The sequence below is a fragment of the Globicephala melas genome, chromosome 3 (genome assembly GCF_963455315.2).
Source record: "Globicephala melas chromosome 3, mGloMel1.2, whole genome shotgun sequence".
Taxonomy (NCBI): Eukaryota; Metazoa; Chordata; class Mammalia; order Artiodactyla; family Delphinidae; genus Globicephala; species Globicephala melas.
In genome coordinates, this window is record NC_083316.1 from 121,898,807 (window position 1) to 121,959,754 (window position 60,948).

The following is a 60,948-nucleotide window of genomic DNA, read 5'->3' on the forward strand; positions in this document are numbered from 1 at the left end:
TTGTATAAGAACTCTTCCAGGGCTTCCCTGGTGGCACAGTGGTTGAGAGTCCGCCTGCCGATGCAGTGGACGCGGGTTCGTGCCCCGGTCCGGGAAGATCCCACATGCCGCGGAGCGGCTGGGCCTGTGAGCCATGGCTGCTGAGCCTGCGCGTCCGGAGCCTGTGCTCCGCAACAGGAGAGGCCACAGCAGTGAGAGGCCCGCATACCGCAGAAAAAAAAAAAAAACTCTTCCAGATCCTAACTGAACCCAGCTATAGAAGCAACCTCAGCTATAACACATGGCACCTAAAAACTGCAAACCTGAGCCCAGTCAACTCGTAGAAATGTGAGCATTAAAAGCTTTCCATCAAAAGCTTACCATTGGTTTAGGCCACTAAATCACTAGGGTGATCTGTTACACAGCAGATAACCAAAACAATGTATTTTCTCACCCTCGCACCTTCAAAGCTATACCCTTAGACCAGGCACAACCGGATGGAGATGAATAAACCCTGAGAGAAGACTGCAGGCAAAAGGAAACTGAGACTGGATAAAGAGCACACGAAGTAGACTCTACAGCACTGTATTCCCTCAGTGATTAGCTGAGTGTCTATTATGTGCAAGGCAGCACAGCCTGGCGATTCGGGGGTGTGAGCTGAGAGTCAGATGTGTTGAAATCCTGGCTCTCCCACTTGCTAGCTGTGGGAACTTGGAATCTGAACCGCAGTTTCTCCAGACCATGGAATGGAAGTCAATCATAACTAATTCCTGAAGCTGCTGGGAGGAGTAAAAACGATAATGTATGACAGCACTTCCTCCCCCGCCCCGCTGGCCTAGGAAACTCGTCTCACGTTTCAGCCATCACTTCACAAATGTCACTTTCTCGAAGAAGTCTTCCCTAATGCCACCCTCCGGGACTTCACAGCACTGTGAACTTTCCCTGTGTAAATACACATCATCAGCTGGAGTTACGTGTTCACTTGTTAATCATTGATTAATGTCAGTCTCACCCACCAGAGACCATCAGCTCCACGAGAAGAGAGTCTGTCTGTGGTGCCCTACACCCAGCACGGAGCCTGGCACACAAAGTGTCTCTAAACACCTGCTGAATGAAAGAAAAGCATTTAGCCCAGAAGCTTGACACATGCCAAGTACTCTCTAAATGAGAGCTTCGTGCTTCTTCAGGAGTGAGACCTACCCCGAGGAAGATTAGAGTCTAATGAGGGAAAAGACACATGCAGTAGTAACTACCCAACACTGTAGAAGACGGTCACTGAGGCCCAAAGTGTCCCTCCAGCTCTGACAAGGCAGAGATTGCCTCCTGATGAGGACAATCCAGAAAGGCTTTCCAAAGGGGCAGTGACACTGGAGAATCCACACTCCAAAGTGCCAGCCCTAAAACAAAAATGGGGTGTTGGCTTTTTCTCTTTAGGACCCAGAAGCCTAGCCTAAGGCAAAGTCTACAGCACATCTGTAATTCATTTATTCATTCATCATTCATCAGACTTGTACTGAGCACCTAGTAGGTACCAGGTACTACATACAGGAGATAATTAACAATATTAACCAGCTGACATTCCCCCGCCAAAAAGGCCTCCATGGCAACATCATGTTAACCAGGGTCCTACTCACTCCTTTGTGACCTGGGCCCCCAAGTGCATCCTCTAATGGGGGTCAGGTCTTATCACTTAAAACAATCCATCTCCCGGCTTCCAGGTGGCACACCGGGAGCACTGCCAGTGGCAGCTGTCCAAGGCAAATTACAATTCTTGCAAATCTTCCTCAAGATCGTGAAAGCCGAAAGAAGATCTGATACAACACTCATCTGTGGACAAAAAATGTCACTTGCCATTTCAGTGAACCAACGATGTTGTGGCCATAAGTCCTTCAGCCTCTGCAGCCATCCCCAGCGGTGCACCCTGAGGGGATTCAGGACAGAGTAAAACAGGATACAGGTCCTAGATAGTTAAGGCACTTATCAAATGAATTTCAATGAACCCAGACTCTTGCATTGTTCCATACACAGAAAAACACTAATTTCATTAACTTGAGATGTCCCGTTTTCTTTAATTAGCAGTAATCTTTGGATGGTCAACTATCCTTTTTTTTGTTTGAACTCCTATATATCCTGGCCCCTCCCTTACCTCCTCAGACCAGCCCCAAGGAGCTATCTCAGAGGCTGTATCCAGGCTTAAGTCCTCAGCAAGTCTGCCCAATAAAACATAATTCTCAACTTTTCGGTTGTGCGTTTTTTTTAAGTGGACACATCTTAGATGCAGAAACTGAAGCCTAGAGAGAAAATGACCCTTGACCAAGGCCATCAAGTGAACTAACTAAAGGCAGAACCAGACGAGAAAGAAATTTCCCATTCTACTGTTAGGAGCCACAGTCCCAGGAGCAGCCCTTGAGATAAAGAGGGCCACTGAATATTGAGGCTAGGGTGTACAGTTATAGCAGCACAAACAACAACAATATATTTTAAAGAACTTAGCAAGCATCAGTCACTGTGATAAGCACTTTACGGGAATTATTTCACTTGAATCCTCACAACTCCTGAGGTGTTACTATTATTTTTCCCATTTTACATATTACAAAACTAAGGCATGGGGACTGCCCAAAGTCCCAAGCTGTTAATGAAAGAGAAAGTGGTGAGGTGGTAGATGACGGCTTCAACAGCCTCCACTAGCTTTGAAGGAGTCAATGATGTACTAGAGAGATCGAGAAGCCCCGTGCAGCCTCACCGGGGCTCCAGAACTTGGGTTCCCCGCGACTCTCCCTCCAGCTGGGGCAGGGTGTGAACGTGTTGCCGCGCACGGAGCCTTTCCCTCATCCTGGTGGGGGAGCTCTCAAGGAAATCCACCCCCGCCCTCGCCCAGCACATCCCAGAGGCGAAACCCGCAGTTGGAAGGGGAGACCGACCGTGGGTGTGGACCTCCAAGCGGGCAGAGGGGTGAGGGGAGCTGCGGGCGCCCGCTGCCCGGAGCGCAGACCGCTGAGCCACCGGGGCAGCGCGGGAGAATGCGAGCCCCGGCCGAGACGGAGCTGGGTGAATACCTTTCGGAGGAAGCTGGCGACCACCTGCTCGAAGGGGTACTTGAACACCTCGTGCACGTCCACGGTGACTCCCATTCCGGCGCGCCTGCCACGCCTCCGCGAGCACACTGCTGCTGGAGCTCTGTATGTGCTGGGCCGCAGGCGTCCGCGCCAGGATAGCCGAAGGGGCGTGGGAGGTTTTTTTCTCCTCCTTCTTCAAACTTTCTAAACTTTATTGTCCAGAGAACCAGACAGTCGGTCACGCCCCCGCCCCCTTCCGCCAGCGTCCCGTCGGGCGGCGGGCGCGGGAGGTGCCGGCGCCCCTGGCGGAATCGGCTGGAGGCGCCTGAAGCGGCCCGGCCCCGGCCCCGCCCTTCCCGCGCCGGCCACGCCTCGTCCTGGCCACGCCACGCCCCCGACCACGCCTATGGACCCAAGTATCCGCCCGGGAGCCGCGGCACAGTTCCTCGGAGGCTTGGACCTTGCCGCTGGGGCTTTTGTCATCACCTCTCCTGGAGCCTTAAGCCGCTATTGGCAGCACTAAAAAACAGTAATAATAAATACATAAACTACCCTCCCTCCAAGTTTAGGGATTGTAATATAAACTTCCTCGTGTTGCCGAGTCCTGTGTGACAAAGACCAACAACTGCATTACTCACACTACCCGGGCAGCTGCCTCTGAGGCTTTAGGTTGCATCTCAAGTACTTAAAAATTGCACGTATCTGCATCTGACTCCGTAAGGAAATCCTACGCTCATGAAAGGTTAAACACCATGGAGCAAGCAAGTGAATCCATTAATCCGATAATTTATCCAACATGTTACTTCCTGAGCACCTACTATGTGCCAAGCACTGTGGTAGGCACTGGATTCCGCAGTAAGGAAAGCACAGTCCCTGCTGTCAGATGATTTAACACAAAGTAGAAAAAGCAGCAGGATAATAGGTCAAAGTTACAGGCGGCATGATTTTAGCTCGGATAAATAAGGGAGGTCTTTGAAGTGGTGGCTTTTTCATTTATAAGTTTATAATCTCGCTTACACATAGTCATACTGGACTGGCAAAACCCTAGCCTTGGAAAAATCCAGCTCTCCACTTACTGCCTCACCCAAGCCACCGAAAGGGCCTGGAGGAAAACTATACACCCAGGCCTCTCTTTAGATTCATAACCACCAACCTCAAGGGGCCTTTTTAATGGTGCTTAGACAAAAACACTGCATTTCTCTAACCCACTTACTGTCCCAGGCTCCTCTCTCTTCAAACCTCCAACACCTCCCTCCCCAGCCTTATTCTCAGGTGATTACCTTGCTTCCTTTTTCCCTTAGTAAATAGGAAACATCTCTCTACCACACCTATCTACCCACCTGTCCAAACGCCCTGCCTTCTCTCCTGTTCTTGTGGACAAACTATTGCCGCTTAGTTGAGGGCCAATCTCTCCACTTGTCCACCAAATCCAGGCATGGGCTGCAGATGGTTAACAAACAGCTCTCCTTTAAAAAACAAACCAAAACAAGGCCCTGATGTCTAATGGCTGCAATTTTTGTGGTGTAAATACTCCCACCACGGCCAATTTGAAATGACCAGCATGGTGTCATTTCCACCACCCACTCACGATAGACATAACTGCAAGAACGCAGACCATGGTAAAGATAGTAATGAAGTTAGGAAGGGAAGCTTTTTGGATATCTATTACCTTTTAAAATATTGTTTATTTAATAGTAAATTTATATAATTTAATATTTAATTACAGTTATGTTTAACAACCAGCTGATGAGGTTCAGAACACAGTAGCCCAAAACATGCACCTTAGCATATAGGATATTTTAAGCTGAAGGCGTCTGAGAAAACAGCAGGAGCAGGAAGATCTCTCTGGCTGTCCCCCACCCTTCTCCCCTGAAGCAGGTCATAAGACCCTCTTCTAACAGGTGCCCCTCTATACCCGGAGGAAAGAAGCATCTTTATCTCCAGGAAGAAGGGTCACCAGGAAGAATCCGAACAAACAGGTCTTGCCAAGTTTCCCCCAGTTTGCTACACTTACCTCATACACTTTGTCCTATCATATTTCTCCACAACTGCCCACTCTTCATCAAACCTAGAATAAAAACACTTAGGTTTAACCATTTCTTCAGGTCTTCATTTCCTGATGAAGGCTCCCATGTCACTTATAAAACTTACAGGAAGTAAATGTGTCTGCTTTTCTCCTGTTAATCTGTCTTTGTCAGTTTAATTTTCACATCTAGCCAGGGACTCTAAGAGGGTCAAGGAAAACTTTTTCCTCCCCTACACAGCTCTACCACATCCCTAAAAGTTCTTTGTCCTCTTTCTGGTTCAAGGACATCTCAAGCCATAACCACTCCCTCTTTTTTGAATCATCAGTTTTGCCTCTACTGGATCATTACAACCAGCATACAAGTACACTGTGATTTCTTCCATCTTAAAAAAAAAAAATCTACTCTTAACCCCATGTCTTCTTCCAGCTCTATTCCAACTCTCTGCTCCATTTTTTTCTTATAATCTCTTGAACCCATTCCAGCCAGTTCAGGCCCCTGGCACTCCACTGAACTTACTGCTGTCAAGGTCACCAAGGACCAAATTGCTAAACCCACTATTTAATTCTTAATCCCCACCTTACTAAACCTATGGGCTGCATTACCTTGAAATACTGAATGAGAAGTGGGGTGGAGAGTTAGGCACCAAAGCCATTACATGTTGAATGTATGTATAAAGCAACTCTACTATATCACCAACCATCCTTAACAGGAAAAGAACAAACACCATGTCCCTGGGGAATTACACAGGCCTACAAAGGAGAGATAATTTACTTGTGGAGTTGATGGTGTCTCTAATCTGCCTCTGCAACCAGACAGCAGCTGGATACTGGGTGTGAAAGAGAAGCTCCTACCAGACTGGACCCTGTGCCCATGCTCCACCCGGACCACCAATTTCTTCCAGAATGTATCCTTGCACAGCTGCTCACCCACTCCTGATTAACCAGCCACAAAAGGCCAAGGTTGTGTCCTGAAAGATAAAAGGACCCAGCACCTGTTGGCTCTACTTGGGCTGGCTGGCCAACTGCCTTGTGTAAGAACAAACACTACCTGCCCGTTCCAAGGACATCAGAGCACTCTGAAGGTGAAAAGGGGTGCCAGGCTTGACAACGGAGGCCACCTCCAAGCAGTCTTGTGGCTCAGAATCACAGCCAGTTTGCACAACTTACTCACTGTGTCCCAAGGAAGAGAAAAGGGCTGTGAAACAAATTTCCTTTGCTTTGAAATTGAGTGGCTTAACCAGTCAGGGACTCGAGTTTGGAAATTTGGGGGCCAACCTCACAAGTTCATGACCTTATTTGACCTTTAAGATACCAGACTCATCTTTGTATCTTCAAGGCAAAGCCCAGTAGAAGAACATCCAATACATTTGGATGGAAAGAATGGATGATTGGCCCTTTATAAATACTGTGAGATTTAAGTGGATGGAGAGCTTCAGCCCTGACCTTCTCTCCTTGCCCTCTCACCTCTGTGCCATTCTCACCCTCTTCATGCTGACCGTCTCTCTCTCACTGATCTTTTTTTTTTTTTTAATAGGGTTTTTTTTTTTTGTGGTATGCGGGCCTCTCACTGTCGTAGCCTCTCCCATTGCGGAGCACACGCTCCGGATGCACAGGCTCAGCGGCCAAGGCTCACGGGCCCAGCCGCTCTCCGGCATGTGGGATCTTCCCGGACCAGGACACGAACCCGTGTCCCCTGCATCGGCAGGCGGACTCTCAACCACTGCGCCACCAGGGAAGCCCTCACTGATCTTTTTTATCCAGTCTTGTAATTGTCTGTTTATGTGAATTCTCCATTGAACTGTGAGGTTGTCCAGACTGGAAAGAACTGTGTCTTATTCACTCTTCCCTATTCAGTGCTGAGTAGGAAAAACCTTAGTCCGCCTCTTGTGTTTCTTTTATTCTCACATAACTACCACACTCACACTTCTGACACTAGATGTGTAGGGGTTTCCCTCACATCAGGCAATTCTGTGACACCTGGGTGTCACACTGGGTGTCCTCCAATTTAACACAATTCTGACACGATCTATCTGGAGATAGCTTCAGACCCCACAGGTTAAGGGCTCACTCCCACAAGACTGCCCCTCCCTCCAGATGTCAAGCCCATGTCAAGGTGATTACCTGATGGGCTATAAATCAGAGGTTCCCATGGTTCAATTAATTTGCTAGAGCAGCTTACAGAACTCAGGGAAACAGTTTACTTACTGTTTACCGGTTTATTATAAAAGGATATGACAAAGGTTAGAGATGAACATCCAGATGGAAGAGTTGCATAGGACTAGGTGGGAAGGGACATCGAGCTTCCATGCCCTCTCCGGCCATCCCACTCCCCCAGCACCTCCACATGTTCAGCAACCTGGAAGCTCTCCAAGCCCCATACTTTGGGGATTTTTATGAAGCCTTCATCACACATAGGCAGGATCAATCATTAACTCCACTTCCAGCCCATTTCCCGTCTCTGGAGCATGGGGGATGAGGCTGAAAATTCCAAGTTTCTAATCCTGGTTTGGTCTTTCTGGTGATCAGCCCCCATCCAGCAGCCTAGCCAGAGTTGCCTCATTAGAACAAAAGACACTCCTATCACCCAGAAATTTCCAGGGGATTTAGGAGCTTGATGTCGGGAACAGAGTCAAAGACCAAATATTAGAAAAAAATATGCTCCTAGTGCTTTTATCACTTAGGATATGACAAGGGTTTTAGGAGCTCTGTGCCAGGAGGAGTTTAAGAGGTGGGAGAGGGGAGTGTAGGGGGGAGGGTGGCAGAGACCAATATATATTTTTTCTATTATTCTACAAGTGCCTAGCACATAGTATATATTGAATAAATTCATGAATGTACTTAACATAGAATATGACCTTGAGCGAGTTCCTTCTCGCCCCTGCACCTCAGTTTCACCATCAACAAAATGACCACATGGGCCAATTTTATCTCTAAATTCCCTTCTAGCTCCCTGAGATTTCAGATATGGACTAGAGACTCAGGGCAGGCAACATGGATACAAGGGCACAAAGCAGAAATCTGCAGGGAAAACAAGGCAAAGTCTCAGAACAAGTTCACAATGTCAGGGTAAGTTAGACCCATGGCATCATTGAACCAGACTTCTCTTCCCCCAATTGACTAAGGATGACACTGAGGAGACAGAGTGTATGGTCAGGTCACTCAGAATAGCGGTTCTCTTGCTCTCTGTACATCCCCTGCTTTAACTACACCTACTCACATGACTGACCTTCCCTCTAAATCATAGAGCCTAATTGGTAAATGCCTACATACTTGCCCCTAGCCCCAACTAGTGACTATTCTAATCTTTAGATCAGAACTATCTCCACTATGATAATTTGTCAAAGGGGCGTGTCCCTCTGCTGGTTTCCCTGGTAACCTGACTTCAATTCCCTCTGCAACCGGTAACACATACACATTCCTCCCCAGCCAAAGACTTCTGCCATGCCCTGTCCTCCATCTACAGACGGTGGGGTGACAGTGGGGTGTAGCTCCAGGTCCTTGCTTTAGACGTGTAAGCTCTCCCATCCATTAAACCGGTGATGTCTCTGTCCCTGACTCCGGGCTCTTTCTTCAGTCTTAAGGCTGGGCAAGTAAAGGGCTTGCAGGCCTGAGGGGTGCAGCTCAACACAAAGGAAGTTCAAGAATTTTAATCAGGTAGAGAAGAAACGTTCCAGGGCAAGGAGCCAGCTGGTCATCATACCACCCACGTGTTATAGAGAACCTAGAAGGCATTCAATTTCCAACGCAGAGCAAAACAAATATGTAAAATATCTGGTATTACACAAGTATGTGTGCTAAGGAGAAAACGTGGAGAAGAAGGATGATAAATGGGGGCAGGGCGGAAGGGAAGACTTCCCAGACAAAGTGACATTTAAGTAGAAGATTTGAAAGAAGAGAAGGAGCAAGTCATGTTCATACTTGAAGGATGATCATTCCAGGCAGAGGGAGTAGCAAGTTCAAAGGCCCTAAGACAGCGCTCCTTTGCCTGGTGTATTTGAGAACTGAGGCCAGTGTGGCTGGAGCAGAGTCCTGGGAGAAAAGGTCAAAAAAGTAGTAAGGATGTAGGTCACATAGAGTCTTCTAGGCCATTGGTGAAGATTTTGGCTTTATCTCTGTGTGAAATGGGAAATTACTGAAAACTTTGAGCTGGGGAGGGACATGGTAGGAACTATTGCTATCATGAAAATCCTGGTGGGTAAATTTTTATCAGCATGTTTCATTGCTTTTTTAGAACAGAGTCCTTGAAGGGTAGTTACAGGGTAAAAAGATAGGACTTTTGTTTGAGGACAATTTTAACCCTGTCAACATCTTCATCTTAGACTTCCACCCACCAGAACTGTAAGGAAATAAATTTCTTTCTTTATTTTTCTTGGCCATGCCACGCAGCCTGTGGGATCTTAGTTCCCTGACCAGGGATTGAACCCGGGCCCTTGGCAGTGAGAGCACAGAGTCCTAACCCTGGACTTCCAGGGAATTCTCAGGAAATAAATTTATATTGTCTGAGCCATGCAGTCTGTAGTACTTTGTTATGGCAACCCCAACAAACTAACACATCATCTTAATTTGCTCATCTGTTAAAATTCTCTTTCCAAATAAGGTATTCACAAGTACTGGGCATTAGGACTTCAATACCTTTTAGAGGACAAAGGTATCAACCCACAACACCAGACACAAACAAGCAGAGATCAAAGATGAAAAGAGAGGCTGGTGGAACCGGATTTCCAGGTCTAGTCCCTGAATCCCATGAGCTGCCCTGTTTCCTGCAGCTCCTTGGGTTTTCTGAGTTTCTCCGGAATCCTTCTAGTAAATCGCCTTTTCTGCTTAACTTAATTTGAGCTGAATTTTCTAACACTTTCAACTGAGACTCCTGCCTAATATAAAGTGGGAGAAAAATTTAGCTGTTATGAGTTCATATGCCAGGAAAAAAAGAAAAGAGAAAAGAACCCCTTATTGCCTGCCAGGCCTTATTCCATCTGCAAATCAACCCAACTCTTGATACCTTTGAAAGTTGAGCTGCCTTTCACATTTATATTTTCAACTCTCTCTTTTTACTTTTTCCACCTTGATTGTTTAGAAATCCACTGAGAATTTTATTCATTTTGTTTGGTAAAACTGCATCCTTTAAGGCCAATTTACCTCATGATGTTCGTACAAAAGGGGAAATTTTCTTTGTAATAGCGGTAGCAATTAATGGCATGAATTATAAAAGAATCTAAGATATTTCCTGTCTGAGAAGACCAATTTTAAAAGACTGATCTCACACCAGACTGAAAACCAGAAATTACGGAAGGGCAGTTGTGGTCATAATACAGGGAACAATGATAATAAAACAAAAGGCACACATAGAGAATTTCAAAAGAAGTGTAACTTAGAAAGCTAAGGGGTAACATGTTCAGCCTCAATGAGAATAAGTTTACCAAGTCTTTTCCCTTCCCACCTATTTTTCTAGGGCAAGAAGGTGTGAGCAGTAAGGAACTGGAGGGCTGGAACTGTTGGAGGGGAAAGAGGCAACCATGAAGAGCCCCAGAGCAAAAGAAGAGTGAGTTTAGGGACAAATAACAAACTTAAGACAACTTAACTTTGCCTTGAGTTAGTTATTACTTTTCTCAAAGGACTATCTGATTGATGAGATCAGGCAGAAATGTGAATGTCATCAGTCAATGACGTACAGGAGGATTGGGGGTGCTTTGGGAGATACAACCACCGGTAGTGAAGAATGCAAGATTAGGCAAAGAGATAATCTAACCCAAAATATGGTTCCAACTGAGTCTCAGCCAACCCTATAGGAGCAGAAGCTCTGGTTCTGGGTGAGTCCCACTGAGGCGAGGGGCTAGGGGAGGCAATTCCCTTGCAGTGCAGGACAATTCCCAGTGAGGAGCACGGCTTTCGGTTGGGGGTTGGAGGAAGCATAGGTCCTGAAGAGGGGATCCAGGTAGAGTACCACATCCATTATCATTCCTATCCACAGTATACAGATGAATAAACTGAACCTTGCAGAGGTTAACTCATCCACAGGGAGTAGAATCCAGTCTCCCCAAATTTTTCTCTGCAGAGGTGTAAACTAATAGACACAAAGTCACTGGAAGAAAACTGGAATGATTTGAAGGCAGAACACAAAAGAGCGTCTAAAGGCATTCATAATTCTGAAGAAAGAATAAGCCAATCAAAAGAGGTATTGGTGACTCATGAAAGCATGAGAAAATAAAATTCGAGGTAAACATAAATATTAGAGAAAGTACCCCTAGAAATAGACGATTCATGCAAGGACTTTGAATAATTCTTTCCTCTTTGGAAAAAAATATTCTTTTCCTAGAACGGTCACATCAAGATTAACTTAAGCTGTCAAGCAACAGCCTTTGTTTGCTCGCCAAGAAGGCTGATCTTACCAGTAAGAGCATATCTAATTAATGTGGTAGTGATGTCTCAGAATAAAGCGGCTCCTGACTTTGCTTTTAGCTCCCCAAAAGCTTAAATGACTATTGAAGATGATATTATGCAGTGGTTGTATGTACTTGGTTACCCCAAGCCTACCCCTAAAATACGGGTGCTGTCTTAGTTAGAGATGAGATAAAAGAGATGATGAGCATGCAAGTCAAAGGGTTAATTCCAGGGATGTAACACATTTACCAATGTCGCATGTACCTAACATTATTCTTACTTGTGACCAGGCATTAGACTTGCTTTTCTTTCTTTTTTTTTTTTTTTTACTATAGTTGTTACCATTGTCATTACCTATGATGACTTGGAGGCTAGGCCGGGCTGTTTTTTCTGCATGAAGCAACATTCCAGTGAGGCTCTCAGTGTCTGTCTGGGACAACCGATTAAACAACAGTTTAAGGATGGGGAGATCATTCTGAGTCCTCCTGAGATGCTAATTAGTCCATCAACATCTGCTCTAGTCAACATCTGCCCTAACCTCAGAGCTGAAATAAAGAGGGAGCTTAAATGGCCATTTCTCTGTGCACAAACCTTAGAAGATTGACTCATCTACCATGACGTACGATACCAACCAGCCAAAAGATGCCCCATGACCTGGGAATGAATGAGGAACATCACAACTTACAATTAAACAACGATGGGGCTCCAGAAGGAAGGGTCAATCCAGACCTCCCCTCTGGCACTACTGGGACTAGATGGAACCCATGGTTATATTGCTAAGGGAAAAGGCAATTAAACAAGAAAGAACTGGTCATGCTAGTTCCTGGGACAAGCATTTCTAGGACGCAGGAGGCTTATGTAAGGTGAATAAATAATTCTTCCTAGGTCTATTCACTACCCAGCCTTTCTGCTAGTATTTATTAAGCATCTTCTGTGCAGCTGGCACAGAACGTGTTAGAACATAAAGAAAAGTAAGAGACAGTTCCCCCTTCGAAGGGTAGGCTGGGAATTGTTGGTCGTTTACTCTGCATTCATCCTGCCCTCTGTCTTCAGGATAGAACCCTGTTTTTCTTCAGGTGTTCACTCGACCCCTAGCTTCAGTGGTGGGCCTTACGGGCCTAGGAAATATCTTCATTACCACTGATTGGCAGTAGAATGGGCATCTGACCCAGTCTGGACCTGTGAGACATAAAGAGAGGTTTACTGGGGCCACAGCCTTGGTTTGATGCCATCCCTGTGATGACAGGAAACAACAGATAGGAAATTCTAGGCTTTTTCTTCTTCTTTTTTTTTTTTTTTTTTTGCCACACCGCACAGCTTGTGGGATCTTAGTTCCCTGATCAGAGATTGAACCCATGCCCCCTGCAATGGAAGCATGGAGTCCTAACCACTGGACTGCCAGGGAATTCCCAGTCTTTTTTTTTTTTTAATCTCGGCCTTAAAGTGAACACTATGGAACCCCTCACCAATTACCCCCAATTACACCACACTATTTTCATTGCCCCATACATAGGCTAACAAATCCACTTTGTAGTCCAAGCCAGTCTGAGCTGGCTTCTCTTACTTGCAACCTAGAGAATCCTAATTGGTAAAAAGCTGACAGTCCAAATTTAGCTCCCTTGGAGCGGTATTTTCTAAAAGCAAGCCATAGGATAAAGTACTTTGCTGGAACTCAATTGCATATTTCTCAAAGATGGGACTGGGTCTTACGTTTCTTTGTATCTCTGGCACCCTGCAAACACTAAGTGCTGAATCTTTCATGCAATTCAGATAAGGTGATGTATAAATAAGTTCTCTGATAGAGGAAATTGCTATTCAAATAAAATAATAAAGGAACTAAAGCACGAATACAAGCTTTTCGTAATAATAGGTAACATTTCTTGGGCACTTAATATGAGTCAGGCACTGTTCTTTGTGTAATTGCTTTGAGTAATTTGCATGTGTTAACTTATTTCATCCTCACCACAATAGCCAGGAACTGTTATATCCACAGTTTACAGACAAAGAAGGTGAGGCCCAACACACCTACTCAGATACTTACAAGAAAGTTTGCTTAAGATGAAAATTCTCAGTAGTTAACTAATGACTAATAAAAAGAAAACCTTAAAGTCTCCATACTTCAACCAATAGGACTTACCTAAGCCAGTTCATAACAGGATTGTGTTTCATCTTCTTGACAGGATGAGAGTTTGAAAAATATAGATTTGCTTAATTTTTTACATCACTTTAATATGTTATGTTGATTTATAGATTCTTGGAAACCCTTTTTTTTCATTTTGCTGCAGTCTAAAAGTTATTGTAGAAGCATTTGACAATCCATGCTATTACTGCAATCTGTTAGCTGTACTGTCTTACTAAAATGCAACTTCTTGGACTTCCCTGGTGGCGCAGTGGTTAAGAATCCGCCTGCCAATGCAGGGGACACGGGTTCGATCCCTGGTCCAGGAAGATCGCACGTGCTGCAGAGCAACTAAGCCTGTGTGCCACAACTACTGAGCCCGCACGCCGAGAACCCATGCTCCGCAACAAGAGAAGCCACTGCGATGAGAAGCCCGCGCACTGCAACGAAGAGTAACCCCTGCTTGCCACAACTGGAGAAAGCCCTTGCACAGCAACGAAGACCCAACGCAGCCATAAATAAATAAATAAATAAAATTAAAAAAAAAATGCATCTCCTTGTTAATCTAGACATACCAGGCCATGTATCTTTGAGCCAAAATCCCCAAAATTCTGTTCCATGTCTTTATCTTAAAATCTGTAAGTATCCAATGGGTAGTGTTTGCTGTTATTTCTTTCAATAAATATTTTTTGGGGAGCCATCACATACAGGCAGTTTTCCAGACACTGAGGAAACATCAATAAACAAAACAGATATACAGTTGACCCTTGAACAACACAGGCTTGAATTGCATGGGTCCACTTATAGGTGGATTTTTTCCAATAAATTAGTATCTATATTTTCATTTTACAGATCTTTAAGTTAGCTAAATATGGGGGAAAGTTTGTGTTCTATTAGAGATCACAGTATGAGGAATCAAAAAAGTTAGGGCTTGAGTTCTGAGTGGTGAAAAATAAAAGATAAAGCATTCCCGTGAACAACTCATGTGAAGGGAAGAAACTGAATCGGAGGTTGAAAATGGGGAAGACGTGTTTTGAGGTTACTTCAGGTAGGAGGTGATGTTGACTGGACTATGGTGATGGTACGGAATGTGGAAAAGAATGGAGAGATTCAAAATATATTTTAGAGATAGAAAATGATAGGAAATAATTTTTCTCTGCTAAGACCCCTTGCTTTCTCATTTTGACTTTATGTTTAACAGCCCAGGGGCAGCATTAAAAAATTAATGAACTGAGAGTTAGAAGACCCCAAATCCGAGGTTGTCAGTTAAGTAGGATGTGACTTTGGACAAGTCCTTTGCCTTTTCAGACCTTCACTTCTCATCTCTATAAAACAAGGGGGGAGTCAGGGTATCTCTACTTTTTCCTTTAAGCACTGTCATTCTACGGAGGCTGAACAGAAGAAACTACCATATCAAAATATTTGAATGGGATAAGTGTCCCCGACTCAATAAAGGAAATAAAGAATGAAAACTCAGAAGATTTTGCCATAGTATAGTCGCTTTGTGAATAGTGCAGGTAAAATAACACCCAGTGGCATAAGAAGGGCTGGAACCTTTTGATTATGATTTCATAATGATAGTTTATTTAACGCAAGTATCTGAAAAATGACCCAGATGGCATATGTGCTACATTGTCAATATGACTCACTCTGATTTGGACTCAGACAGACTCTTCTACATTAAATATGTTCCTCCAAATGTAACAAATAAATTGAGATGCAGGGAAGGTACCCAAGAAATATTGGACAAGGTGAACTTCACAGGCACTTTATCGTAACACTGTTCACTATAGCAGCATTTCCCAAAAGTTGTACTTAGATGCTTTAACTCGATACATGGACAAACATGTATTTTTAGTAGTTATTTCCCCTGACTTTGTGTTTTATTTACAGAAATATTCATTAGCTTAATGTTCCCTGACCCCTCTCTGCTCCCTTACTCATTCCCGCCTGATTGGTGAGTTTGGAGAAAAAACTAAGTATGGTAGCTCAGTCTTTCTCTCCTTACTGTTTGAATCTGTCTCCTTCAGAGAGGACAACTTCTGTGCTGTCCTTGGCTATGAGGAAAATGGGGCCACACTGCAGGTCAAGCCTGTCGGTGGATGTGTCTGTCCAAGCCTGGGGTCCACTCTAAGGGAGCCCGTAATCATCCAGCTCCTAAGCCACACCCCCAGTGCAGCCTTTATTAGTAATGAACCTCATATTTTGAGCTCTTTTTTCCTGATTTTTGTCTACCTTTCAGGTGGTGCTAAACTTGAGTGAGAAAGATGACATTTATTGAGTCGCCTCAAATTCCAACACTCACATCCATCTTAATAGATACTGGAAAAAATATATGGCCCATTAATGAAACCTTATATTTCCACAGATATTATTGCCTAATATGAATATCATTCTTTTAAGGGGGTCACTTTAATGTTGATTAAACAAAAATATTAAGAAAACAATAATATAAATGATACAAAATTATAAACTTAGCAAATTTGTAGAAAAAAATTTAGGAATTATGTGACTGACAGAAGTTTGGGACTTATTGTACCGAAGAGCAGAATGTGATATAAAGCATGTCTTGGTCCCATTCAGGAGCTTCATCAGACCAAAAAGACTGTCAATTCAGGAGAAAGGCTTGTACTTGATGAAACCTTCTATAATACAAGAAAAGTATGGAATAGCAATACCGTAAGTTAAATTGGAAATACCAGTGTGAAATAATAACCTTAATAAGTATGTTTTCAGCTCTCAGTGACCCAGTAGCAACAGGAATGCATTCTTGCTCCCCACACATTTCCATGTGCATCCCCAGAGCCCAGCTCCTGGTCTTTAGAATTATTTCCTATTAAAAGAAAACAGAATCCTTTGGAAGGTAGCTAATTTCATGATTTATGATGGAAAAAAAAAATTTCAGAACATCGCTCCAACATCCTATTGTTGCCAAAAAAGCAAGAGAGTTTTCAAGAATATTAGGGGCAGTGTATAAAGGATAAAGGAGTCAACATAAAGGGCCCCCCAGTGACCATACGGTGACAGTTTTTTAAATAAAATTACTATTATACAAATAGAGCAGATATAACACACACACAAGTCAAATGTTTGCCCAGGTCAAAAAATAGAACTTTGCCACCTATTCCATAAGCTCCTACCATGAGCCTCATTCTGATCACACCCCCTTCCCCTTCCTCATATCCTCACTTTTATAATAATAACTTTCTTGTTTCTTGTTTTTTTGATTTTATCACCCAAATGTGCATCCTTAAACACTATAGTTTACTCTTGCCCATTTAAAAGAAGATGCATCTCTTAGGACGAAGTTACAATTTGAGCATCAAAAGCACCATCACCATCATCATCACCATCACCATCACCATCATAATCATCATCATGGTTTACAGGACAAGATGAGTTTTGTGAAAGACCATGAATTCAAAATGACTCAAAATAGAAAAGTTATTATGAAGTTTGCCCGAAAGATTACTGTAATAGAATGTAGTGACTATAATAGATCATGTTTATTTTTTATTGATTTTAATAATTAAGAGGGTTTGATATTTCTTCTATGAATCTTGTATGTTTATAGAGCACAGTCATATGTCTACTTTATCTGTTAAGAAGAAACACTGGACAGTGTAAGTCAAATAGTCCCAGAAAATGTATATGCCAAGAACAAGAAGGACTATTCAGTTTGGGTGGGCACCCACAATAACCAACCAGAAAGGGGGTTCCACAGTGTTTGCCAGATGACCTACAGAGGAACATTAACTACACAGACTTAATCTCTCAACCCCTAGGAGATTAAATCTCAATGCTAATAAGGGAGATGTAACTTTTTAATGCTAAGAGACAAAAATCAATATTTGAATACGACAAGATAATAGGTTATATATAACAATGGCCAAGTGATTTTTTTTTAATCAGAGATAAATACTAGGTTGCAAAATTAAAACCCCAGGCATAAGATAAGGCCTGAAATAGCCGCACTGGAATTAACAGGTGTAATTTAACTATAGAAAATTATAGTTAATTTTTATAGTTAAGCTTTCATAGAAAAGCTTAATATAGAAAGGTAGTTTGGGTTAGAATCACCTTGAGAGAAAAAAACAAGTATAATCAAGAATTAGTCAGTCAATAAACCAAAGTTCTGCAATCTAGGCAATTCTGATAAGGTAATCTTTTCTTCAGGATCTGCTAAGAATTTTATGACCCAAGGAAAGGAATAAAATTAATAATGCTGAAACTCTGAGGGTATCTAAAAACACATATAGAAAAACAAGAAGAGAAATAAGAAAGACATTAAACCTATGATATTGATGTTTTAGAGGAAATTTAAGTGAAACTATAACAATAAGTTCTGTAGCCTTTGTTTTATATGTTTGTGAATTATGGTTTCGAAGTGTTTAAAAGGATCAGCTGTTCTAAATATATAATTACAGTTAGTTTAAACTGTTTAAAATGATATGCTTAATAAATCTGTAATCAATATTTAAAGGCCCCGAGAAAAAATTCATTTTCAGTCTGGGGTATTAGATTCATGAGTTTAATAAATTGAACATTAAACAAAGAACAAATGATTCTGTGTATTCCTTTCCATGGGAGAATCTTTTGGATTTAAATGATCTGTCAAAAACAAAACAAAACAAAAGAAATGATCTGTCAATAAAGACCTAGAGAGAAGGTGGTCTTACATTGTGTTAATTATCTATCCCTATGTAACTAATGGTCCCCAAACTTACTGGCTTAAAACAACATTTATTATCTCGAAGTTCAGCATCCCACAGGCCAGAGATCTGGGCAGGGCTTAACTGGGTGGCTGTGGCCCCAGGTCCCTCACAAGGCTGAAATTAAGAGGTCAACTCTGGTTGAGTCTCAAGCTCACCTAGGGAAGGGGCCTCTTCCAAGCTCACACATGTGGTTGTCAGCAGGATTTAGTTCCTAGCGGTTGCTGGACTGAGGACCTCCATTCCTCCTTGGCTGTTGGCCAGGAGCCACCCTCTGTTCGCGGCCATGTGACCTCTCTATAACGCAGCTCACAGCATGGTAGCTGGCTTCATCAGGTGAGAAAGCAAGAAAAGCCAGAGAAAGAGTCATAGTCTTTTATAATCTATTCTCAGAGATGGCATCCCATCATTTTTGCCATAGCCTACTGTTTGAAGCAAATCACTCAGTCCAGTTCACACTCAAGGGGATGGTTGCACAGGATGATTGCCAGAAGGTGGGGATCATTGGGAGCCATTTTAGAAGCTGTCTACATGTGAAATTTCCCAAGGCACTGGCCCATACGGCAATACACTGAGGGCCATGTGTGTGCAACCAAATGTCATGTCTCTGCAAACACCAAATCACCAATCATTTACTGAGCACCTTCTATGCACCAGGCTTTGTAGGAGATGCTGGGCATACAGTGATAGATGAGGCACACTTCCTGCCCTTAAGGAGCTCACAGCTCAATGAAAGAGACCCACAATTCAAGGAGAGTTAGCCACTCTCTCTTCTCTTCCTCTCCTATGGCAAACGTAATTTTATTTTGCAAATATTTATTCAAATCTCTGGTTCCCTGTGAGACTATAATGTCCCAGAGAGAAGCTACTATGTCTGTTTCATCTTCTGGCTCCTCGTGTCTTGCACATGACCTGACTCATAGGAGGCCTTCAACAGCATAACACTTTGAACCTAAAAAGCAGCCGTGGTCAATAATCTACTAGCCATTGACACCTAAATGTGAATTAACGGCCTCAGTCTTCTGAGAATTAATCATTAATAGGGAAAGAAGGACTTGGGAGCTGGACAAAAGTGATGCTAAGGGAAATGTACAAAGAGGAATCTCGTCATGTTAAAGGAGATATAGGTTGACTCTAATTTTGTCAAGGCCTGATTTAACTTCTCCCTCCTACTTCCTTCCCCCACTCTCCCACCCCCAAGCAATGAGGAAGTTCTACTGTATTATGGTTGCAAGTCTTCTCTTCTCTGGGCTGTACACGTTCTTTAACACAGGCAGTAATTATATGCCACAATCTGACACTGACATAACTCCATTTCTCTCTCACATAATTGCAGGAATGCAAACTCTCTATAATTACTGTGGTTAATTAGAAAATGAGGAGACGCAACTAATGAGGACAGGTGATAAAAACAACTGTGAACATTTCTTTCAAATTTACCTTTAGCATAAAATTCACTCAGCTTAAGCTCTAGTGAACCACGGAAGTTTTTTATAAATGTCACTGGCACAGGTCTAAATGAATATTTTACCACAGCGATTCGTGTTTTCAGAAGACTTAGAATAAGAACAACATCTTCTCTATAAATGTAAGCTTAATTCATGTCTTTGGAAAGGTAAATTATGTGGATTTCAAAAATATTTTAAATATGCAACATTCTCTTCAAGAGGAATCTTATCTGGAAAAAAAAAAAGGAAGCCAAAGTAAAAACAGAAAAATCGTACAGTTATTCTAGGGGCAAAGGTTTCAGGAGTATGGACTCTTGCCCTCCTCACCCCACAGAATCCCCTGGACAGGAAGGGAAGGGAAGATAAGTCATTTCAAACCACAAGCGTCTTCCAAGAAGGGTTGGGTGTGTGAAAGAAAACCCCTGGACCTGCAGATCTTGGCCTGTGGAGAAGCAGATAGGCGTTGAGGCTAAGCCGTGTTTGGGAACAGGGGCCATGAAGATGAGTCACTCTACCCAACAGATTAATAAAATCAGAGGGTGAACTAGAAAAGAAAGGAAGGACCAGCAGGATGGTGGCAAGCGGCCAGCACAGTCAGCAAAGGTAGTCTTGCTGAGTTAGGTTGCCTCATTACAATCATATAAAGTCAGCCCCCGTTTTCATACAGCTTGTTCCTTTCACAAAGGCATAGTGAGGCAAGACGTTTGTGAGGGCCACAGCAAGGGCCTGCAGGTGTATAGTCTGGGTGAACGTGGCACCCAATGGAAAGGAATATCCTGTGTGGGACTGAAATCGAGCAGGACCCTGTGGGGCTCCTGGGCATGGAAGCCTTTCCGTGTCCCCCATTTCTTGTTTGTAAGGAATAGTTTCCAGCCTCCATGACCTTCCCTGAGATCCAAAGGGCAGATTCCAACAGTTGGTAATCAGGGAAGGGAGGGATGCAGAGACACGGGCGGAGCCACCAAGAAACAATAGTGCAGCCTTGGAACAGGATCCTGGTTCCACCTCAAGGGATACACGACATAACAATATCTTTAAGCTCTTCTGCAGATCTAAAACCTCCACCAACTGGAAGATGTCCCAGAGAGAAGGTCACAGTTTGATAACCTCGAGAAACTCATCAGGACTACCTGAGGCCACATTAAAGGAACCAGAGAAGTTCATCAGGAGGCAGGATTAAAGGAGTGCAGGCCCTGCACACACTCTGATCCCTATCAGCAACTCCGCCCTTGAAGCTTTGCTATAAAACTCCTTACCAGGGACTTCCCTGGTGGCCCAGTGGTTAAGAATCCACCTGCCAATGCAGGGTACATAGGTTCGAGCCCTGGTCCGGGAATATCCCACATGCCGCGGAGCAATGAAGCCCGTGCGCCGCAACTACTGAGCCTGCGAGCCACAACTACTGAGCCCACGTGCCTAGAGCCTGTGCTTCGCAACAAGAGAAGCCACCGCAATGAGAAGCCCGCGCACCGCAATGGAGAGTGGCCCCTGCTCACCGCAACTAGAGAAAGCCTATGCACAGCAACGAAGACCCAACGCAGCCAACAATAAATAAATAAATATAAATTTATATTAAAAAACTCCTTACCAAATCTCCCCAGGTTGGGACACAGAGTTTTGAGAGGCACAAACCCACTGTGGCCCCTTTGCCTAGCAAAGCAGTAAAGCTGCTCTTTTCTACGTCACCCAGAACTCTTGTTTCGAAGAGTTCATTCGGCACTGGTGCAGAGGCTGAGTTTTTGGCATCAGGACTAAGAGGTGATCCCTAAACTGAATTAATTCAATTGTTAGGACGATTCAAGGTGTTAGTAAATGTGGAGTGCTAAGAACAGTGTCTTGTGATGAATTGGGAGATTGGGATTGACATATGTACACTAATATGTATGAAATGGATAACTAATAAGAACCTGCTGTATAAAAAAATAAAATTCTAAAATTCAAAAAAAAGTATTATTATAATAATGAAAATTAAAATTTTAAAAGAAAAATAAAAGAACAGTGTCTTGCACACACTACAGCTGATATGTACTTGTTAAAATAAACAAGTAAATTAACTCTGCAATACAGCTGACCTGGGCCAGCACAGGAACCAAAAGTCACTGGAGGAAGTAGCAGAGGAGGTAACTGCATCCTCCCCGAGCTGTAAGGCCAGATTCACTCATTATGCTGACCAGAGGCCCAAGATTATAATCTCATTAATGCGAAATACTAAGTGTATTTTCATCTTTGAATCCCCTACTTATTAATTCTTTATTAAATAGAAGCATGATTTAAAAGAGTACACATAACAAACAAAAGAAGAGTACACACAAAAGTCTATGAAACCAAACAGAAAAAAATAGCTACTAAGACTATACAAATACACTGTGATATTATATTATATATAATGTCTTTTATGTATAATATTTTTTAAATCTCAAAATAAGAAAGAGATTAATGCTTAGACTTTAGCTTCCTGGAATCTGATCTTGCTGGAATATAAATGAATGGATAGATAGTGTGCCTTCTGAAAACATGTATTCATTGAAAATTATTTGAGTTTTCAAAGGATATAGCATTATTTTTATTTTGACCACAGCATCACTGTGATACTTTCTAACCCTCTTATTTGTCTCTAGCTCTGAAGGAATTCTCATCGTCTTAGGCGTCCTGGTTGGCTAACCTTGCCCTAAACCTATCCCTGACACTGCCCAACCCACTGGTAATGCTTGTAGTACACAAATCAGAAAGCGGATTTTTGTGCAAACTTATCTCCACTAGTAAGCAAAGAACTCAGGAAAGTTCTGTATACAGTTAAGTAGGTCACAAGCAATATTTCTGCATACAAAGGACAGTAAGTAGACCCTATATCTCTACCTTCAAAATATATCCACAATCTGACCATCTTTACCCCTTCTGCTGGAGCCGCCCTGGCCTAGGCCACCATTAGCCGTCACCAGGCTTACTGCAGTGGTCTCCTAACTGGCCTCCCACTTTCACTTTTGCCCCGTAGCATCTTCCCTCAACACAGCAGCCAGAGTAGCTTGTTAAAACGTAAAGTAGATGGTGACCCTCTGCTGCTCCAAACATTTGTATCAGTCGGCATCCAATCAGGAAACCAGAAACCACTCTAGATATCTCAGAGAGAGAGGCTACGGATTATAAGGAATTGATGACAAAGAGGAGTAACTGCAGGAAGCCACTGCCACCCTCAGGCTGGAGGAACAGAGGGAATATGGTGTGACATGGAACCTGCAGTCAGAGCCACTGAAGGGACCATGGCTGGAAGGAGCTGCCTGAGCCAGAGTCCCCAGCTGCCGTTGGTTTTAGGGCAGCTGCCACGTGGGAAAGGCCGCCAGGACCCTCAGCTGGAAAAACAAGAAAGGCTCTTCCTTCCTCCCTTCTTCCAGTCCTGCCAGCACCTCCCAGGGCAGAACCTAAGAGGACGCCAGCGGGAAAGGGACTCTGGGAAGTGTAGTTTGCAGGTCCCCTGCCCCAGCAGTAAGAGGAGGGAGCTGAAGGAGAGGGTGAGGGGTTTCAGAAAACAGCTCCCATCCAGAGCAGCACCTCTCTCACGGTAACACCCAAGTTCTTACGACGGTTTCACAAGAAGGCACCGCCTGGTCCCGACACACGCACACGCCTTCTTTTCTGACCTTCTCTTGTCATCTTGCTCACTGTGCTCCAGCCACGCTGGCTTCGTTGCTCTTCAAACACACCATGCTCTCCTTCCTGTGCTGTTTCCTCTGCCTGGAATAGTCCTACCCCAGATAACTTCGCAACTCCTTCATACCCTTTAAGCCTTTATTTAAAGGACACCTTCTCAAGGACACTTCCCTGAAAACTAATTTAAAAATGCAACCCCTCCTAACTCCCGATCCTCACCAATGTTTTCTTTTTCTTTTTTTTATTATTTTTATTTATTTATTTATTTATGTTTTGCGGTACACGGGCCTCTCACTGCTGTGGCCTCTCCCGTTGCGGAGCACAGGCTCCGGACGCGCAGGCTCAGCGGCCATGGCTCACGGGCCCAGCCGCTCCGCGGCATGTGGGATCTTCCTGGACCGGGGCACGAACCCGAGTCCCCTGCATCGGCAGGCGGACTCTCAACCACTGCACCACCAGGGAAGCCCCAATGTTTTATTTTTCATCAAACATTTATCCTTCTCTAACACACTATACATTATATACATACATATATAGTTTAATCAGATAAGTATCTTTTTATTCTGTATTACATATTTGTAGTTGTCTCTAAATACATATATTTTAGTTGTCAATATCACCCCACCAAAATGTAAGCTCCACAGGGACCAGGACTTTGTCCGTTTTGTCTAGTGATGCATCCCCAGTATTCAATAAATACTTAATTGAATAAATAAATGTAATCATTAGTAGATGTATTTATTATGAAATGAAAAGTATTAAATGATCTTAAGAGCTTGGGGTAAGGAAAAGAAACCAACAGAGTTCACACCTCTTCCTCTGGGAAGCCACTCTAACCCCACTCAGGCTATGTTAGGTGTCCCTTCTATGTGCTCCAAATGCACCCTGGAATTCCCCTTTCCCAGAACTTGTCACACTATATTGTAATTATCTGTTTATATATCTGTCTCCTCCGCTGAAACTCTAAGTCCCATAAGATACCAAAGGGTGGTGCCCATCTGGGAAACACTGCACATCGAGCACCTGGTAATACCATCCTGCACGTCCAACAAACAGTATCTGTGGTCGAATGTTCCTGTCAAAAAGCAGAAGAATACACTTAAAGGTCTTAGGATCTCTCGACATCATTCCTTCCTCTGATATTCTGGAAAGACAGAAGAGCCAAGAGCTGTAAGGAAACATAAACAGAGTCAGGAAATAGTTAAGTACAGAAGCAAAGAAAGTTGGTGAGCGATAGTGCCATTGTTTTGGCTGAAAGAGAACAGGCAAAATTATCTTGGTCTTGAAAAATAGTTTAATATTTTTATTAGAAGTATGTATATTGTCTGAAGATCACTCCACTGTTGAATTATATTAACAGCTGAATATTAGAGAATAACAAACAAATCTTGAAAAAATTAAGTTACGAAAATCAAAATAATTACCATAGAAAAGCAATGCGTATAAATAGATAACAGATTTTACAGTGTTATTCTCAAGGGGGAAGGGGAATGGCTGTTAGAGCTGCAAAAGTTCATTTAACAAACGTATTTTTCTAATTTTACAACCAACTTTAAGAGGAAAAATTATCCTTAGTATGCATATTCATAGACAGTAGAAACATAATTACTAAATATCAGCCTTGGTGAGTTTTTTTTTTAGAAGTTTCCAATAGATACCTATAAAATACCCACAGTCTTTTATGAAGAGATCATGGCTATACCTTAGCCTTAAAATAAATGCATTCATTTGGTAATAATTTGGGGGCTGGAAGAAGTCGTTATCACACACACCCATATACTTAAGCACCAAATTTATCGTAAATAGCTTTGACTTGGCTTATAACCTCAGTTGTGTAGAGGCACACAGAAATGTCTTATCTCATCTTGTCCTAAGAAGTAGCATTGCTCATTGCCTGCATGCATATTACCCAAGCACATCACACAGGAGAGACTCAGGACTTTGAAAAAAAGGGGCTCCTCAGCTCGCCTCTCTTCAGCAAGAAGCAAACACATCTTGTTTTGTTTTCAGCGGCCTGCTAGTGCATTCAACATCGGGCCTCCCTTTCCTCCTCTGCTTAATTAAAAATGCAATTTGACCAATAACTGTGTGAAATGCATTATAAGCAACAAGAAGGCAGTTCATCAGAAACCTGACTTTTTTTATTCCTTTCTCTCTGCATAATTTTTCAAATAACTCCCAACCGGGAAATGACTTCAGCCTGCTGCCTGAATTGTACATTTATTTGTTCACTTGTGCAAGGAGAAACCTGAGCTAAGTCAAGTGAGATACGTGCACACGGTCCTGGAAGGATCATTTGAGGACCAGTTTCAAAGCAGATTCTAATTCAAAAATGCCTCTGCCACTTAGACCCACATGGAGATGTTACCAGCCTCACGAAATATCATCGAGTAACTGAGTTGTGCCAGTGGTGGAAGTGATCGCGGCCACGGTGGCTTCCTTGCTGGGAGAGGGAGGAGAAGGTGGAGGAGGGGCAGTTGATTACAAATAGCTTTAGGGAGGATGCGATAAAAGCGGACATACAAAGCCACGGGCTATTGATTGCAAATCTGGCAAGGCTGCAGGCCATTCTCATTGCAGGCAGGGCACCGCAGGGCCCGATAGGACTCCTTAAATCTGTTGGCCAGCATCGAGAACTTGCTGCCATGGCACAGAGAGCAGGTGGCACTGCCCGATCCTCGGCAGTGAAAACAGTTGTCCTCGGGAAGTTCCCCTTCCTGCAAGAGACAGGTCAGGGTTAAGTTACAGCAGCAGTTCAAATCCATTGTTCACACACAAGTCAAAATAGCACTGGGAGCCTGCAGAGGCCGGGGCAGAATTAGAGGAAAATGCGTCCCACACGTGCCAACGAGGGACCTGGCCAGAGGCACAGAATAAGCTCAGCACTTTATCGGAGATATCCCTGATGGACCTCTCTAAGACAGCAACTCCTGCCACCAGGCCGTGCACTCCACAACTTGACCTTTTTCATCTCTCTTGTCACCATCTGACACGTTATTTCTGTACCCATAAGGGCAGGACTTAATGTTCCTCATTGCCAAACTAATAGTGAACACTTGTGAAACACCTGGGAGGTGTCGGGCGCTGTACCCGAGCCCTCGGCAGTGAGAGTGCAGAGGCCTAACCACTGGACTGCCAGGGAATTCCCTGGGCACTGTTCTAAGAGCTCTCTCTGTGCCAGTGGTCACACAGCTTGAAGAGAAGGAGGCAGGCTTGGGTCCCAGGGGGTCGGGCGCCCGAGATCATGCTTGTACTGACTCCATATGCAGCCCTCATCAGAGTTACCCAGCAGTAGGTGCCCAGGATTGTTCTGTGTGACTGAGGAGACGGATGAATGGATGTTGCAATCCTTTGGAGCGTAGCTCTGAATTCCTGCAGAACTTTTATCTTTATGCTCTTGGAGAGCCATGAAAAGGCCCTGTGATTAAGAGCTCAGCTCTGGAGTCAGCAGCCTGGAGCTGAGGCCTGCCTCTGACAACAACTGTGCACCTGGGACGGTTCCCTTAACCTCCCTAAATTTCAGTTTCTTTACCTGTGATCTGCTTACCTCTCTGAGTAGCTGGAATATTAAATGAGAGAGTATATGTAAATGCCCTAATATGTTATCTGGCATATTATAGGTTCTCCATTAAAGTTAGTTTACTTCTAAGCCTTGTCCCCTCCTGCCAGGGACACCAGACTATGCCCCTTGGCTATCGCTGTGCTCTTCCCCTAAGACATCTCAAGGAAACTGGCAATTTTGCGCTGCCATGCAATGACCGTGCACAGACCACGAACCTTCTGTGAAATAAGGGGTAATACCAGATTGATACCAGGTAGATTCAGCACCAATTCCTGTCCATTTCACCTTTTGAACATCTCTCGAATCTCTTCAGTTTCCCCTCCACAACCACAATCCCCATCCAGACACCTATCGATTCTGGCAGGAACTCAGCATAGTTCCTGCCTCCGGGCTTGTGGGATGTTCTCACCATGGATACCAATCTCATGAACCTACAGTTGTGACTGCCACATAGAAAGCACCCAAGAAACCTTGTAATGAACACCTGCCCACCAGATAAACTTCAGGTTAAAACCCAATCCCTGGGACTTCCCTGGTGGCTCAGTGGTTAAGAATCCGCCTGCCACTGCAGGGGACACGGGTTCGAGCCCTGGTCCGGGAAGATCCCACATGCCACAGAGCAACGAAGCCTGTGGGCCACAACTACTGAAGCCCGCGTGCCTAGGGCCCGTGCTCTGCAACAAGAGAAGCCACCACAATGAAAAGCCCACGCACCGCAACGATGAGTAGCCACTGCTCGCTGCAACTACAGAAAGCCCGCGTGCAGCAATGAAGACCCAACACAGCCAAAGATAGATAGATAAATAAATAAATTTATTGAAAAAAAAAAATCTCCTTAGCTGATGTACATTGTCAGTTACTTCTTACATCAGGCTCTCATCCTTAGGTCTCTCTCTAGCTGGTGTCGAGGAAACTTTCCCCACTCTCAACCCAACCAGCTCCTACCTGTTCTCAGATGTCAGCTTAGCAGCACTTCCTCCAGGAAGCCTTGCCCACTCGTACCTCTGGACCAGGAGTCCCACCCCACCTCTACTGCCCCTAGCCTGGCAGGTCTCACACTCCCCTGAAAGTTCCTGCTGACTAGACAGGAAGTGTTCTGGGCTCGTGCCTCTCTCCATCACTTCCTGACATCTAGTGTAGTACCTGGCACAATATTTGCTGTTCACATACTTGCTGAATGAATAAACAAACAAAACAATGATGTCTGGAGATCCCTTAGTGTTCTTAAATTCTAGGAACTAACAAGACAGCTGGAGTTCACTGGGTGCCTCAACCAGCTAACACAGCTTTCTTTTGTAACCTAAGAATACAAATCATCTCTGAAAAGGGAGGCCTATGTTCTAAAAATAGCCCCATCACACTGCAAAGTGCCTAAGTAGGTATTAAACTGTATTTATTCTAGATGTAGGGAATGGAGGTCATTTTCCAGCTGACAAAATCCCAGATGATGTCCATGTCCCCTTTTGTTAATATTTTACTGATTGTTGCCATATTCTGATATGGTAACAATGGGGAAATTGGTTTTCTTCCCTTAAAGTATGCAGAATAAATATATTTGCCAAAATATTCTTAAAGCAAATTGTCATGGTCCATTTTCCTGCCAAATCCATCATGTTTTTGTTTTGCACTTGATCCCACTGAGATTTTAATGATATAAGTCAATGTTGTCAAAGAAAATACAGTAAAATCCTACCATAATGCTATACATGTGATCCAAAAATTCATTTGCATAGAATGCCAGGCCAGATATTGAAAGATTAGTGAAATGACCTGGTGAGCCTGCCATAAAGAACAAGGACAAATCATCAATCAAATCTCATCTCATGTCACATGGTTATATGACACATTGTTAGAGGTTTCACTGGAGTTTCCATTCTTTTTTTGTGTGTGTGTGGTACGCGGGTCTCTCACTGTTGTGGCCTCTCCCGTTGCGGAGCACAGGCTCCGGACGCGCAGGCTCAGCGGCCATGGCTCACGGGCCCAGCCGCTCCGCGGCATGTGGGATCTTGCCGGACCGGGGCACGAACCCGTGTCCCCTGCATCGGCAGGCAGACTCCCAACCACTGCGCCACCAGGGAAGGCCTGGAGTTTCCATTCTTATCCTAAGTTACCACCCTTCCTCCAACTGTTTGCTCTCATTATGCTCTTTTTAATTATTCAGTTAACTCAACAGGTATTTATTGAGCCTCTACTCTATATAAGGCATGCATGATATCAGCATCTGCATACCAGTCTCAATATTTTTAAAAATTCTTCCCAGAAAACATTTAGTAAGAAGATATAGAACATCGCTGCACAGCATAACTTAGGTTCGAGAACCCAACAACCTACCCAAACCACCTCTCATTAGCTCCATGACCAAGAAAAGGGGTCTCAGCTTTCATCAGAGACTCAAAGGCTTGCGTGGCCCTGAAGATGGGAACCAGCACCAATCTGGAGGTCGATCAGCAGAGTGATTAAGATCATGAGATTGGTAGTCAGATGGACCCAGGTTTGACTACTGACCCCGGTGACCTCTGGCGAGTTACTTAACTTCTCTGAGCCTTAGTTTCCCCAGCTGCAGAATGGGACTACAGATAATACCCACCTCACAGAGTCCTTGTGAGGATGAAATGGACTACTGCATGGAAAGCACTGGGCATGGGGCCTGGCTAACATGAACCCTCAAAAAATGGCAGTTATTATTATTATTATCATTATTCTGTTTCAAAGGTAAGATCACCTAAAGCATAAAGAAGCCCAGATGACTTATGGTCTCAAATCCACTGAATACAGGGTCAGATTTTTCTCCTTCTACTTTTCATTGTGGCTCAATTCAATTATTCCTCTCCTTTTCTTTTATAGTTAATACAGACGTTCAAGCATGGCCTGGCTTTTAGCCCTCCCTGCTCTTTCATCAAGGTCCTACTGTTTCCCTGTTCCATATAACACAACAAAGAGTCTCTTGGTCAGAATGGGCTCCTTGATGTTCTTTGACCCTCTGTTTTAGAATAAAAGTTGTCTGGGCATTTACTACATGAGGGATGGGGCAAACAAATAGTAATTTCAAACAGAGCTTAGGGACTTCCCTGGTGGCGCAGTGGTTACGAATCCGCCTGCCGATGCAGGGGACATGGGTTCGAGCCCTGGTCTGGGAAGATCCCACATGCCGTGGAGCACCTAAGCCCATGCACCACAACTACTGAGGCTGTGCTCTAGAGGCTGCAAGCCACAGCTACTGAAGCCCGAGTGCTCAACTACTAAGGCCCACGTGCCTAGAGCCCGTGCTCCACAACAAGAGAAGCCACTGCAATGAGAAGCCCATGCACCGCAATGAAGAGTGGCCCCCGCTCGCCACAACTATAAAAAGAAAGCCCACGTGCAACAATGAAGACTCAACGCAGGCAACAATCAATCAATTAATTAATTAATTAATTATAAATAAATAAAATAAAATAGAGCTTAAAGGACAGGCAAGTGGAGTATAACCTTTCACAGCAACTTTCTGCTGCCCACCTCTGTCTTGGTTTATGGCATTATAGCTAAAAAACACCGTTCTCTCCAAATTGAATTGAAAGGTAATTGTCATAGCAGGCTTGTTGTTGCTTTTTCATTCAGGCCTGCAATGTGACCTGCATTTCTGGTCCTCTTCTGAAAATGCATGCTCCAAGTTACAATACGGTATGGAAAAGGATAGCATTAATGAATTTTAAAGTGGGACGGTAATGCTTTGGATCACAAAGTTTAGTTGTCTGACTGCTGCTATGCTAGGCTCTGAATAGTGCTTTGTAGAAAGCGAGAGAAGGCAGAGGCAGAATATTTCTTATCAGTTGGCATTTTCATTCCAAATTCCAGTATTCTTTCCACAAACATTTACCTAATATTTACTGAGCACCTATTAAATGTCAGGCTCTATTTTTTTTAGCATTGGAACTACTATGTTACACCCAACATAAACATGCCCCCTGACCTAATAGAGACCAAATCCTAGTGGGTAAGAGCAAACATTAACCAAAGAATCACACAAATAAATGTAAGATTACATGTGCAGGGGGAGGGGGAGGTGCCTTGAGGGGTCCATCCTTGTGGATTTTTATCCTCATGGGATTTTATCCTCATGGAAACCAGGGGAGGCCTCTCTGTAGAAGTGATGCCTCCACTGAGATCTGTGGGCAAGGAGGTAGGGAGTCTGGAGAATATTCTAGGCACAGGGAAGTTGCCAGCAAAGAACATCTAAGGGGTAGCCAGATGGGCAGTGTGCATAGGGCAGAGAATTAGCAGATATGTGTAAGAGATGAGGCTGAAAAAGCCAGGCCACACAGTGCTTTCTAGAACAAGTGAGGAGTTTTGGTTTTATCCCAAGTGATAAGAGCCTACTGAAAGTTGTTTTCTTTTGGCAGCAGGGCTGGGGGGGGGGGGCGGGGGAGGTGAGCAAGGGATGGCATGATCAGATTTGCATTTCAACTATATTTTATCAAGTGTGAGATCAGGTCCGAAAGAGACAGGAATTGTTCTGAGGAGAACTGGAGTCTGGTCATGGCTTTCTCATTCCCTTGACTCAAGTGCAAGGAAGCCCCTGGCCCATTTTGTCACGCTAACCCATGGGAGGTTCAGCTTCAAGTCCCAAGAGATGGAATCTAAAGAGAGAAAATTCATTTCTGCTGCTTTCCAAGCTTTTACTCTCTTAGCTTAAATTCACCAAAATTGCTTTTCTCACCCTCAACCCCATACTGTGAATTAACGAATGTCATCACCTTCCCGTTTGTCTGAGCATGTCTGAGCAAGGTGGGGTGTGCACACCTCTGAAACGTGTGGGGAGAAAAAAACATTCGTACTATCTATATTTATTTTTTATCTAAAGAAAACAAAACAAGAAATTAAGCTTTAATAATATCTTCATAAGAAAAGGTTATATTGATTTTTAATAAACAAGGTGACACCAGCACCCTCACTAGATTGGGCAGTCGCTTAACATAGGTGGTACCCAAGGGACCCTGTTGTACACATGATGTAAAGTGACCTCACTTTACATAAAGTGACAATGACGACCCTGCTCATTCGTTCACTTTCAGCATATTACAACATGTGGTTCACTAGTGTCTGGTCTAGTGGATTTACAGATGATATTGCTTAGTTTTAACTAAACTAATCTCCACAAACTCTAAAGACAAGTAGATTTATTAGATTTCTTTAAGGAAACTGTGGGCTGAGAATTACCAACAGTAATAGGAGCACAAGCAAACCCATGAGAAAAGGACAGAGCTGATTTTTTTCCATCTCTAGAACAAGCTGTTCTAAGCCTCAATGCAAAGTGAAAACAATAAGTTCCTAATCAGATCTTAAATCATTCAAAATAATTCAAATTATGAGTATTTGAAATATGGGCTTATAACTATTATTGCTAACAATAAAATGTGATAAACCACTAGAATATAATAAACTTAAAATTCCTCAACATCTTTAACATTTAGACATAAGTATTCACATTCAAAAGTTCTTACTTAAATAGTGCACAGTGAGAACAATTTGGAGACCATGGCTATAGGGCCAGCTCTGCGCAGGGCAGTGAACCGTTCTGACATACCTGTGGGTACTGGTTATGGGGGAAGGTGCCTCCCGTCTCTGCCAAAGGCCCATCGTTCTGGTCTCCATAGATTTCTTCTTTGCTCATCAGAGACTCTTCCTCAGCCTCCTCTTCCTTCTGGAGCATTTTCCTCATGAAATCTCTCTTGTCCATTGGAGTTCGAATGATTTTCAGGTTATTCGTGTAGATGATTATCTTTCCAAAATCTATAATAGGTGGGGACTAGAGAAATGAAGAATGAGCATGGTCATTCACCAGGAGTCACCAAATACAGGGCTGCAGAACCTCTTCAACATCCCAGGAAAGAGAGATATGGTCTGGCACTAGGGATCCCATCACAGCCCAAAGCTACAATTCATTCTCTGGTTTCTTTGCTCGGTCTGAAAACCCTGAACAACAGCTTCTTTCTTCCTGTTGATGGTAACCAGCCAAAGCTGAATTAATCATGTAACTAGAATGTAGGACTCTGCAGGACAGGGTCTAGAGCTTCTATTTCTGCTACATACCATGGGATCTGGTGCAGGGCTGGGCACAGTGAGTGCTTAATGCATACAAAGGAAAGCTTTTAAAAAATAAATCTCTCAGCAACCAAATTACTAGTTATGCTTTTTTTAAAAAAATTACCAGTTTACATAATTAATCAGGGTGCCTTTTAAGTTCTAACTTTTTTTTGTTTATTGTATAATGTGCATCGTTTGAAAATACCAAGGAAATATCTTTTTGTTTTTAATGACGCATGAATGGAAGTAATGCTAGTTGGCAGTATTTGATTGTAAGAAATCAATAAAGTAACTGTATTTTTAAAAAAATAAATAAATCTCTCTCCAACATTTTTATGCATAAATAATAACAGTAGACACAATTTATTGAATTACTATTATTATTATTATAGTGGATAGCATTTGTTTTGGGTCAGGCTTCATACTAAGCATTTCACAAACATTACCTCACTTCCCTCCCAAACATCCCTATGAGGTAGATGCTATGATTTCTACATTTTACAGAGAAGGAGACTGAGGTTCAGTGTGGTTAAGAGTCTTCCACATTTACAGAGTTACTCAGCGTTTGTGGCCAGGATTCAAACCCAGGTCTGTCTCACCCTAAGGACCATATTCTTAACACCTATACTGTAGTACTCATAAACATTCCCCACAACCACCAGATAAGATATATGTGTGTGTGTGTGTGTGTGTGTGTGTGTGTTCATTATTCATATAATAAGAAAATTTTTTATGTCAATAAATGTACTTCTATAGCATCATTATTAATAGCCTATGTTCCCTTGTATGGATTTATCATGTGTTACTTCATCATTTGCTGAGAAACAACTTGGGCAATACTACAATGCAGTAGAGAAGCCTGGGGAGGAAATGTTTCGCAGAGCTAGGAGAGCTTGGGGGGAAACAACACTAGATCCCAGTTCCATTGTCCACCAGTTGTGAGATGGGGAGAGCCATTTGGCCTCTCAGAACCTGTTTGCTCACGCAGATGGGTTGACATCCAACTAATGGGCACCACCAGAGACAAATTACTTATTAAAATATATGAATATTTCCATACTGGCTGGTAATCAGGTGCTGTCCTGATACTCCTGAGAGCCTTCCTGTTTCCCCAGCCTCTCTCCTCAGGGAGCCTCTCACATCCCCAAACCCAGCAATGTAGACATTAATGCTTAAGACCCCAGTCTCAGGACCCTGCCCCAGCACTCTGCTGGCTTCTGTGCTGACTGAGCAGTGTTCCTGTGCTTAAATATTTTGACTCTCGTCCCTGAGGCTAATTATATCAACGTCTAGGGGCGAGGGTGCAAAGAAGAATATGTAAGAGTTTGCAAAAGCTGAAGATACTATGCAAGTGATGGGCATTGTTACTGCCACTAGTATTAAAAACTTCCTTAGTAGTGCACGTACAATCATGCTACACAACTACATTCCGCAGCATGAAATATCTGGCCCTGCTTTTACAGAACTGTATAAACCAAATTTATTTGGATGCCACAGTTAAGCAGTCTCCTATTTAAAGCCATCAGGCATTCAGTCACAACCTGGCTTGAGCAGGACTTCAATCTTCAGGTCCCCTTCCTTGAAACACCCGTGGAGTTTTCAATAATTATTTACGGAGCCACAAGCTTCCTGCCTGCCCCTGCATTCTCTCCCTCTCTTCAGGGGATCATGTAGCAGCTTCCATTTCCTACTGTTTGATGCATGCTGGGTTCCTGTTTCACACTCTGGACTATCAGTTTCTGAGCATCAGAAGATAAAGATGGTGGCACTTTTGGAAGGTTCCATATCTCTTTCCAGTAATAGCCAAAGAGGTTCAGTTACTAGGAAGCTTTTTTCACACATAGGGCTGGTTTTTTCAAGGCAAAATTCTCAATATACAAAAAAAAAAAAAAAAAAATTGCAGTCATCTGGTCCAACCTCCTGCCTCTAAGCTGGTCAGCATCTGAGACACTCAGGATAGTAAATTTATTTTTAAGATACTCCAAAGATGGAGGGTCCCAAATCACCTTTAAGGTGTGTTTAAGTTTCAGTCACCCTGACAGCCAAGTTCTTCCTTGTGTCTAAGGAAACTCTCTGGGTGTAACTAAAGTTCACATTATCCAGTTACACCCAATTGCCTGTGAGGAATACCCACTCTTACATTATAGAGGACCAGGATGGAGCCAGGAATTTTTTGTGTCCTTCCAATGCTCGGAATGGCAACTTATGTGATTAAACATTCATAAATACTCTGATGTCAAAAGCAACAGGACTAGGAATTGCCATTCAGGGACCACGAAACCTTTCCACTGCTCTGTGTTTAAATGCAGACATGCCTAGTGGGTACCAGAAACTCAATGGCCTTTGGAGGTAGGCAGACCTGAGTTCAAATTTTAAATCTCTCAAACTGTGTGAGATTTGCAAGTTTTTTTAAGCCCTATAAACTTGTTTTTCCAATTTGTAAAACTCTCAGAGTTACTGTGAAGAAAAATTTGCATAATTTCCACAAAGTACCTGTTCAATAAATGTTACTTTCCTTCTTCCTTTCCCTTTCATTTTTTTAAATGAACCTTATATTTTAGTCAGTTTCAATTCCTTAAAATATTGTTTATTGTTTATAACCACTTTCTCTATCCATCACATAAAATTTTAAAAGACTCCATATTTCCTAGATAAGAACCTGGTCATTATCACAATGGTAGGTAACATATACTGAGCATATACAATGTGCCAGGCACAATGCTAAGTACTTTTAATGTCATATATTTTTAATCACCGTGATAATCTTTGAAAGTAGGTACTTTTATTATCACAAGGTTAAGTGGCTTCCTCAAGCTCACAGAGTAAGTGGGTAGAACGGACATCAAGTCCAGGTTTAATTGACACCAGAGCCTTGCTTTTTATGATTATTATTTTATTGTGGTAAAATATACATAACATAAAATTTACCACTTTAACCTTCTTAAGGTTCAGTTCGGGGACATCAGTACATTCACATTATTGTGCAACCACGTGTCTCCAGAATGTTTTCTTATTCCCACACTGAAACTCTTCAGTTAAACTCCACCTTCTCCTCTCCCCAACCCCTGGCAAACACCACTCTGCTTTCTGTCTCCGTAAATTAGACTATGCTAGTACCTCATGAAAGTGGAATCATACAACTATCTTTTTGTGACCGGCTCATTGCACTTAGCTCAAGGTCTTCAAGGTTCAGGCATGTTATAATGTGTATCAGAATTTCCTTCCTTTTAAGGCTGAATAATATTCTACTGTATGTATATACCACGTTTTGTTTGTTCAGTCACCTATTGATGAATATTTGGGCACCTATGGGCAATTATGCTGCTATGAACACTGGTGTACAAATATCTGTTCAAGTTCAGAGCCCTTGCTTTTAATTATTGTGTTTCACTGCTACCCAGTGTTGCTGCAAAGCCGATATTTACTAAGGGTTATTTTACAGTTGGATTCACTATTGAAAAATCATGACTTCCCAGCTCTCATTTCCTTATTTTTCCTAAGTACCGCACTGACAACCTGTTTCAGTGGGTGGAGCTGCACGAATCCATCCTGATCACTCTCACACCAGAGGCGGCCTAGAAGTGGGATGTGGCATTTGTCCAGGCAACAAAGAAAACAAGGATAACCGGATGAAGCAGAAATCAAACCCTGAACCTTGTCTCTAGAGTACTATGTTTAAAACCACTGTGCCGTGCTGCGAGGAAGACTCCGGTAGCTGGTTTTATCAAGTCCATGCCTAATCATACTTTTACATAAATGCCAAGTATGACACATGACTGATGAAGGTCAAGAAGTCCAACATTATAAACCATGGCCTTGTACAAGGTTCGTATAAACTATGACTTTATAAATTCTAAAGCTACAAATGAGATTTAGTTAAAAAGAAATCCTGTAAGTACAGGATATAACAAAGTACCTAGGACGTAATAAGCACTTGATAAATGGTAACTATTATTATCATCATCATCACTATTATTAATGGCCTTATTCTCTTAAAAGGAACATTCCATAGGGCCAAGGGCATGAGGAATCAGAAGACCTGGGTTCTTATTCTGACTCTACACCTAATGACCCTATAATATTGGGTGGGTCCCTTACAACTTGGAACTCAATTTTCCTCACTTGCAAAATGGAAAATACCATACTTTGCCTTTCTCCTTAAGGTTGTGAAGAAGACTGAATGAGATAGAATGTGATAGTGCTTTGTAATGCGTAAGTCACTCCACTAACGTGAGGGATTGTTCATTCCAGCCCCCTTTAATATCAAAAAGAAACCTGGCATTATCTTTGATAAATGTGGACATGCCCATAATTACACTTTTACCAATGCCAGCAAGGCCAATACATTTGTCTGCTATAGATGTATAATCTGTTCCCTTAGGAAACGAACAATAAAAATGATTAGAGAGTAATTATCTGAATTTCACACTTTAAAGATGAAAACATATCCTGGTGTGCTATTCATTAATAACCTGGTACATTATATCATTGTATTCACTCTTTTTTTTTTTTTTTTTTAAGGCATTCATGGCCCTACTGGCAGAGAGCATATACACATCTCTGTTTTTGGAAATCAGCAAATATTTTCCAGGTTCTTCTAGCTTCAAAGAAGATCATGTATGGGCTTTTGATTATCCATGGTACTGGAGAAGATAACTGAAATTCACAGATAAAATACATGTTTCAAGTGAAATATTAGCTCAAATGTCTTCCCACGTAACATTTCCTCTGGCTGATTTGCTTTTCACCATTTCTTCCCAGGACTCCAACTACCCAGCATTCATGCTAACAAGCAATGGAAAGGCAAAATAAATAAATAAACAAACAAAAAAGCAGGCAGCAGGAGGGAGATAAGAAATAAAAGAAGACATGGATAAACCACAAGCTGAATAATTGGCTGGAATAAAGTAAGCACCTTCAAGCACTTAGCTCTTTCAGGAAAAATAACAACTCGTTGCTGCATAATTTTCTAAAACGGCAGACCGGCAACCTGAAAACCGCTGCATCTCTATTTCATTTACGTACCAAGATTGCCCAGCCAAAGACCCAATTACAGTTTGCTACCCTGGATGGAATTTGAATACTAGCTATGCGTATTGCACTTTCCAATAGGTAGTCAACAAGAATGTTATTTTCATCCCAGAAATATTATTCTGAGAGCGGCTTCACATTTGGTGCACCTATAGCTCTGGTCAGTACCAGAGGAGGAGCGAGATACAAATCTGAACAATTCAGGTGTTTCTCTAACCACATTTTAGTCCTTAAAGCTTATACACCATGGGCAATACCAACCTTACGGTCATTCGCCTTGTAATCATTGAAGAAGGGCTGGCTGCTCGCCAAGGTGTAGGCACTACCCTCTCGAAACACGCTGATCCTCTGAGCAGTCAGCTTAGGGGAGTACGACCGGGGTTTGGGGGCTTCCCCAGACCCATAAACACCATCCATTGGTTCAAGGGACTCTTGGAGGAAACTGTGAGGGTACTCCTCCTTTGGCGACTCTAATTCCTGCCCATCCTCAAAGACCTGCTTCAACACCCGGCCACTGTAGGAGGAAGAGATTTTAAATCGTACTTTCCGGGGTTTGCCGTCACTCTTCTGGTTCAGCTTCTTCGCAGGGTCCTCCATCAGCAGAAGGTTCAGCTTGTGGTTTCCAGGCTTTGGTGTAGCCAGTGAAACTTGGGGCTCTGAGAAAAAGGCATTTTATTTTCTCTCCTGCATATGATTAATTCAAGCTGGTGCTGGGGTATGCTCGGTTTACAGCAACTGACACCTGCACGTTAAATATTGATAGGCCTTCATGCCGAGGCAGGCTGCTGCGGGTCTATGGAGTGGACGGAGCATGAGACAAGACCGGGTCCTCTCGGAATCCCAAACTCGCCCGTGCCTTCACCCCAACCCCGGCATTTCTTAATAGGAGCATGAGTAGATTTATTTAGACTGAACAAGTAATCAGTTCAGCAGGGATCAGTTAGCAAGGGTCTTGTTATTCTTACCCACAACTATGACCTAGTGAGCATTTAATAGGTGCCAGAGATTTTTACAAGCATTATCTTACTTTGTCCTCACAATAAACCTACAATGAAACTATTATTATCTGTGCTTTACAGAGGGGAAAGTGAGGGCCCCAGCAGATTCTCCATTAGTTTACTCTATTACAGCAAGTAAGTGACAGAGCAGGGATTCGAACTCGGTTCTAACTGATTCCAAAACCCACGACCAGTCCACCAAGCCGAAAGTTTTCAAACCGTGTCTCATGGAGCCCTAGACAGGAAGAAGCCATGGGTCCTCCTGAACCTTCTACCCCTGCATTAACCAACGCACCTTCACTTTATATCTATCTTATATTTAAGATTTCATCTGCAAGAACAGCATGAGCCCCAATGCCTACTGAAGACAGCACCTAGTAAATGCCCACACTGTGAGATAGTTGCTGGGATGACTATCAGAGAAGCACAAGACATGGGGCTTGAGAATGACAGTCCTATAATTCAGTTTAGGAAACAGGCCTAACACATATGAAGTAACAGCTTCCTGCTTAGGGAGCAAACCGTCCACTGCTTAACTGCCGGAACAGCTATTCTGGGAAGAGAGCAGTCCCTCAGGAGACAAGGATGGAAGAAGAAGGCTTATAATGGAAGGGCCCTTGTATTGGCAAAAAAAAGAACAAGTTGGATTTGAAGAGCTGACAGGGTGGAGGTTAAGACTTTCTCCCAGTCTTTGCTAACGACATCATCATTGACTTAGTTGCCCAAACTGATCTCTCCCGTACTTCTGCAGCCATTCCCATGGATTCTATCACCACTGCCTTCTTCCATCCAGCCCCACCTCTCTGGCCCCAGCTCAAGCCCTCATCACTTCTGTTTTCAGAGCTGTGGCAGCCTCATGGTGACCTCCCCACCCATCCACAAGTCCATTCTCCACATAGATGCCAGAGCTATGCTTCCAAAGCACAAGTCTACGGATGCCACTCTCCTGCATAAAACGTCCTAACTCTTCATGCAGCAGGCAAAGTTCCTCAAAACCTAACCCTGTCTTCCTCTCCAGACTGTCCTCTGTCTCTTCCAGGTGCTGCCTGGAATTTGTGTTCCAGGCATACTGACAATCTCACCTATTTCTCAAAACCACAGATTTCTGTCTCCTATCCAGTACAAACCCTGTTTCCTGATTGAAATGTCAAACTTTCACTCATCCTTCAAGTCACACCTCCAAACTCACAGCTTCTGGGAAGCCTTCCCACCTGCCGCAAGGAGAAGGCCATGGGACTTTGGACCTACCACCATTAACTGCTTCTTGTTTTTTTCTTACCATTCCTGTGTTCTCCATGAAACTGTGAACACATCAGAGTCAGGCGCTATCTTGACCATTTCTTTACCCCTTTTTATCAAAATGCCTAGTATTTAATAAAACTCAGTTAATAATTATTCAATGAATGACTTCCAGGTGAGAGAAATCAAATAAATAAAACTTTTAGAACAGGAGATGAGCACATTTTGTGGAAAACAGTGAAGAGGTGAAAGTTGTCAAGAAAAACATCTACATTTCTACTAAAAAAGGGTTTCCCGGTTATAAGGTCTCTGTGTAATCAATGCAAGGAGTAGATTAAACACACACACACACACACACACACACACACACACACTCACACAGAGACAACATTTTAAAACAAGAAAGAAAGAAAGATATGTCTTCATAGTATCAGAAGATACATGCCTATAGGTTCCCTAGGATGCAGAGCTGGTTGTGATGTGCCATGAATGGATGACAGGAGGCTGAAACATGGACCCCTCAGCCCTCAGGACAGCCAGGTGGGGCCCCAGGCTCCCAGGTGGTCACCTCGGATGACATCAGCCTCATCTATTTCCTCCAGTGTAAAAAAACAAGTACCATTATTTTCTAAGTATACCATGCCATGAAAAAGACCAGGAAGCCCTAACTAGAAGAACATTTTCTTCTATCCATCCCAAGAAACAAGTATTAGTAAGTGACTTATAGCTTATCTTCATCCAGAGGACCAGTGAGTGGACTTCCACGACTACCTGGTAAATAGGCATTCTGCACTGAACACGGAATAAACATCATTAAAAAGGTAGACTTTCAAAAGGGTAGATTTCAACCAGAGTGTATACATTGATGCATTTTGCACAATTGTGCTTCTGCTACCTTGAAAATTCGTTAAGCTTAAATTAAGATAGAATTATGAACACAACTGAATGAATTGGATAGGATTCTCACTATGATGAATTGGATAGGATTCTCACTATGAGAAAAAGAATCCTTTAGTTATGTGCAGAAATCAAAAGCTGGCAATGAGTTTTCCAAGTAACATTTGTTTTGTACTTTTTACACCCATTCCCACGTTCGCAAACAGACTTTCAGCAAGCCAGACCAAACTCATGGAAGTTTTGAAACAATCATACTTACTTGATAATTTTTAGATGTTAGTGATTTCAGGACAGTCACAACTTACACACATCCAGATGGAGCATACATTGATAAAATGAAAACAATTTTGGCAGTATTATCCAAAACTTTAAAAATGTTCACATCCTTGAATGTTACTAAAGAGAAAATAATCGCATAAATCAGAAGAAATAATGTCAAAACATTAGCATGAGTTGCCCCCAGGTGGAAGACTCTCAATGACTATTTTTTCCTTCCCAGTTTCACTATATTTTACTTGACTATGATAAACGTATCTTACTTTAATAATTGGGGGAAAATAAATGAAAAAAAATTCATTACTTTCAACCCAATAATTTTTCTTAAGGAGATGATTTTTCTTTTTAATTTTAAAAGTTTATTTGAGCAAAATTGATTTGAATCAGGCAGCGCCAATCCAGAAGTGGTTAGGAGTGTTCCACCAACAGGGGCTTGGGGAGAGACTTTTATAGAGAAAAGGCAGAAGCAAAGTAAGGCAATCGTTGTTTGGCTACAGCTCCAAGCCTAGTTGTCTGTTTGTGACTGGTCAGCCTTAGCGTTTTGATTTCATAACCATTTACAGGCTTAGACTTTGATTTGCTTACATAGGCCACCGCAGCATTAAAGCTACACCAATTTAATAGCCTCCTTGTTTAATTAATTTAACAATTCCCCTCTTTTTGCTATCTTCTCATACATGAGAGACCGACCAAACGTTTGCTATTAGTACCTCTCTCAATCACCATCAAAGTTAAGTTGTTCTTGTCTCCTTGTCTCACAGATTATGATGTCAGATCCACAGAAGAATTGTTTTTGCTGTTCATCTCGTTGTTCATCTAGTTTCTGTTTCTCCAAGTGCAGAAAGCCCATCTGATGTACTGCTGATGGCTACAAACATGCATTTAAGACCTTTGATAGGAGGATAATACCAAGAGACTTAAGTATACTCCTTAGCCAGGGACCCCGTGAACCAAACCAGTTGATATCAAATAAATCAAAGAAGGTACCTGAAAGGGCATCAACCTGTTTTAGCCAAGTGGCTTATTTGTTAATTTCTTGTATTTGCTACAATACCAAAGGTGCTGATCTAGGTATAGCAGAAGGTATTTGCTATGGCATAGACTGCTTTTTCAGCCAAGTAATCTAAAGGAATTCTACCACGTAAAACTGCCTTAGCAAGAAAGTCTAGGGACTTCTGTTGTGTAGCTATGGCCTTATCGGTAGATTCTGTGATAGTTGCCAGAGTTAAGGAGCATTGTCTTCCTATGTATTAACAGAGAGGAAAAGCAAGTAGTAAAAATGCAAAAGGAATAAAGTTTTCACACTGGAGATGAAGATCTCGATCCATGATCTTGGAAGAGCTGTCCACCTCAAGATGCTGTCTGCTTCTGGGAAGTAACCTCCCTAGTCAATTTTAATTTTAGATCTCCAGCTGGTATGCAGTTCCAAGAGTCTGGAGAAGCCCTTTATAACTGGGGGATGTAGACCCAAGGTTCAAGTCCCTAAAATTCAGCTGCCATCTGGGTAGTGAGGAGGACCTGGTATGGTCCCTTTCAAGGAGATTCAAGGGCAGTCTTTGTCCTTAGTGATTCCAAATCAGAAGGGTGGCAGAAAACTGGAATCATTAGTTTGGACAGTTGTAGCCAGATATTTGAGGAAACTAGAATTAAGGATCCAGTCAGTTTTCTGGTATATAACAAAACCTCAAAGACAATGAACAGGACTAGAACTCGATATCCACAAGACTGTGTTATAATTTTCTATGAAATATAATTATTTCCTCTACAATCACCCTCATTTCTATCAAAGATAATCATAGTAAGACAAATTTGTTTGCAAGTGTAGTCTCATTAAATTTGGCCTGATTATTCAGATAAATGCAGCAAGAATAGTGATTGACCATATAGATTCTCTTAAATCTGCTTTGCGGGAGCTTTTCATAAGGAATCAGATTGGACTTTTAAAAGCCTCTCCAGGCTACGAGACCAGGCCAAGAACTCAACATTAAACTTCACCTGGAATACCTACAGATGTGAGTGAATTCCTCTCTTTCTGAGGGTACCTTAAGGTTCTGGGCCTGCCAGGAAGCGGGCTTCCTTATTCACCTGGTAGGGCTTCCAGGAATCCTTAAGCAAGGTAAGAGGCCAGTTTTTCCAAGGGGCTTTTATTGGCTCATAGAATCCACCTGAGTTCCTTAAAAGTATCAGGTCAAATCTGATTTTATGCATATTCTCAAACACGACATTCTAGTCAAAGCTTTGGTAATATAACCAATGTTTCCAATTGTATCTTATGATAAGAAGAAAATATTCTTATTGAACTTATGCAAATAACTGTATTGCTATGCAAATAAGAATACGCAACAACTTTCTAAATTCTGGAGGGATTGGGTAGGGAGAAAAAGTAAATGTTCCAGTTCTGTTTATAAAGGTATACTTTACAAAATTACTCTAAGTCATAGATAGATGAGAAAAGAGAACAAGTTTTCCTTAAATCTGGGAGGTAGGGGGGAAAGAATATTAAAGATTCAGGAATGTCTCAAAGAAAAAGTTGTAAAAAAATTATAATCATCTTCATCAGTTCATTCAATCCCATGTTATTAATTCTTGTTCTGCTGAATACAGTTTTCCCATTAGTTCTGGAAATTCTCACCCAAGTCACTTTTATGGTCTTTATCACAAACTTACATTCTAGAGTACTTGTCAGAGTCCTTCTTCTCTAAAGATGAAACACCTTTGCAAAAGCATCACAGTAAGACAATAACTGTTTGTAAATGATAAAAAAAAACCACAAAACTTTAAAATGGCCATGGACAAACATCTGATGAGAGTGCATTTGATAAGGAAATGTAGTTATTTCTATAGTATACAATAATTTAGGATAATAATTGGATTATTAGAGTGCTGACAAATTTCTAGAAACTTTAAACAATTTCTAGAATACCTATATTAGTAAATATCCAACAACATATAACCTAAGAAGGTTTGTCATTACTTACTATTTGACAATGCACCCCACATAATTTAACATACCAAATAAACATAATTAGTTTAACATCTCTCTTTTACAAGGTGAGAAACAAATCCTTTGAGATTTTCCAGGCTTCCTCTGGGAAATTTCAAAGTTACTTTGAGGTCAAAAAGACTGCACTTATATTTTGATTTTGGGAAGTTGTCAAAATGTCAAAAGGTTTGAACATTTGACTAAATAGGATCTCATATCTTTATGAAATAATACTTAATTATCAATTTAACTAAATTGACAATAGAAGATTTTAAAAGCAAACACAGAAGGTTACAAAGCTGTAAACAAAACTTAGATCTTTTAATATTGAGAAGACTGGGTTTTCTTAAGTAATCAAAGACCTGATAAAGACAAAGTAAAGCACAATAAATTATTTTGGAAGACACCAAATCTTTGCTTTCCAGGTAGATTACCCAAAAAGTTAAACAACAACAACAATAACAACAAACTTTCACAATCAAGAGGAAACCCACATTCCAAGAAAACTCTACCCTTTTAACAGAGAGAAAGCCAAATTCTAATTCTGTATCAGTGTACTTCTGATACTAAAACTCATACTTTACAATTTTAAATAAATCCATTCTCATTTTAGTCAGCTTGACCACACATAAAATTCCTTTTCCAACATCCTTTTCCACAAAACTTTTACAACTTTTTATTTTTTTTTTTTAATATCCATTCAGGTTTTGTCCTACGTTTTTCTCTTCCTCATCCGGAACAACCCGTCATTTTACTTTCCTTACCTACTTTTCACACAGTTGTTTCCTTTAACTTTTCTAAGTAGTTTTAATTACATTTATTGATTAGAATTCTTAACCCTTAGAATCCTTTATTCCTAATAAAAACTAAGAAGTAAGCAATTGTGGACTGTTACAGTAGCATTCTGTGGATTGGCCAATTCATAAATATATTTCACAATTTCTAGAAGTATATTCTTCCTCATAGTAAAATTTTCAATGTGTTACAAAACGTGTCTACTAATAGATCCAAGTATCTTTAGTTCCTCTCTAAAAGGAAGGCAAAAGTGGATAAACCTATGTCAGTAATTTATGTTTCAATACTTTATTTTATTTGGAAATGATCTGGCTATTCAATGAATATCCATCATTTAACTGATCTCAACATAACTTTAAGGTTTCAATTTATCAAAAATATTTTGGAAATTTTTTTAAGTAGACATTCCTTAAAGCATTATTATTGTTGAAAAGTTTATTTATAAGCTTTAACCTTACTTACATCTATTTAACTTACTTGTTCTTAACAATTATGTTTAGATTACTCATGAAAATTTCATGGGAGATTAAACAGCTAACCGTCATCTTAAGTTATGTTTCTTGCTGACAAATTCTGTAACAGAGAAGACATGAGCTTATTTGAATTTTAGTAAACCTAGGTAGAATGAAAGCATTCTATTTAATACTGTAACTCTAAAGACATGCCTGTTTTAATTAAACCAACAGGCTTAAACTAGCTTTTATTTGTCAGAGATTATCCTAGATCACATGAAATTGAAAGACATGGGTTAGTTTCTATATTTCTGAAAGTATACTTGATTTATATAAATGTTTTTTGTCTTTAAACCAATTAAATAGAGCTCTTTACCAATTAATTTTGGCAATACCATTAAGAGGTAGAAAAATACCACGTATCTATAACATACATACATAGACATACATAAACATACAGACAAATGCAGAACTCTTATAGCTTTCATTTTAAAATTTTAGCCATGAGACAGTTACAATAATATAAAACTCACTAGCTTATAAAAGAACATTTGGATACAAATTGTGCTTCTGGTGAATACAATAAGTTAAGGTTACCTCTCTGATGGCTAGGGATCTTACTAATATTTGGGGTAAAGACTTCAAGATTTTTTTTTTTTTTGCGGTACGCGGGCCTCTCAGTGCAGTGGCCTCTCCCGCCGCGGAGCACAGGCCCCAGACGCGCAGGCCCAGCGGCCATGGCTCACGGGCCCAGCCGCTCTGCGGCATGTGGGATCTTCTCAGACCGGGGCACGAATCTGTGTCCCCTGCATCGGCAGGCGGACTCCCAACCACTGCGCCACCAGGGAAGCCCCCAAGACTTCAAAATTTTTAATTCAGCTAATTTCCAAAAAAAAATTTTTTTTTTCCTAGATCAGAATTACCTCCTTTAAGTTGGCATCTCAAGAGATGGCTGTAGTTTCCTAGAGAAGACCAGGTAGAACATTTACATCTCAAAGGCACAGAGAAAGGACGGGCTATCTCCAAAAAGGACTCTTTTTCCCCCTAATTCCAGATCTTCCACAATATCAGCAAGGCTTTTGAGATGAATAGGGGATATTCTGGGACTGGATAAAAAAAGAATAGGTGGCTTCGAATTGTTTCTAGAGCCGAATTTCTGTTCTTGTCAAGACTCAATTTGTAAGACAAGCACAGCTGTTTTTCATTCCTTAAAGAATTGGGTTGCGCAATCAAGAGGTTGACCCACCCACCCAATTACATCACACTCAGTTTGCTTGGTTATATCAGGGAGAAGATCTTCAACTAAGACGGAAGTCAAAAGATTCCTGTACTATAGCTTGAGAGCCGTGTGTCATTGAAATGCGTGAGTAAACCCTTCCACAAGGGCTTCAAAATGTTTTCTTTCCCTCTGGATACACAGTTTCATTTTAGTCTAGGAGAGAAGGCCTAAAAAAAAGTTCCTACCAGGCTCTGAATATCAGCTTCTAATTTGGCCAACTTCTGACCATAGAGCTATTAAAAACACACACACACACACACACACACACACACACACACACACACAAAACAACAACAACAAAAAAACCCTTTTGAATGTCTTGTTAGCTTTCAATCAGGGCAAATAGTAAATTCTCCTGGCAGTACTGAACCCCTTGGATGAAGAGGCATTCCCCAAAGAGGGTGCAAAAGATACGATCCTCCCAAGACTCAGGACTCCTCCCAAAGATAAGCAAGAAAAAGAAAGACTTAGAAAATTCCCTTGAGAGCTGACAACAGTCGGTAGGACCCTAGCTGCAAATGGAGTGCAACCCACAGTCCTGTACGGTCATATTTTGGGGGCCCCACCTAACAGATGTCAAGCCAAGTTCTCAGGACACAAATTGAGACAAACAAGAAGGCAATAGATGTCCCTGGGAAACCAAGGATTGATAACTATTTTTTCCTGCCAATCTGGATTTGGAAAGGAAGGGACAACGTGAAATTTTACCTTCCTCTCGTGAGCAGACACCACAGAGATCTGGGCGAGCTGACTTTGGTGAGGATTCTTACCCCTTGTGGGCTTCTGCCAGTTTTCCCAGGATGCCATCTGCAGGCCCCGAAGAGGGTGGGGTGTCCCAGCGGGACTCCTCCTGGTCACCAGAAACTGAGGCTTCACACTGGACCCAGTCCAGTTTAAGTCAGAACCAGTCCAACCCTGGACCCAGTCTGGTTTCTCAAGTAGACCCAGGCCAACTTCAGCAGTTTCCAGAAAGAAATGTTCAAATAAAGTCTGAAAGCGCATAGTGCAGAAGCTGTGGATGGAGGATGGAGGGACCTTACCCACCACCTCCAAAGGCAGTGAGGAAGCAGCAACGCAAGGGGCTCTGCAGGTGCCTTCACTGCTGTCGCTCGTTGTTCCTGAGGGCCTTCGGGGTCTCCTCGGGTTCCCTCTTATGTCAACAGACCTGTGAAAAGATAAACTGAGGCATATTAAAATTTTTAAGAGTTTATTTGAGCAAAACTCAATTCAAATCTATCAGTGCCAAACAGGAAGTGCTTAGGAGTGCTCCTAAGGAGATGATTTCAAGTGGAGAAAAATATTTGTATGGATAAATTATTCACAGTAGGAAAAAAATTTGAAAACAACTTAAATGTTCAACATAGGAATTCCACAAAATGAAAGATTATGTAGTCATTTTTAAAAGATTTACAGAGCTTGAAATAATATGGAAAAATACTTATGAAACAAATTGAGAAAAGGTGTAACAAAATTTTTTGTTCTGTGATATAGACTTTACTATGTAAAATTTTATATGAGAAAAAGACAAAAGTAAATCTATTAACATGTTAAAAATAGTTCTGTCTGAGAAGGTAGTTAGGGGTGATTTTTATTTTCTTTTTTATACTTTTCTGTATTTTTCTAAATTTCCCATAATTAGCTAATATTGATTTTAATATTAGGGAAAAAACAGGTTTTTTAAAAGTAAACTGCCTAAAATTTTAAAATACAGATGAATTTATGCAATTGGCTGGAGAAAATTAAATCTTCAACCACTGCCATTTTTCTTCTGGATAAATTCAACTAATAGGAAATTATATCATTTTATTGTAAAATATATTTTTTTCATACCATTTTAACACAAAAAGAAGTGATTTTAACTTAAGTCAAACTTAGGGCAGAATCATTTACTCATGATTGTACCCAGATGCAGAAAATTTTGATGGGTTATTGAAAGTAGAGGTGACTTACATAACAAAATCAATCAATTTATAATCTCATTATGGGGCTCATTAATTTTTAAAAGCTCTGATGGACACCTAACCCGGTGATTAGACTTGGTGTCCCTAACGGTGGGACAAACTGACATTCTGTGTCTCCTAATGAGATGCTTCATTTAGAGATGGGGTGTCCAAACCAAGACGTTCTTGACACTGAAAGTCACTACTTATAGTTACACTGGGACAGGAGACAAACGGGAATAAATAAGCACCCTACTGATGAGGTATTTTGGCCAAAAATATTTAATATTTATGTAATCAAGACTTTAGACCTAACTTTTCATTTACAAGAAACACAGGTGATGGAAGTATGAGTGAAATGACCCTAAGAGGAAACAGATGGACAAAGCCAGTATGTGGGACATCCTACAAGACAACTAGTCTCACCAAAAAGTCAATACGTTGGGGAAAAATGTTGTGATGAGTGGGACATTTTAGATTTAAAGAGATATAACCAAATGTAATATATGAACCTTGGTTGGTTCCTGGAGAAACTTGACTCTAGAGTTGGTATCAGAGGGACCTAGAGAATTATTCTTCATTTTCTTATGCACGATAACACTATGTGATTATGTGTGAGAATGTCCTTTTTGTAGGAGACACATGCTAAAATATTTAAAGTGAAATGTCATGATGTCTGCAATTTATTATAAAAAAGCTTATCCCCTCAGTATATATGCATACTTAAATACATATGCATATATATAAAGTAAAAAAATGGAAAAAATATTAACAATTCTTTACGGTTGTTTATTATACTATTCTAACTTTTTAATGTTTGAAATGCTTATGATAAAAATTGGGGGCAAATAATGTGCTTAGAAAAATATTCACAGATGTTTGCTGGTATGCATCTTGATTTATACCTAGTGTATTCTGAATCTTCTTGGAGTAGAATCTTTATCCTATCCTGTCTGATGTCATTTACTGGACTTTATTTTTATGTGTACTTTGGGATTTGGGAGATTATATTAAATATGTATCTTGATGAAAGAAATGTGCAATTATTGCAAATTGAGTATAAACATTATCCGTTAGCGATCTTTCCACATCTATCTTTTCTAATCAGAGTAGGGCTTATAAATTAAACATATCCTTTTAATCTGCTCATACATTACTACACAGTGTGTGTGTGCGTGTGTGTGTGTGTGTGTGTGTGTGTGTGTGTATTTAAACCCCAGTCTGGCATTTCCTTTTGAAATATTTTTATGGCAGAACATTGTTATAGTTATTGATCATTCCTAGAGAGTTGTGAGGGTTCATGCAACTTTATAAAAAACATGAAAAACAAAATCTAAGTTTAGAGTACCCCTACTCTATCACAACCAAAATAGAAATTTCCAAGGCAATACTTCAAGAGACTCATATCTCACTATTTTTTTTTTTTTAATTTTACAAGGTTGTCTAAGCTCCCACAGGAATGAGTTTTTCATTACGGACCTAGGTGATATGGAACATAGTCTGGTGACTTGTTTTCCCCCATATCACAGGACAATCTGATGAGGAGACCAGCCCATCCAAAGTGTGAGATCAAGGGCTCTGATTAGAGGGTAAGACATTTTCTTCCACGCCATCATTTCCCAAAGTGTGACCGACAGAGCTAAAAGTTACTTCTTGGAAAAAAAAATCCTCATAAAATAAGTTTGGGAAATTATGGGTTAAGTCAAGTTAAACTAATTTCTTTACTGCAGAACTTCTTAGAATGTTAAATATACTAATGTACTTTGTCGACTTCCACCGGGGGACACACCATTTCCAAAATGTAGTGCCCACAAAACTCTTTTTATTGTTGGAATTCTATTTCAGGAAACCAGTGTTCTGAGAAAAATGTCTCAGAGATGCTGTTAGAAGATGCTTATCTACTTAAAAATTCTCCCCACCTCTGACTCTCACCCTCTTCATAGTGAAAAACAGTACAGCTTATTAAGCATTTGCTATGTGTGAGAGAGGTATTTCACAGATAAGAAAACTGGAAACTGAAGCTCAGAGAGGTTATGTTATCTGCACAGGGTCCCAGAGACACAAAATGTCAGTTGCTATACTCACCTAGGTCTGACCCCAAAGTTCATGCTTCTCTTACATCATCAAATTGACCACTTGGGGGAAAAAGGTCAATTCTTTAAAAGTGGGATAGAGGGGACTTTCCTGGTGGTCCAGTGGTTAAGAATACACCTTCCAGTGCGGGGGATGCGGGTTCGATCCCTGATCAAGGAACTAAGATCCCACATGCCACGGGGCAACTAAGCCCACGGCTCTAGAGCCCGCACACGCCACAACTAGAGAGCCCACGCACCGCAACTACTGAGCCCGTGCACTCTGGAGCCCACGCCCACAACTAGAGAGAGGCTCACGTGCCACAACGAAAGATTCCTTGAGCCACAGATAAGACCCGCTGCAGCCAAATAAATAAATAAATATTTTTTTTAAAAAGTGGGATAGAAATTAATTTTAAGAAGTCTAGTCGTAATCTAAAACCCATAATAGACTTTTGAATATATGATCAGTGAGGCCTCTCTGTGGCTGGGATATAACTTAGCCACCAGTGTGGTTGGGTCTCTATGTTCTGTCTCAGAGGAGACCCCATAGTTTGTTTTGAAATTTAATCACCTGCATTATCTGTAATTCACCAGAATGGAGAGATAGGCCATCTTCCTTGCACTTTGAAATGCCTTTTCCTCATTGCCTCTGAGCAGAGCTGGCACAAGTCTTTGCATCACAGGCCAAAACCCCCATGTCAGAAGGTAAAGGGAAGGTTCCCAGAGGACCGAGCAGAGGGTGAGTGTAGTGGAAAAACATCAACCCTGCCAGAAACCACAGGCCAAAATCTGGGACTTCATTAAAAAATAATAATCACTTGGGATTATTCTACCATTGCAAAGACCCTGTCCCTAGGGCCCCTGGTTTGCCAGCTAGAGAATAAGGAACTCGTTTTTCTACCTCCTCTCTCACTTCTGACTTACTGTGCATTGCTACCAGACAGAAAGCAAGAAGGGCTCTCAGAGGCTGCAAAACGGTCCTGAATTTTCTTGATCTCAGCACCCTCCAGTAGAAATACACATATGCATGTAACGTAACCCACATATATATTTTTAAATTTTCCACTAGCAACACTTAAAAAAGTACAAAGAAACAAGTGAAATACTAGAAACATTTTATCAGTATTCAAATTTCATAAGATTGATAGTTGATGAAGTAGATTCACATACCCAAGTAGTTCCAATCACACTTCAAAAAGTCTTCCAGTAACAGACTTGAGCATCAGTTTAAAAATATATGTGTAGGGAGTCAAGATGGCAGGGTGGGAAGACACGGAGTTCGCATCTCCCAACAAGTAGGGTGCCTGCTCGATGCTGGGGGGGACCCCAACACCCAAGGAGATGGGAAGAACCCCCAAGCAAACCGGTAAGACGTGGGGGGACTGATGGGGGAGGAGAAGTGGAGGCCATACAGGACTGGCACCCCAGAGGGGTGGCTAAGATGGGGGAGGGGTTCCCATGCCAGGAGAGACGCTCAGGGGCTTGGATGGAGGGAGAGCACCCAGCATTTCCCCTGCCCAATTGGGGGGAAGTCTGCCCGGCTCTTGGGCTGGGTCCTACACCCTCAGAGGTCCCCTCTGGGCCAGATTGGTCCTGGAGGTGTAGGAGGGAGGCCAGGAGAGAACAGGAGAGGTAGGTGAGAGGGACCAAAGATCTGGAGAGGAGCGGAGGGCATTTGCTCTGCCTACTGGGGCACAGGGAGCCTCCTGGGCTCCCAGGCTGGTCCCTTGCCCTCCAAAGTACCCTTGGAGCTGCGTGGGTCCTGGGGAAATAAGAGGGAGGCTGGGGAGATCAGCAGAGGCAGACAGGAGGGGCTGTCCAGGATGAGAGGAATGGGAGAGGAGTGGACGCGATTTGCCCCACCCACTGGGGGCCCGGGGAGCCTGCTGAGCTCTGAGGTGGGGTCCCCCCCACCCCCTGAGACCAGAGGCGGGAGGTATGCCTGGGCCCCTTCTGTTCTGTTGAGCCTAAGCCCCACCCCCCACATCCCCCAGGGCCTTTTGCAGCCCTGTGTGTCCTAAGCATAGGCCCCGCCCACTGCCCAAACCTCACCCTGCTTAGGCCCCACCCTCCACAGCCAATGCCTTTTCCACCTTTTTTTTTTTTTTCTCCTCCTCTTTTTTACTATTGTGGTTCTGTTTTACCTTCCAGGTGTTGTTTCATCTATATTTTTTCTAATACATCTTTCAGTTTCGTAGTCTGATTTTATTTTTTACTTTGTTATTGTTCCCCCTTTTTTTTTTCTGCCCCACGCAGCTTGCAGGATGTTGGTTCATGAGCCAGGGGTCAGGCTGAAGCTTCTGTGGTGGGAGCTCCATGTCAGAACCATTGGACTAACAGAGAACCTCAGACACCAGGGAACATTCATCAGAGTGAGGTCTCCCAGAGGTCCTCATCTCAGCACCAAGACCCAGCTCTACTCAACAGTCTACAAACTCCAGTGTTGGAAGCCTCAGGCCAAACAACCAGTAAGACAGGAACACAATCCCGCTCATAAAAAAAAAAAAAAGGAAAAAAAAATGAGACGGCAAATAAATATGTCACAGATGAAGGAGCAAGGTAAAAACCTACAAGATCAAATAAATGAAGTGGAAATAGGTAATCTACCTGAAAAAGAATTCACAGTAATGATAGTAAAGCTGATCCAGAATCTCAGAAATAGAATGGAGGCACGGACTGAGAAAATACAAGAAATGTTTAACAAAGATCTAGAAGAACTAAAGAACAAACAAACAGAGATGAATAACACAATAACTGAAATGAAAAATACACTAAAAGGAATCAATGACAGACTAACTGAGGCAGAAGAACAAATAAGTGAGCTGGAAGACAAAATGGTGGAATAACAGCAGAGGAGCAGAATAAAAAAAGAATGAAAAGAATTGAGGACAATTTCAGAGATGTCTGGGACAACACTAAATGCACCAACATTCAAATCATAGGTGTCCCAGAAGAAGAAGAGAGAAAGAAAGGGTCTGAGAAAATATTTGAAGAGATTATAGTGGAAAACTTCCCTAATATGAGAAAGGAAATAGTCACCAAGTCCAGGAAGAACAGAGAGTCCCATACAGGATAAATGCTAGGAAAAACACACCAAGACACATATTAATCAAACTAACAAAAATTAAATTCAAAAGAAAATATATTAAAATCAGCAAGGGAAAAACAAAAACTAACATACAAAGGAATCCCCATAAGGTTAACAGCTGATTTTTACCAGAAACTCTGCAGGCCAGAAGGGAGTGGCAGGATATACTTAAAGTGATGAAAGAGAAAAACTTACAACCAAGATTACTCTACCCAGCACGGATCTCATTCAGATTCGGTGGAGAAATCAGAAGATTTTCAGACAAGCAAAAGCTAAGAGAATTCAGCACCACCAACCCAGCTTTACAACAAATGCTAAAGAAACTTCTCTAGGTGGGAAACACAAGAGAAGAAAACGACCCACAAAAATAAACCCAACACAATTAAGAAAATGGTAATAGGAACATACATATCGAAAATAACCTTGAATATAAATGCATTACATGCTCCAACCGAAAGACACAGACTGGCTAAATGGATACCAAAACAAGACCCATATATATGTTGTCTACAAGACACCCACTTCAGACCTAGGGACACATACAGACTGAAAGTGAAGGGATGGAAAAAGATATTCCATGCAAATGGAAATTAAAAGAAAGCTGGAGTAGCAATACTCGTATCAGACAAAATAGACTTTAAAATCAAGGCTGTTACAAGAGATAAGGAAGGACACTACATAATGATGAAGGGATCAACCCAAGAAGAAGATATAACAATTATAAATGTTTTTGCACCCAACATAGGAGCACCTCAATACATATGGCAAATGCTAACAACCATGAAAAGGGAAATCAACAGTAATACAATAACAGAAGGAGACTTATCACCCCAATTACACCAATGGACAGATCATCCAAACAGAAAATAAATAAGGAAACACAAGTTTTAAATGACACAACAGACCATATAGTTTTAATTGATATTTATAGAACATTTCACCTGAAAGTGGCAGAATACACTTTCTTCTCAAGTGCACACAGAACATTCTCCAGGATAGATCACATCTTGGGTCACAAATCAAGCCTTGGAAAATTTAAGAAAATTGAAATCATATCAAGCATCTTTCCTGACCACAGCACTATGAGATTGGAAATCAATTACAGGAAAAAGACTGTAAAAACCACAAATACATGGGAGCTAAACAGTGTGCTACTAAATAGCCAAGAGATCACTGCAGAAATCAAAGAAGAAATTTAAAGCTACATAGAAACAAATGACAATGAAAACATAATGACCAAAACCTATGGGATGCAGCAAAAGCAGTTCTAAGAGGGAAGTTTACAGCAATTCAATCTCACCTCAAGAAACAAGAAAAATCTCAAATAAACAATCTAACCCTACGCCTAAAGCAACTAGAGAAAGAAGAACAAAGAAAACACAAAGTCAGTAGAAGGAAAGAAATCATAAAGATCAGAGCAGAAATAAATGAAATAGAAATGAAGAAAACAATAGCAAAGATCAATAAAACTAAAAGCTGGTTCCTTGAGAAGATAAACAAAATTGATAAACCCTTAGCCAGACTCATCAAGAAAAAAAGGGAGAGTACGCAAATCAATTAACTTAGAAATGAAAAAGGGGAAATCACAACTGACACCGCAGAAATAAAAAGGATTATAAGAGACTACTACAAACAACTATATGCCATTTAAATGGACAATCATGAAGAAATGGACAAATTCTTGGAAAGATACAATTTTCCAAGACTGAACCAGGAAGAATTAGAAAATATAAACAGACCTATCACAGTAAAAAATTGAAACTGTAATTAGAAATCTTCCAACAAACAAAAGTCCAGGACCAGATGGCTTCACAGGTGAATTCTGTCAAACATTTAAAGAGCTAACTCTGATCCTTCTCAAACTCTTCCAAAAAATTGAAGAGGGAAGAACATCCCCAAATTCATTCTACGAAGCCACCATCACCCTGAAACCAAAACCAGAAAAAGATATCACAAAAAAAGAAAATTATAGACTAATATCACTGATGAACATAGATGCAAAAATCCTGAACAAAATACTAGCAAACAGAATCCAACAACATATTAAAAGGATCATACAACACAATCAAGTGTGATTTATCCTAGGGATGAAAGGATTCTTCAATATACGCAAATCAGTGTGATACACCATACTAACAAATTAATGAATAAAACCCATATGATCATCTCAATAGATGCAGAAAAAGGTTTTGACAAAATTCAACACCAATTTATGATAAAAACTCTCCAAAAAATGGGCATAGAGGGAACCTACCTCCACATAATAAAGGCCATATATGACAAACCCACAGCAAACATCATACTCACTGGTGAAAAACTGAAAGCATTTCCACTAAGATCAGGAAGAACACAAGGATGTCCACTCTTGCCACTCTTATTCAACATAGTTTTGGAAGTCCTAGCCACAGTCAGAGAAGAAAAAGAAATATAAGGAATACAAACTGGAAAAGAAGAAGTAAAACCGTCACTGTTTGTAGATGACATGACACTATACATAGAAAATCCTAAAGACACCACCAGAAAACTACTAGAGCTAATAAACGAATTCAGTAAAGTTGCAGGATACAAAATTAATGCAGAGAAATCTCTGGCATTCCTATATACTAACAACGAAAAATCAGAAAGAGAAATTAAGGAAACAATCCCATTTACCATCACAACAAAAAGAATAAAATACCTAGGAATAAACCTACCTAAGGAGGCAAAAGACTTATACTCAGAAAACATTGATGAAAGAAGTCAAAGATGACATAAACAGATGGAGAAATAGACCATGTTCTTGGATTGGAAGAATCAATATTGTGAAAATGACTATGCTACCCATAGCAATCTACAGATTCAATGCAATCCCTATCAAACTACCAATGGCATTCTTCACAGAATTAGAACAAAAAATGTTTCAATTTGTATGGAAACACAAAAGACCCTGAATAGACAAAAATAATCTTAAGAAAGAAAAATGGAGCTGGAGGAATCAGGCTCCCTGACTTCAAACTATGCTACAAAGCTACAGTAATCAAGACAGTATGGTACTGGCACCAGAACAAAAATATAGATCAATGCTATGGGATAGAAAGCCCAGAGATAAATCCACGCACATATGGTCACCTAATTTATGACAAAGGAGGCAAGAACATACAATGAGAAAAGACAGCCTCTTCAATAAGTGGCACTGGGAAAACTGGACAGCTACATGTAAAACAATGAAATTTAAACACTACCTAACATCATACACAAAAATAAACTCCAAAAGGATTAAAGACCAAAATGTAAGATGAGACACTATAAAACTCTTAGAGGAAAGCATAGGAAAAACACTCTTTGACATAAACCACAGCAAAATCTTTTTTGACCCACCTCCTAAAGTAATAGAAATAAAAACAAAGATAAACAAATGGGACCTAATGAAACTTAAAAGCTTTTGCACAGCAAAGGAAACCATAAACAAGATGAAAAGACAACCCTCAGAATGGGAGAAAATATTTGCAAATGAAACAATAGACAAAGGATTAATCTCCAAAATATATAAACATCTCATGGAGCTCAATATCAAAAAAACAAAACAGTTCAATTAAAAAATGGGCAGAATGGCTTCCCTGGTGGCGCAGTGGTTGAGAGTCTGCCTCCGATGCAGGGGACACGGGTTCGTGCCCTGGTCCGGGAAGATCCCACATGCCGCGGAGCGGCTAGGCCCATGAGCCATGGCCGCTGAGCCTGCACATCTGGAGCCTGTGCTCCACAACGGGAGAGGCCACAACAGTGAGAGGCCCACGTACCGCAAGAAAAAAAAAAAAAATGGGCAGAAGACCTAAATAGACATTTCACCAAAGAAGACATAGAGATGGCCAAGAGGCACATGAAAAGATGCTCAACATCACTAATTATTAGAGAAATGCAAATCAAAACTACAATGAGGTATCACCTCACACTGGTCAGAATGGCCATTAGAAAATCTACAAACAAATGCTGGAAAGGCTGTGGTGAAAAGGGAACCCTCCTGCACTTTTGGTGGAAATGTAAATTGATACAACCAATATGGAGAACAGTATGGAGGTTCCTTAAAAAACTAAAAATAGAACTACCATATGACACAGCAATCCCACTACTGGGCATATACCCTGAGAAAACCATAATTCAAAAAGAGACATGTACCGCCGTGGTCATTGCAGCAGGTATCTACAATAGCCAGACATGGAAGCAACCTAAATGTCCACTGACAGATGAACGGATAAAGAAGATGTGGCACATATATACAATGGAATATTACTCAGCCATAAAAAGAAAGGAAATTGAGTTATTTGTAGTGAGGTGGATGGACCTAGAGTCTGTCATACAGAGTGAAGTAATTCAGAAAGAGAAAAACAAATACAGTGCACTAACACATATATATGGAATGTAAAAAAAAAAAAATGGTACTGATGAACCTAGTGGCAGAGCAGGAATAAAGACATAGACGTAGAGAATGGACTTGAGGACATGGGGGAGGAGGGGGAAACTGGGGTGAAGTGAGAATAGCGTCAACATATATATACTACCGAGTAAAATAGCTAGTGGGAAGCAGCAGCATAGCACAGGGAGATCAGCTCGGTGCTTTGCGATGACCTAGAGGGGTGGGATAGGGAGGGTGGGAGGGAGGCTCAAGAGGGAGGGGATATGGGGATATATGTATGCATATGGCTGATTCAACAGAAACTAACATAGTATTGTAAAGCAATTATACTCCAGTAAAGATCTATTTTTTTAAAGTATATGTATAAGTTGAATTAGATTAAAAGTTTAGTTCTTTAGTCCCGCTAGCCACATTTCAAGGCTCACTGGCCACATTCTGCTTGTGGCTACCCTATTAGACAGCACAGCTGTGCAAGAGTTCTTAATGGGGCCAGCAGTGCCCCCTAAGGGGCATAATGGAAATGTGTGGAAACATTTCTTTTTCAGTACTGTACTCACAGGCAGTGGGTGGGAGGCCAGAGATGCAGACATCCTGCAATATAAAGGGCAGTTCTGCACAACACGACATTGTCCCACATCTCAGATTCCCACATAGGTTAAACACATGTTTATAATTAGAACCTGTTTGTTTTGGTGAGAGCAGTACGCTTGGCTTTAATATACATTTTGGGGAACTGAAAATGTATATAACTTAATAGAAGTTTGTTTTATTCAGAGCTCTACCAAGAATTGCATAACATTTTGAAAAACTGCTTCACAGATTGAAATGTCGCTCCTATATCAGACAGTACCTGTAGCTGTGGCATTCACAGGGGTCCTAGACACAGGTAAAGCAGCTGACTACTTCATGATATCTGCTAGAGAAATCACACCCAAGCATTTGCTATTAAAATACACAGCATTTTATTATCAATTATTTTCCTTTATTTCTCTTTATATGAGAGCAAGGGCATTGTATGGGTTTTCAAAGTTATATTAGTAGGAGGATTATTTAATCTAGTAATTTCATTCCAGAGTAGTAAAGGGGTGTTATGAAATGTGTTACTGAAAGCACGTAGAACCATTGTTCTAGGAAGAAGCATGGCTGGCTCAAGCCGATGAAGACTGCCACCTGCAGGTAGGAGAGCAAACTGAGGCTGCATTCCAGAACGCAGAGAACGTGAAAGAGCTGCCTCAATTAAACAGCTACATACTTTGCATCTCCCAAGTCCAAAGCACTGTGCTAGAAAACAGGGCTATGGCAGTGACCCAAACGATTAGCGCTCTGCTACCAAGGAGCTCACAGTCCAGGGTGGGAAAGTACGTGGGTCTGGGGAGGGGGGATCAAGGTCAAGTGGGCACAAATAATCAGCTGGTCAGAGATACCCCCATCCATTTCCATCCTCTCTGATAGCAACCTGTTCAGTTTAGTTGATCCAGGAAGATATACCAAAGAGTGCTAAATTTCCTGCACATATATTTCATATTGTTTCAAAATTTACATCAATTTAGAAAAACATACACAAGTAATACATGAATACAGCCTTTTAGAGGATAAATTTTTTTAAATTAGAGAGGAATAAAGAAGAAAATAAAAGGTCTCCTTCACTCTTCTTAAAAAGGAACTGTTGGGCTTCCCTGGTGGTGCAGTGGTTGAGAGTCCGCCTGCCAATGCAGGGGACATGGGTTCGTGCCCCGGTCCGGGAGAATCCCACGTGCCGCGGGGCGGCTGGACCCGTGAGCCGTGGCCGCTGGGCCTGCATGTCCGGAGACTGTGCTCCGCAGCGGGAGAGGCCACAGCAGTGAGAGGCCCACGTAAAAAAAAGTAACTGTTACTAATACATCTAGAATGTGGCCTTCCCAACATTTTATGCATTTATATACATATGAATGCAGATACAAATAGATGGTTTTGTTTTTTAAACGTAAATGAAGTTATATATACATAGATACATATGTATACAGATATACGTTATAATTTCATTTATGTTTAAATATATATATTAATAGCTTTACAACTTGATTTATTTAATTTAAAAATATATCTTGGAGATCTTTCCATGTCAATACAGATAGATCCCCCTCATTGGTTTTATGATTCCATACTAACTCATTGTAAAGAATTCATTCATTCTTCAACAAATGTTTATTAAGTATCTACTACACGCTTGAAACTATTCTAGGTGTTGAGGATGTAACAGTAAACAACAAAAGCAAAAAAAAAAAAAAAAAGGCAAAAACACTTGCCTTCATGGAGCTTAAATTCCAGTGGAGAGAAAGAGGCAATACACTTAATAAATAAGTTAATAATATATGCACATGAAAAAGTGATAACTGCTATGGAAAATACAGAATAGGATAAAGGAGATTGGGAATACTAAACTCAGAGTGGGGTGGATTGCAACTAAAAACAGGGTGGATAGAGCAGGCCTTACTGGGAAGCAGGCTTGAGTAGATGAGAAAGAGAGCTATGAGGACA

General features: G+C 41.5%; 2 protein-coding genes across 3 annotated transcripts in view; both read right to left on the reverse strand.

The window, feature by feature from the left end:
- PRELID2 (PRELI domain containing 2) overlaps nt 1–3,163 on the reverse strand; it is a 703,347-nt gene extending 700,184 nt beyond the window's left edge. For both annotated transcript variants that reach the window (XR_009563301.1, XM_060295473.1), the window contains exon 1: nt 3,036–3,163. Coding sequence is in view for 1 of the 2 variants with exons in the window: in XM_060295473.1 (XP_060151456.1) it covers nt 3,036–3,110 (75 nt within the window). In the remaining variant the exon portion in view is untranslated. The remainder of the gene's footprint in view (nt 1–3,035) is intronic.
- A 21,528-nt stretch (nt 3,164–24,691) lies between these two features.
- Nucleotides 24,692–38,616, reverse strand: GRXCR2 (glutaredoxin and cysteine rich domain containing 2). The gene is made up of 3 exons (XM_030841098.2): nt 38,281–38,616; nt 32,489–32,710; nt 24,692–26,080 (listed from the first exon to the last, which is right to left on the reverse strand). The coding sequence occupies exons 1-3, from the start codon at nt 38,614–38,616 to the stop codon at nt 25,898–25,900; spliced, it is 741 nt and encodes a 246-aa protein (XP_030696958.1). The 3' UTR covers nt 24,692–25,897.
- Nucleotides 38,617–60,948: the final 22,332 nt, after the last annotated feature.

Coding starts and splice junctions, on each gene's coding strand:
- GRXCR2 (XM_030841098.2), bottom strand. CDS start 38,616: ATGGAGGACCCTGCGAAGAAGCTGAACCAGAAGAGTGACGGCAAACCC. Junction 32,711..38,280: donor ACAAGGCGAATGACCGTAAG/GTTGGTATTGCC, acceptor TCATTTCTCTAG/TCCCCACCTATTATAGATTT. Junction 26,081..32,488: donor CCCATAACCAGTACCCACAG/GTATGTCAGAAC, acceptor TGTCTCTTGCAG/GAAGGGGAACTTCCCGAGGA.